The sequence below is a fragment of the Orbicella franksi genome, chromosome 1, assembly GCF_964199315.1.
Source record: "Orbicella franksi chromosome 1, jaOrbFran1.1, whole genome shotgun sequence".
Classification (NCBI taxonomy): Eukaryota; Metazoa; Cnidaria; class Anthozoa; order Scleractinia; family Merulinidae; genus Orbicella; species Orbicella franksi.
In genome coordinates this window covers 5,252,456-5,313,909 of record NC_138145.1, presented here as the reverse complement: position 1 = coordinate 5,313,909, position 61,454 = coordinate 5,252,456, and the positions used below count along the sequence as shown (strand labels likewise).

General features: G+C 40.0%; 1 protein-coding gene, 1 long non-coding RNA gene, 1 other non-coding gene and 3 pseudogenes across 3 annotated transcripts in view; 1 reads left to right on the top strand and 5 right to left on the bottom strand.

The window, feature by feature from the left end:
• Positions 1 to 15,478: 15,478 nt before the first annotated feature.
• On the bottom strand, positions 15,479 to 18,056 carry LOC145479825 (uncharacterized; annotated as a pseudogene).
• Positions 18,057 to 20,638: 2,582 nt separating this feature from the next.
• LOC145486937 (uncharacterized) lies at positions 20,639 to 21,323 on the bottom strand. The gene is made up of 2 exons (XR_014049341.1): positions 21,255 to 21,323; positions 20,639 to 20,761 (listed from the first exon to the last, which is right to left on the bottom strand). It is a non-coding gene; the product is annotated as an uncharacterized LOC145486937 (long non-coding RNA).
• Positions 21,324 to 26,982: 5,659 nt separating this feature from the next.
• LOC145486731 (zinc finger protein 862-like) lies at positions 26,983 to 28,704 on the bottom strand (annotated as a pseudogene).
• Positions 28,705 to 40,654: 11,950 nt separating this feature from the next.
• On the bottom strand, positions 40,655 to 40,818 carry LOC145465814 (U1 spliceosomal RNA). The gene has a single exon (XR_014041710.1). It is a non-coding gene; the product is annotated as a U1 spliceosomal RNA (small nuclear RNA).
• Positions 40,819 to 47,494: 6,676 nt separating this feature from the next.
• Positions 47,495 to 61,454, bottom strand: part of LOC145486849 (uncharacterized) — an 80,263-nt gene continuing 66,303 nt past the window's right edge. The window contains exon 2 of the mRNA XM_081465575.1: positions 47,495 to 55,097. Coding sequence (XP_081321701.1) covers positions 51,001 to 51,987 — 987 coding nt within the window. The 5' untranslated portion in view covers positions 51,988 to 55,097 and the 3' untranslated portion in view covers positions 47,495 to 51,000. The remainder of the gene's footprint in view (positions 55,098 to 61,454) is intronic.
• On the top strand, positions 59,459 to 61,159 carry LOC145486870 (uncharacterized; annotated as a pseudogene).

Below are 61,454 nucleotides of genomic sequence, written 5' to 3'. Positions count from 1 at the left end.
GAGTTCATCTTCCTCTTCACTCTGGGAAAAAATGGCATTTTCATCGTGTTCCGCAACTTCCTACTCAGACTCAGAGTTTGAGAGTGGCTCATAGATTTTCGGTCGTCTTGATTCCCTCTTCTTGTAGGACTTCCTTTCCTTCTGATTTAATCTTCTTGACTTGCTCGAGTACCATGACAGGACAGCTGAAGTGGCATCATACTCTTCAAGTGGTGGCCCCTCAGTCATGATTGTCAAGATATCTTCTGTGGTTTTCTGTCCTACGGGTGCTCTTTTACCTGTTTTGACTCTCTTTAGGCTACCAAAGAATCTTTTGACAATGGCATTGGATAACAGGCAGGCAAAACAGTAGTCTTATCAAAAGCAGTATATTGCTCCAACGATTTGATCCTATAAAGAGGTGGAAAAGCTTGTACCAAGTTGTGCGGTAACTTCGTGAAGATGGCGCAAGGAATTCAACCGTGTATTCTACAAGGTCATGCCATTCGTCTAGCACATCAGGACCACTTGAACTAAAACCATGTTGTTTCAAGGCATCCTGGAATTGGCCAGACACTTTCAAGACGGTTTGGTCAATTTCTTTGCTAGTAGAATATGTTCTTGTCCACACTTCGCAATTCAAAACTTTGGCAATTGCCATCATGTCGTCAGTCCCCTCGCACCGTTCTTCAATAGCCTCAGTCATCAAATCAACAAATTTATCTCCATGTTGCTTGAGCTGATCAACTGCACCATCTAAGCCCGGCAATTGCACCCCCTGAAAACAGCCACCGTTGACCTTGGCCAGATAGTACCTGACAGTTTTTAGCTTGTCAACTTCTCTCTCCTTCAGTGTGAGTAGATGTTTCTTGGCTTTTGCCATGGCAAGGGAAACAGTCACAGCATCAACTTTTGTTTCCTGGAATGCAGCTGAAAGACACGCTGCTGTCTCTAAGGGATCAATGAAGAAGCAAGAGAAGATAAACAGTTTTCCTGACTTCCATTTCCTTAAATATCCTTTGAGTTTGGCTTGGTCATCAGCTTTCACGGATGTGTCACTGCTACAAGACTCAAGATGCTGAATGAAAATACCAAATTTATCTACGAGGACTTTAAGTGCGTTAAGTTTGTGGATAATCCATCTTGTCCCACTCGCATGTTTTGGTTTTACTGATCCTTCCACAAACTCCAATGAATCTTTGTAGATGTTACTCAGCTCTTGAAGACTTCGCAGCCTTTTAGGACTCTTCTCGTACAGATAGTAGAGCTTCAAAAGGCAGTCATCAATCTCTGTAAAATAAGTGCCACTAAAAGCATCTTTTAATGCCAACTTCAAGCGATGAGCAATGCACCAGACAAATAGAAACCACAGATATTCCTTCTTCAGAATAGCTTTTACTCCTCCCTTTTCTCCTCTATTAGTACTGCAGCCATCTCCTCCTAGTCTGACATGTACTGGTGGTGTTGTGGCTGTTACGTCTTTCAGACCTGCGTCACTAAGAGCGTTCTCAATACCATAAACAACACCTTGAGCAGTGGAACTTGGCAGACATTGTAAAGAGAGGTACCTCGTCTTCACTGCAATCTCTGGCTCTTGGTTAATATTATCTGTCAGTTCTCCATCTGGATCGAAATAAAGGACGAAAGTGGCTTCTTGTTTAGTGATAGAGCTATCTGTTGTCCCATCAAACAAGATACTATAGAGCTTTGCTTTGGCTATGTCTTTTGACAACTGTTGCGTGAGTTCCTCAGCTTGAAAAGATAAGAACTCTCACGCTGCGGTACGATTGTTGTGTGTGGAGCCTAGCTGAACACCATGCCTTTTCTCTAGTTGAATGATGTTCTCATACTTGATAAGGGGCATTTCTTCTTTCATTACAAAGTATGAAACGTCAAACTTCTTCCTGAAGACTGCTTCTTGTTCTTTACTCAGTTTGAACTCTAGACGTCACTGGTTTCCTGTAGGCATTGAGGGTGGTGCAGTTTGACCCAATCTTCTCTTGTACAAAGTCAGGGCTTCATTATGCGCCTCTGATTTCGCATGGTCAATAACATTGGAAAGCTTGAAATTGACTGACCCATCGATCCATGATCTTGCAAAGTTATGCCTTTTGCTTATTGCTTGTTCAAACTCGATACAGACAGTGCATTTCAGCGTTGAACAAAACTTTCCCTTTTCACATTTATCAATGTCATAAATCAGCCAAGTGTCTGCCTCAAAAATGGCTAAATCATTCTTCTTCCATTTGTCCACTGTGGAACATGTTACCCTTCTTCCCTTTGTAGTTTCAGACTTTTGTATCTTTCTCGGTGCTTCTGGTTCGGTCTCTGATTTTACGCCATCGCAGGTTGAAAGACTGTCTTCTTCGGTTAGGGTCCTTTTCTTGCTTTGGTTTGGGCCAAAAAAGCTTGTTATCTTTCCTTGTGTTGTGGAGACACGGTCTTTAAATTTTTCTCCCTTGATAGTATCTCCTTGCACTTCTAGGAGTGGAATAAAGTGGTTGGGGTGAAACCAAACTCCTTTTGTCGCATCAAGGTTGCCATCCCTGGACCACATTCTGAAGACGGTTGGCATTGACTTCACTTGGCTAATAACCATTGGTTCTATGACACCATGCAACAGAATTCGTACTGACGATGCCGTATTTGGATAAACAGAAAAAATCTGTCTCCCCATTGCTGAGGCTAAAGCCATGAGGTGAAACTTCCCTGCCCATTCTTTTTTGACTGTGGCCCCTATAAAAAATTGTGAACACGTTTCATCTTACTAAACCGTATAGTTAGTTATAATAACGCGATGCATTTTTTTTCGTGGAGGCCATCGAATGTATTTTTGGGTCTGACAAAGTCTTAAAGAAAATCTTGTGCCACAACTTGCACTTACCTTGAACTTCTTCTACAATTGCAGTCACATGATTTGCCTTATCCTTGAGGTTGCTTGGACCAAGTTGTGCCAGACACAAAGAGAACAGCATACTTTCAGAGTACTGCATCGTATTAGTACGTACAGCTTCTTCAATCTTTGCTCTGCATAATATTCTCTGTTTGTCACAATTTCTATTGCAGTTAATAGTCGGAGACAGCTACTTAGGGAATCATCACCAACCAACAAACGTTAACAAGAGTTGAACAAACAGTCCCCATTACCAGGCGATTGATACGCTACAAGCTGTGATGTTTTCATTGAAAGAGGAATATCCTCTGGGAGAAGCGCTTGTCCTAACCTATCTCTTTGAAGCGTGATGCCATTGACGACTTCTTTCTCTTGAATCTTAGCCAGGATTCTTGAATACTTTGTTTGAAGAGAAGAAATTAAAATCTTGTGTTCCTCAGTCGCAATACATTTGTTGAGATTCTCCAAATTGGCATCAACATCTTGTGGAACATCCATGTTAACTTGAGAAATAGTAGCTGAACGAAATTCAAAAATACCAAAGCTAAACCCACTTTTATTCACGGGGATAGTTGTCTAGTGGAAGCCAATCGGTGTTTTCTGTTCTCACGCTATATAACGCACAAATATATAAAGGACAAATTTTGTGGTAAATAGATTTATTTGTTTATGAAACCAGTGTGAAGCTGCTTTGAATAAACAGTCGGCAGGGTAAAGATTTCTTGTATTTTGCCTTTCACTGATCACAAAACGACGGGTGACCCCTTTTTTTCCTTGGTTCACATCGGAATGAAAGTTAATCGTGGTACATCACCTGGTTGATTTTGTGGTCTCGCACGTGACTTAATCTGCCCTTATTATTTTGATAAAGTACAAATTTTCCCACACAAAAAAGGAGTTGTGTGGTAGTTTTGTGTAATTCGCCAAAAGGCCGTAGTTTGTGGTCAGAGTGGTTTATTCATTACTATTTTAACCTCTGTTGTTTGTGAAAACAAGATGTAAATTCAAGCAATTTAGATAAACGACAAACAAACACTTAGCGACATGCAGTCTGGCTGGGTCGGGTGGTCAAAACTTTATTTCCTGAAGAAATATTCATTACAAGTGTTGGCGATCTTAAATTCAATTTGGAATTTCGCAAACAGTTTAAAGAGCAATCCTTTCCCTGAAAATATTCTGTCCAGTACAAGTTTATACTTTATTAAAAACACTTTTACAGGTCACTACCGTGGACTATAATTTATTCATGGCTAGTTCAACTTCACGTGCAGATCGTTATCTCCTGGTCATCTGTCATTCGCGCGAACCTTCTTTTATATCAAAGGTTTTCAGAGTTGACCAAAAAACAAAAACTTTATAAAATTGCTTGGGTTCTTCTTCGTCTTCGCAAATGAAAAAAGTTCCGTAATCTTGAAAGAACACAAAGTAGCAACAATAATAACAATATTTGCAACGTGACTCATCGACAAAACGCATTTGTTTTGGTTTTCCTGCGCATTCACCTCGCATCTGATGAATGGCAACTAATACTATTAAAATTGTTACGTAGGTATTAAATAAAACTTGTTTTATAAATGATTTGAACAGGCCACTGGTCAACATTAAACTTTAATGTCGTTTCTTGACCAGCCTTCGCCGTTGTAAAGGGCATTACCGTGCAAGACTTGAGGGTACATATATGAAATGCGAACAGCATATCGCGATTCACGCAGTGCATTATAGGGCAATTTATTTGAACACTTCTGCTTTATGAGATACCTTTCAAATATAGCTCGAACAATCTATCTCAGCAACTTTCACGGATAGACAATACATTTTGGGGAAGAAGTCAAATTGTGTCGGTGAAATGTTCGGACATCATGTCCAATCAAAATGTGAAATTGGCTGGACATATTCAAAATTTGGTTGGACAAAGTCCGATGACCGACTGTTATTTCCAGCTCTGAGCTGCAGACGCCTACTTCAAAACATTTTAAAACCCCTGTTAGCTTTCTGTCAAGTCTTTACTATCCCTCTTTTCCATGGTAGCTGTTAATTTTTTGGTGCATTCCAATGGCTGGATATGGCTCCAAAATAGCGTTGATCTTGATTATTGTGGAAAGATGGCCAAATGAACAATAAAATGCAATAGTGCTAACAGACAGTGTGATGCAATGTTGTCCAGTCAAAAAATACTTCCACCTTTTATGGGGAACAAGAAAAGTACAGTTCTTGTTGCATAGCAAGCAACCTCCTCTTATGGTGCTAGCTTGGCAGTAAAACCTGTCAAGCAGTGAATTTCCTTGCTCTTTCTTTGCTTTCCAGCACTACACTTTTCGTGTTACAGGGCAAAATGGCAGCATTCTGTCTGTGGATAAAATATGTAATTTTGCTGGCATGTGAGCCAGCAAGTGCCTGTGTTGAGGCTGCAGTGCAGTGCCACTTTTCTTCTACTTTAGTCAGTGTACACTTTTTCATATTGTGTACATGAAAAGCTTGAAAAATATAATAATAATAATAATAATAATAATAATAATAATAAAAGTAAAAATAATAAAAATAGTAAAAGTTGAAATAAGAAAAAGTCAAGACAAAAGTTAAAAGTGTGTGAGAATTTTACAATGGCTAGCCTTTCAGATGTACGTTTCATCTCTGCCAAGGGACTCATCAGAGGCCTTTCAAAAAGTTGCCTTACCTCACCTTTCAGCTAACTCATCAAACATTGTGTTTGCAGTCCTGCCAGCGTCAAAATGATGGTTGCAATCTGGCCTTTTATATCATATGGGTTCCCAATTGCATAATATGCCATTCAAAAACTTGAAAAAAATTGTGAGAATTTTACAATGGCTGGCCTAAAGGTAAAGAATGACAAGATAAAATAGAAAATGCTAAAAATTATAACATGTCAAAAGGAGAGAGCAAAAAAGGGAGTAATTCTGCGCATAAAGGATCAACATTGGTTAAACATATTACTGAAAATTAAGAAATTTAAAAGAGTTCATGTAAGATTGATGCATTAGAAATAAGATACACTTATCTTAGGGTCATTTATTTTCTGTTTAAATATGTTTGTGAAATTATTTATTCTGTCATTTTTAAATGTGTAGTTGAGTATTTATGTTCTGTTTTGCATCACAAAACTTGAGTTCTGAGTATCCTAGCCAATAAGGTTGGTGGGGTCAGTGGGGTCAATGGGCTCCACATCTTAAGAACAGTGATTTAATATTTGATCAGATATTGATTTGCTCTGAAGGTTCTTTCCCCTTCCTTCTGTCACACTTTTGGTTGACTGAGAAGAAAGATCTGGAAATCACATGATTTGCACATCGTATTGGATGCACACAGGCAATATGGTGAGAGGTATCTTGGAACTTGTATGAGCACGTAAATAAATTTGCAAGCTGCACATCCATACATGGCTGGAACAAAGAAACCAAGGCCTTAGTAAACCAGTGCTAATGCAACCACACTATGCATTGCCATCGGATAGAGCTGTGGACCAGCTAGGCTCAATTTTAGCATGGTCTCAAAGATTTGTTAAAACTTGTTATTTAGCATCTTGAAACAACAAACCATAAAGAATGAGTACAACACTAAATTGTAACTTTCAGGTGTAGAAAAGAAATATCTTTGTGAGAAAAGGAGTATTTGTTTTTCCTGATTTGTTTATTGCAATTACCCAAATCAAACTATGCAATAGATTGCAAAGGTGATGAAATTGTGAAAGTAAAGCTTAGTTGAGTTTCAAACCGGGCTAACTACATGTAACTTACAGCTGAATACTGTATATATTCCATCAACTTGTTGACTTACATTGTATATCCAGGCTTTGAAAACCTGAACGTACACCTCTTTTATTACAGTGAAAGTATGTCGAATTGCCTCAAACTTGCTTAAAACTGTTTTGATTCCAACATTGATGACAACTGTGCAGATCCGCTTTCACTGAAAATTACCTGTATGCTGTTTTTGTTTATTTTGGCAGTCTTCTTCTCTATGGCAAGTCATAGCGCTTTCTCAGTCAGCCATTTGGCATATGTTCCAGTAGCTCAGCAGCATGCCTACTATACAGTCATGATCACATGGGATTTGTTTGAGGTTCACCTAAAGCCTTACCATGATGTTTTTAATGAGTGTATAATATAGGGTTTACAAATCCTACTTCCTGCTACCATTTTTTCCTCCATCCCTTTTACTTTGGACTTGTCATCTTGATATTACACTACATTCCAAAGTATTTTAACTGTGACAAGACAATCTTTTCCCCTGACGAGACAAAATCTCCCAAGCTAACATATTCCAACAGACTTTTTCAGTTGCCTTTTCACTGTTTAAGCTAAGTAACAGAAGTAAATTCAAGTGAATTGGTAAATTTGTGGTCATTGAATCACCCGCTTTTTTGTTGATGTGCATTGATGGTCTGTACTTTTCAAGTGTCCTATTATGACCTATTTTTTGTCTGGCTAAGTCTGGTGTTGCTGATCATTAAATGAAGAATCCTGTAGAGGGTTGTTATTGGACAAGAAACAAATCTTGAGTCCACCACATGATATTAGAGATGTCAGTTTCATCATCAGCTAGAAGACCAAAAACAGCTGTTACCTAAACTACCTTGGTATTGTCACAGTTAATTGGTGTGAGGAAAATTTACCTTGATGCACCTTGTTATCTGTGAGGGAACTGATTCCAATCCCTCATTCTCAATACTCCTAGAGGCCTCAGAAATCAAGATTTGACATTTGCTTTGAGAACTTTTTGTAAACTATCTCCAGTTACTGCAATTTTTTGCTGTACAACATGCTATTTAGATTCATGAAAACAGCATCTATGCCTAATATCTCATCCTGAAGGCATAGTGCCATTAGAGATTATTATTATTTTTTAATTAGAAATTATAGCTCCAATTACAAGAAATTAAAGTCATAACTTGAAATGGTTTAACCAATTATTTCATGTGGGCAATAAATTCTTGTTAAGTTTCTTTATGACATTCTGTTTAGTTTAAAGACATTGCATTAAAAACTTTGTACGAGCATCAAACTAGCGTATTTTATCTTGATCTAGCAAAATGGCTGTGATCAAAGCAATAACAGGAGTGGAAAAATATTGAATATTATGTGTGGGTTACACAGGCAGGGTTGTAGCTAAGAAAATAGTCTGAAGATTTTCATTAGGCCAGGTTAAAGAAGGTGCGTAGCTTCCTCCCATGGGGGTGGGGGAGGGGGGGTGTTCTGGTGGGCCTCTTTCAGGAAATTTTGAAAAATGTAATTGAATTGGTTGCGTTCTTGTGCAATCTGGGCCCTCTGTTATACCTCTGTTTAGTTTAAAAACATTGCATTAAAAACTTTGTATGAGCATCAAACTAGCGTATTTTATCTTGATCTAGCAAAATGGCTGTGATCAAAGCAATAACAGGAGCATACTTGGAAAGAGCTTTGCTTAAGCCAGCAATTCCCCTGATTAGAGGATGCAGCTGAAACCAACAAAATTGTTGGTACTCAAACTCTTAGTTGTGAGGGAAATCCCTGGCCTCAGACAATTTGAAGCATTGAAGCATAAAAGTGCATTGTCTTACTCTTGACAGGTCACCAAAAATGTTTGTGACCCTGGTGAATAAACTGTTATTTGACATGGCAATCGACATAGAAAAACGTTTTGGGCACTTGTTTGCCAAGACCCGCCAAGACCCTGCCATGCAAGAGTGTGGTCTTATAGAGTGTGTGCCAAGTCTAAGTTACCAAGTCCAGTTAGTGTTGCTTCTTGCTAGCTATTTTCTCAATGATAAAAGCATTCACCATGGAGAGGTTCAGGGAAAACTTAAGAAAGTGTTTCGACCTCTTTCTGAAAGGCAGTCCAGGTGGATTGTACTCCATTGACCTTATTCATGCCACAGTTGTATCAAAACATTGTTGCCTTGCAGTTTTAAACCTGTTCCACTGCTTGAATTTCGCTTTGATCTCTTTGACAACATTGCTAACTAATCGTTGCTCTTGCTGCCTTTAACGATCCTGCCTAATTTGGCCAATCTCTTTGTCAATAGATCAGGCAAAAATCTCTAGTTCTTCATTGGATGAAACTGAGGTCTTGTCACATCTTCCAGAAGCAATGTTTAATGAAAAATTCATGGAATGGAGAAAGCATGTGGAAAGTCAAGTTTGGTCTCAATTTAGAGGTTACTTTATGCACCTAAATTTCACTACTTTTCAGTACCCAGGGGAATATAACCAACCAATTAAAAGAATCTATTTTAAACAACCGATTAAAAGAATCCATTTCAGACAGGCTGCACATGGGTGGCTTGGGATTTCAGAGAGGATTGTTTTGGGGTGCATTGGAGTTCAAGGGGTTAGTCTTATTGATTGATTCCGTGTTCTCTTGTCTGTAATTTGGATGGACATGTTGTATGCTTGGTTTACTGAACTGTATTTTACCTGAATTTATTGATTTAGCCGTAAGCTTCTGCTTAGTCTTTCTTGGCCCTCTCTCCTATGGTAGCTGTATCGTAGCATGTGCATTCAAATGGCTGGAAATAGTCCAAAATCAGCGTCGATCTTACTTGACTATTGAGTAAAAGATAAATAAACAAGCAGTACATTGCTGTACTAACAGACATTGTGGAATACTGCCGTCCACTGAATAATGTACGTTCACCCATGGAGACCTGTGCCCGCTGTAACCAGCTGTGATGATGGTTGGCCTTTGTTCCACCTTTGATGTTACACTTTTGACCAAAATTGGCATCACTTATACTCAAGTTGTGCAGGAGGAAAAGATCTTTTCAGTGATACCCAGATCAGAGAGGCTGGGTCTGTTAAGTGCAAAATATGCATGAAAAATGCTTAAAAAATTTAAGGGAAAAACACAGAGCAAAATTTCCTCAACTACACACTTGGTTACTCTGTGGCAAGAATTTCCCATCTTGATAATGCTTTCCTAGGACTTATTCAACTGGAAGCAATCCCTGTAGAAGGTCACAGATAAGAATAGGAGGAAAAGGAAAGCCTCCCCTCCTCCCCAAAAAATAAGTGAATAAATAAAATAATACTTGGATCACTTACACAGAATTTTGATTTGTGTGCATAGTTGAGCAAAAATGTCCTCAAATGCAATACCAGCAGACAGAAAGGTGTGGTGTCATGTTGCAAATACCTTTTTAGTAGATTAGGGCTAATTGAGCTCACATCAAGCCAAAATTGTCCAAAAATTGGTTTTGCCATAAAGCTCCAGACGTCAATGTTTTCCTTTTAGGTAACAGGAAAAACATATCTTGTGGCTTGGTGAACAAAGAAGGGTCAATATAGGCAAAATGGCAAGAATCCCATTAGTGGAAAAATATTGACTGTTATGTGTGGGTTACTTAGGCAGGGTTGTGGCTAAGAAAATAGTCTGAAGATTTTCATTGGACCAGTTTAAAGAAGGTTTGTAGCCCCCTCCCATGGGGGGGGGGGGGGTGGGGTGGGTGTGTTCTGGTGGGCCTCTTTCAGGAAATTTTGAAAAATGTAATTGAATTTGTTGCCTTCTTGTGCAATCTGGGGCCTCTGTTATACAAATTAAAATGTACAGCATTGAAGAAAGAATTGTTACTTGCCTTATTTACAATCATGCAAATAAAGTACTTATGAAATGATAAATAGAAGGTTAATGTGCTCTGTTGCTGGTTAAATAGAATATTTCATTAATTCATTATTAGTTAAATGCTACTTTAAGATCATTAATGTGATTTATATAAGGATCTTAATCTGAAAACTAAAAGTCACTGTCATAGTCCTTATCACTGTCATCTTTTTTAGCATGGTTAGAGTGTTCTTCCATGAGCAAGTGAAAAAGCCTCCTGTGCTCTGGCCCTCATCCTTATGATCTTCACTCTCTTCAACTAACTTACAATTTTATTTCTGACATGTCTGACTTAACTTTAGTTACCTCGTTGCCCTCTAGGCTTTATTAAGATGGGTGTCCAGGCATCCTCTGGACGGCCACTTTTTAATGAAAATTGTTTTATTTTTCAGATGTTGCCTTGTGAATTGTTTATAGGGTTTGCAAATCCTACTTCCTGCTACCATGTTTTCCTCCATCCCTTTTACTTTGGACTTGTCATCCTGATCTTACACTGCATTCCAAAGTATTTTAACTGTGACAAGACAATCTTTTCCCCAGATGAGACAAAGTTTCCCAAGCTAACATATTCCAACAGACTTTTTCAGTTGCCTTTTCACCATTTAAGCTAAGTAACAGCAGTAAATTCAAGTGAACTGGTAAATTTGTGGTCATTGAATCACCCGCTTTTTTGTTGATGTGCATTGATGGTCTGTCCTTTTAGAGTGTCCTGTTATGACCTATTTTTTGTCTGACTAAGTCTGGTGTTGCTGATCATTAGATGAAGAATGCTGTAGAGGGTTGTTATTGGACAAGAAACAAATCTTGAGTCCGCCACATGATATTAGAAATGTCAGTTTCATCATCAGCTAGAAGACCAAAAACAGCTGTTACCTAAACTACCTTGGTATTGTCACAGTTAATTGGTGTGAGGAAAATTTACCTTGATGCACCTTGTTATCTGTGAGGGAACTGATTCCAATCCCTCATTCTCAATACTCCTAGAGGCCTCAGAAATCAAGATTTGACATTTGCTTTGGGAACCTTTTGTAAACTATCTCCAGTTACTGCAATTTTTTGCTGCACAACATGCTATTTAGATTCATGAAAACAGCATCTATGCCTAATATCTCATCCTGAAGGCATAGTGCCATTAGAGATTATTATTATTTTTTAATTAGAAATTATAGCTCCAATTACAAGAAATTAAAGTCATAACTTGAAATGGTTTAACCAATTATTTCATGTGGGCAATAAATTCTTGTTAAGTTTCTTTATGACATTCTGTTTAGTTTAAAAACATTGCATTAAAAACTTTGTACGAGCATCAAACTAGCGTATTTTATCTTGATCTAGCAAAATGGCTGTGATCAAAGCAATAACAGGAGTGGAAAAATATTGAATAGTATGTGTGGGTTACACAGGCAGGGTTGTAGCTAAGAAAATAGTCTGAAGATTTTCATTAGGCCAGGTTAAAGAAGGTGCGTAGCTTCCTCCCATGGGGGTGGGGGAGGGGGGTGTTCTGGTGGGCCTCTTTCAGGAAATTTTGAAAAATGTAATTGAATTTGTTGCGTTCTTGTGCAATCTGGGCCCTCTGTTATACAAATTAAAATATACAACATCGAAGAAAGAATTGTTACCTAGTTGCCTTATTTACAATGATGCAAACAGGGCTGGAAATAACAGTCGGTCATTTAGGGAGTTTGGGAAGACTCTGTATTCTCAGGTTCCCTTATTTGGGTGATTTTTTCTTTAGACCAAGTTTCAATGTCAAAGAGCTGACTGCTTGCTCTCTTTGAATGCCAAAACAGAGGATTCAGACAATGACACAGGTGATTTCCCATCAGTTACAACTGTGGTGTCTTTCTCGAGTATGCTGCAGGAGACTGCATTGTGGTAACAGATGAGGACCTAGGTACTAACCGTTTTGGAAATTTATCAATCAAGCTTGACCTTTTATCCCTACCCAGTGTCTGGTTACTTCTTTTGCTTTGTTTTGAAATATTTTTTGTATAATTGAGCCTTTTCCTTTCCTGTTTGTCTGTCAAGATTGCTGGACTTTTGGAACATGTGGCAGGTGAATCCCATGAATTTGGATCATCTGACCAACTTCTTGTTGGAGGTGAATGTAATCTTCCTTCCCTGTGCTATGTGCGAGCACCATATGGTCTGGGACTAGGGCTATGGTTTGAGCGCCGTCCACCATAGTAATTTGATGGAGAGTTGTTATAGCTGACATCATAACAGCTATTGAAATAATTATTTACTCTTAGAGAGAACTTTTCCTGCAAATGGCTAGGTCTGGGGCTTTGGCAATAATTTTGGTTCAGAGCTAAACAAAAAGAGACATATGATTATCCAACTGTTGTACTCCTTTACCCATTAGCTCCTGCAAACAAATCTGGACAGTTTCCACCTTTGCATGGGCAGCACCTCGACTTGAAGTTCAGATGATGTTTGAAGGAGGATGGAGTGGTCATTGACAGTCAAAGCCTGCAGCTATAATTGCTTTACAAATGTCTGGGGCCCAGTTGTTGAAAGGCTGGATAATACTCATCCACTGAAAAAATCACTATCCAGTGATGATTGTTGACAAAACATACCATGCCATCCACTGGATGGTGATTTATCCAGTGGATAGCATTATCCACCCATTGAACAACTGAGGCTTGGTGGCTTACTGTCTCAAGGACTTTGTCTGGGCTGATATTGATGAAACTTTGGGAAGTGTTGATACAAGTACCAAACAGCATAGGTTGTCTATGAAGGAAATTTCAGCCTGTAACACTCAAGGGGCAAAACAAATGCTATGCTACAAGGCCAAGTAAAAGCTGAGCTATTTGTTGAACCACATTCATAGATGTTGGTCACTATCCTTTAGACACTGTATTATAAAGAGAAACCACCACCCCTGGCAGGATAGGTTCACTTTAAAAATCTCAAATGTTGCCAAGAGTGTTATTTCAAGAAGGTAAGAGAGATGAGGTTTATTTCTACACCAACTGCTTTGACCACTCAGACAGGGTTGCTTATTAAATTAAAGGGTGTTATTCAACACTAAGACAAGAAACAATTCTGGCATTGAGTTATTTACAACAACAGTTACTGAATTTCAACATACCATGACTTGTATATTCCGAGGACTTGTAATTTGCAGCATTCCTCCTGTGATTTTTAATAATTTCTTCCAAATTAACACCATTTGCAGGGACCTTATGTTTACAAGCAGCTGCTAATACTCTTAGATCGTAATCAGGGCAGACTAAATAATAAATAATCTTTAGACAGGATTAACCCATCAGTACTATAAAGTACTGTTATCAAAGGGGTCCTGTGAGATTTAAAAATTTAAAAATTTAAAAAAGGTAAAAAGTTAAAAAGGCAAAACTAGTACATTGGGAAACATATAAAAACTCACGATTAACAATTACACATAAAGATGTTCGTTGGCCTTTTGCCTAAATAAAAGCCTAGAGTTCAGAGTTCTTATGTCTGCCAGTAAACTGTTAAAAATTGAAGCCCCTAAAGACGAAAAACTCCGACGGCCAAACTCCAAGTTCATTTTCGGCAGTTCGATTGAGGAAAATCTATTTCTTGTGTTGACATTGTGACTTACCCTTGTAAAATAGTTCTTAAAAGGCGTGCATACATTTCCAATTAGACAATCAAAAACATACAGACAGACTTTTCTTTTCAAATAACTGTCAACTGATGGAATACGAATGCCAGTCTTGTTTTGCAGACCTGAGGAAATGCAGCTTAGTCCACGATGTTCGAGGTTGCGAATTAGTTGCCTGCGCGTATTTGAATAGCTTAGTGTGATTAGACTACAATAGGTAAAAACAGGCATAATCATAGCCCTGTAAATGCTTTCTGCAGCTGCACAAGGAATGGAAGAGCGAATTTTCCGCAGTAGGGTGACTCTCCCGGCCACTTTCTTGTAGGTTTTGTTGAAATGGGTTTCAAAACTCAATGTAGGATCTAAGTGAACACCCAAGTACTTGTAGGTTGTTGTGCTGTTTATAGGTAATCCATTTACCGTCAGATTGAGCTGTTTACCTTGGAGACGACTCAACCTTTGTGCAGTTCCGAAGATCATGGCCTCAGACTTCCCTTTTTTGAGATTTATGATGAGTTCATTCTTGTGAAACCAGGTAGCCAGATTGTTGATGTCATCATTTAGATTCCTTTCGATAACATCAAAATTGCTTGAAGAAGTAAAGATTACCGTGTCGTCGGCATACATGATGATTCTGGATGATTGAAGAGGTTTGTGAACATCAGCAAAATATATATTGAACAGCAGCGGCCCAAGAATGCTTCCTTGTGGAACCCCAGTAAAAATGGGATTTGGTTCTGAAAGAACACCGTTGTATTGCACAGTCTGCTTTCGTAAAAACAGGTAATCTGTGAACCACTTCAGCTCATTGTCACAAATCCCATAAAAGGGCAGTTTGTTTAGTAGGCCTGAATGACTAATGGTATCAAAAGCTTTAGACAGATCAATAAAAACTGCTCCCGATACCTTGCCATTATCAGCTTCTTTCCTTATTATGTCTGTGAAGTATGTAACAACCAGTTCAGTAGAGCGTTTAGAACGAAAACCAAATTGATTATCAGGAAGGAGGTTATTACTTTCTAGATAGGACACCAGTTGACTATACACCACTTTCTCTAGGATCTTTGATAGGATGGGAAGAAGTGATATTGGTCTGTAATCGCCTATCTCAGATGAGGAGCCAGACTTAAAGAGTGGTAATACTTTGGCTTCTTTCCATTCAGCCGGAACAGTTCTAGATCTAAGTGATAAATTGATAATGTAGGTCAGCGGCTTTGCTATCACTGAAGCAGCATCTTTCAGCAAGGCAGGCGGAAAGTTATCTAAGCCAGTAGCTTTTTTCCTTTTGAGATTTCTCAGCTCTTTGTAGATTTGCGATTCGTGAACCTCCTTGAACAAAAAGTTTGTTTTCACTGGCTGTAGATGATTTTGTTGCGTAGGACGGCTCCAGATAAAGTCACGAAGCAAGAAGGAACTTGACTTTAGTAATCAAGCCACATTTGTGAAATAATTGCAGAAGGTGTTAGCAATAAGCTTTTTATCTGTTGTTTTTGTTCCATTTACTAACAATGCTGAGCCTAGCTCTGAGGGTGATTTCATGGGATACAATTTTTTAATTGCCGACCAGAACTTATCTGGGGAATCCACATTGTTGTTTAAAAGTTCTCGATGATATCTGTTCTTAGCATTCTTGATTAAGCCAGTCACCCGATTCCGTTGCAGTTTGTAAGATGACCAATCGACTTCACAGCTTGTTCTTCGAGCTTTCCTGAGCATTTTGTCTCTTAAGTTCATTTCTCTTTTAACGTACTCTATTTGAGTATTTGATGGGATGGCAATTCTGTAATCTTTTTGTTACAACAGCAAAGAAGTTGGCTCTTGTCCTTTCCCTGGTGTAAGACATAAAAGACCAAACTTAGGCAATTTTCAATGAAGCCAGGAAATCTCTCTGTATGTTTTATTCTGTGATCAAGATAGTAACAAAATCTTGTTTTCACTTCAGTAATGTGGTGTTAGTCATCTCTTCTTTGTTCTGATTCAGCATCTTGGAGACTTCCTTCACTTCTGCTTCAGCCTGAAAAAGGGGTCAATTGAACAGTGAAAACAGGTGTGCTATTGCTGTTACCCCAAACCTTAATCTTTACTGATTTTGCCAATGTAAAAGGAATGGAACCAATGAAAAGGCACTACTAACACGTATTAAAAGTCACATGAATGTGCTGTAAGTCCCAACACAAAATAAGCATTCTGTTATTTTAATACATAATAAATTTATTTATTAATTAAACAGGTCACAGACAGACAGTGTCAAATATATTCAAGAAAAAAAATTGTTATTTAAGACCAAAGAAAAGTGAGCCATCGGAAATCAAGAAATGGCCTATTCATTCTAATTTTTTGGCCTGTTCTGATAGGAACAAGCAAATTATATTTGAAACTGATTAACATGCGCTTGTTCTGCTTAAGGACTGTGTAATAAATAGGCATTCCCTATTCTTCCCTTGTGCCTTAACTGGTTGAGAAAGGAAATAAATTTTTTACCTTTTTAATTTGCTCTCGGTGCTCTTCGTGCAAGGCGGTCATCCCACATTCAAAGAAACCTTGACAAGGTGGCTGGTGACAAGTGTTGACTCTGTGGCCTCTATAGTGACAGTTACTGCAGGTAACAGCTATGTTTTCGCCTAATGGCTCTCTTTGTCTTGGGTTTTCGCTGAAGGATGACAGGGTTGGCTGAGCTATCTCAAAGCGGTATTGCAGAGTGCTTCTGCTTTCAGCTTTCAGCTTGTCTCTGTTCTTGACCTCTTTTATTTCCACGTCAACTTCTCCCATTCGACATCGAATCTTTGAAGGGAAACCATGGAATGTTGGTCTAAGGTTATTCCGAAAACGGATTCAGTAAGTTGTATTTTCTCTGTCGCCTCTTTGATATCAGCAACTTTCTTAATTCCATTGAAGTCCAGTAATACAATTTTTCCGTCCAAAAAATAGTTAGGTATCTTGATGTAAACCTACCTTTTCTACCCCATCCATAAAACTTGCTTCGATGTCAACCATCTTTGATATCTTTCCTGCCACTATGGGAGAAGTTCCTGGTTCTTAGCAGTCCAAATATGGTTTAAGCGTATTCATTAATCCAGTTAAAATTCGAGTATTGGATTGAGTCTTGAATTTTCTACTTTTCAGTTGAAGAATGGACTATTAAAACGAGTAATGAAATCAAATTTCCAATAATGAACTCTTTCATTCACCCTTGGCAGGAATGCTTGAGCTGTTTTGACTGTAATGCTCTTTACCATGTACTGGTATCAAAACTGGCAAACATCAGGATAAATGAATTTATGAATTCTAGAATGGAAAGACCAAGGGAAGTGGTGAATGCCGATGAAATGCTTGGACCATCTCTTAAAGCTTTTGCTTTGGTGACAAAATGCAAGTTATTGTTATTTTGGAGTTATTTCCTTTCAGAATTCTGTGAATAGGTAAAGTGGGCCCAGTTCAATCATTTTTATTGCTTGTAACTTTTCCAATTACATGTGTTGCACTAACATCTTTAACGATTCTTCGAATAAATTGCAGATAACTAGTCTTGGGCCAGCAATAGCTTGTCTAGTCGGGACACAATGCACAATGTTGACATCTTGGTTATTTATATCCACTCCTGAAGCTTTTAGGAGGCTTATGCATAAAGACGTAGTGGCAGATGCCGATTCTTGCGGGTCGATTTCAGGGAGACCAACTACCTTGACATTGTACTGGTAGCTGTAATGCTGAATTTCATCGATTGGATTTCTGATATCATCTACTCAAGAAGTTAGAGCATTTGAAGGTGACCACAAGTGGAGATTGTTGTAAGCTTTTCCATAGAATTGAAGAGTGTTCATTGCTTCGTCTTTCGTGATGGAGCAGCTTGCTTCACCACCATTGCCAGATTCCTGTGCATCGTTATGCATGAGAGTTTACTGCAGATTTTCAAATCCGCATGTAAGGGTAGTGATTTCTGCTTTTAGGCTGTCATTTTCCCTTTTCAATGATGTTACAGTGGCATTAGGCATATTAAAAACTGCTTAAGTTCAATCTGATCAGGGAGCGACCGAAGACACAACTGCTCTTACTTTGCAAGTAACAGACCACCACTGTCAAGTATTCCCAATTTTAAGAAAAAACTGCTAGAGTTTCGGGTAAAATAATTACTGAACTGGCAAAGCCGCACACTGTTGCACTATTTATGTAGCCGTATTCTTACTTACGAGGTGGCATCAACTAAAAGCCTGATGGTTTCTAGAGGTCACCTCACCTCACATTAAAATATTTATCAATACTGTATATTAAGTAAAAAGGCAAAATAAACAGAACGAATGAAAAAAACATAGTCGTAACAAAGAATGTATCAGCAATGTTTGCCATTTGTCCTTATAAAAATTTGTATCACCTTAAAGATAAAATTAAAAAATATTCAGACTTCTTGTCAGCTAATGGTGTAAAATTGGTTTTATATTTATCTATGCAATGGCTTAATTTCCAGTTGCCATTGGTGAATACCCATACAGATTGGTCACACCTTGTGTCTATTACATCTTATGCAGTGCCTGAAATGAATTTGGACTAAATAAACCACTATGCAAAGGTTATTCTCAGGCCTGGATGAGGAAAAAGATTTTGTTTAAAACCGATGGTACCACTTGAAACACTTAGGTCCTGGTATTATTACTTTGGTCCTATACATACACTCTAACTTGATATACATCATCATTCCTGAATATGCTATGTTCGAAAAAGGATGGGTTAAATTTGTATGAAGAAAAAACTTCAAAAAAGAAACACAACAACTATGAAATAGTTACAAAGTTGAAATTAGAATAAGATGCAGATGTTAGCATAATCTTGCCCTGTCAGTTGGATCCAGTTTTTTTTTTTAATCTTGATAAGTCTCTTGTAGCAAAACTCCTTTAATTGCTTACATCATCAATCAATAATGTTAACCATCCTCCTAGGTACCAATGGGATTCACAGCCAACTAATTGAACCTAATTTTAGTAACTATGAAACAATAAGTCAACACTGTCTGACAGCTATTTTCTGTAGAATGTGCTGTGAACTGAGATCTCATTGACAATTTCGATTAGCTTCAAAGGGGGCAACTGAGAGAAGAAGAGCACCACCTCATTGGTATTATCCTATTCTGGATTCCACATTTATTTATTGGGATTAATTTTTTTGTTGTAAGCCTCTTTATTGATTCAATATGAAAACTCCACTCAGAGTTCCTTACCAGACTATATCTAGCGTTTTAAGGGTCCATTTGCTGAAATTCTTGAAATATGACTACTGAAAGTTGCTTATAGTCAGAGTAGCCACATAAATTTGTAATCACATAAATTTACTGTGCAGGACTTAAAACATCAACCAGAAGTTAGGATATTTATTACTATTGATGTCTTTGGGCCCTGACAGCAACCCACAACTTTCCTTGGTTATTGTGACAGCAACAAAATTGAACAATGAAGTGTGAAGGTGAATTAATCAACATGATATGAGCGTGGGACAAAGCAAAATTCTGAGTCCCCGACAGGAATTGAACCCATGACCTCCCGAACACCGGGCGGGCGCTCTATCTATCTAAGGGGGCCTTTCATGCAAAGATATTATTACACTGTTTAAGAATAGTTTTCTCAACTACCAAACTTATTTAAAAATTGTGACATCCCTCCCCAACTAACCTGCCATGCAAGAAACCTTTTCTGTCTCGATTTCCTGGTGTTGTCAGGATATTCTGTGGACATAACAACAAAATGTAACTTACTTATTGAAGTGTCTATTTCTTGGCGTGATTTTGTACAATGCAGAATCATCCACCCTAGTAAATGTAGCTTAAAACTGTTAAACTGGGAACTTAGAGACATCTCTCTAATGCTTGAAGGTATGTTATGATCCTTATGAAGGCAACATACAATGAAGGCTGTATACACTAGACTCCTGAAGACAATAGTCTGTAAATTTATGACTGAACTTCAGTTTGAAAACTCTGTTGCTTTGAAGATAACATGCTAGATATGACAAAACTGTACCTTTTTTTCATGTTTACGACACCATTTTTCAAAGAAAGCCATTCCTTTCTTGATGTTATGGAGAACAGGGCTGTTCAAACTGTTTACCCTGGGTTTCCTCAGGAGTCCTTTCCCAAAGATGAGGTGACAAGCATCCATGAAATCAATCACTCTCCTGATTGGTTTCTTTGGTAAGGTCTTGAATTGCTGCAATCATGTAATGTTCCTATGAATTAAAATAATATTTATTTATTTATTTATTGATCAATGAACAATTATGGTAGAAATCTATGAATTAAGAATCCAAATGGAGGAACTTTTGTAAGCAAATGGGGTTTCCCCGCTATTTAAACAACCCTGATTGGTCAGCACCAAAAGGGGGCCTTTCATGGAAAGATATTATTACTCTTTCTAGTGTAGATAAGAGATAAGCAAATTTGAAGCCCACATGTCAATACTATTATTTCTGGGCAATCACAGTATAGTCACCTGGATGATCTTAACTGGTCTCACATTGAGATATGTCCAGTTGTCATGGTAGACAAACGTATATTTCAATCCAGGGACTTTGCAGCTTAGACCCCTCTCTGCTCATTCCATTTCTTGCCTGTAGATCATTTCGATCGTGTTCCATCCAAACATGGTTCCATCTAGAGTGAGCCTCTTTGAACTGCTGCTTCTTGAGCTGTACAGGGCAGCTGTCATGTTTTTGAGCTGTGAGATACCAAGAATTAATTTCAAATGTACTCAGTGCTATTTTTACATTTAATTGACCAGGTGTAATAGAGGTGGATCACCAAGGCCACTTTTGGAAGAATCAAAAAAGCTGTATGTGCTTCTCCAATGCCTAGGCCTTCAGGACTGGGTAATACGACTCAGGATACATTGTGCACTGGACATGTAGAAAGAGTACCTTACTCTTAAAAAGAAATTCCTAGCTGGAAAGAATGGCTGGGGTATGGGGTCTCTGTTACTTCAACCATCCCTCGTGCTTAATATAGAAGAGGGTAACATGTTTTTGAGCATAGCACAATGCAACTGAATATAATTGCCCTTCCTCGCAGGCAACAACATTAACACCAAATTAATTCTCTTTAGGCAGCTAAACAGTTAACCTTATTACTATTCAGCTAATTTAGCGTATATGTAAGATAAAATATCTACTACATACTACAAAATCTGAATTTGCCATATATCACTAAAGTACCTGATGACTTTGGCAAATCATTGCAAATATTGGATTGTCATGTGGATCCTCTGGATTGGTAAAAGACATCTACAAAATATTTTCTGCTCAAATCTTGTGCATCATCATTCACAGGCAGTACTGCTCTTGGAAACCCGCATAGGATTTTAAGCAGGGTCAAAATAGGACCCAATCATATCATAACCTGAAGGCAGGTCCCTCCAGAGAAATTGGACAATAGAACTAGCCCTTTGGCAACCACTCTGAATGGCAGATGAGAACATCATGTAACAAAGGCAATTCATCTTCAGCCACGGTAAATCCTGTTATGCCACCATCCTTAAGGTTCCATGCCACCTTCATTTGCACCTTAACCCATTTCTCTCCTCTGCTGCCTGTAACCAGCCTTGACGTGCCTTGGCCTTTGTTCCACTTCTGACGTCATTACCTTTGACCAAAATTGACACCATCTATGCTCAACTTCTGCAGGAGGAAAAGATCTTTCCAATGATACCCAGATCAGAGTGATTGGCTCAATGGAGCCTGAAATGTGCACGAAAATGCTCAAAAAGTTGAGTAAAAAACTCTGAGTAAAATTTCCTGCGACTACATGTGGCTACTCCGTGGTAAAACATTGCCTGTCTCAGAGATGCTTTCTCAGAATTTTTTGAACTGGAAGCAAGCCCAATGGAAGGTCAATCACTGCAGCAAAAAGAAAGGAAAAGGAGAAAAAAGAAAGGCGAAAAAATAAATTTAAAAAATCAAAAAGACTGTGTTTTTTGTTCGCCTTTATGCATGTATATGATGGGTTCAATACTTTTTTCTGCGGTCTTTTTGCTTTTTGTTTGTTATTTGGGATGGCTTTTTCTTCCCATGTCCCCATTTTTTATTACGAGCCAAAGAGTACACAGGTATAATCTCTCTTCTGTTTATTGTTAACATCCAATAATGTCGACAATGACATAATTTTGGATCTTAGGTCATCGATCCTTTTCGATACTCTGGTTACATTGGTTTCGTTACAGTTTCCTTAGGCGCCAAGTGTGTGAAAGCTGTTTTTCTGGCAGCAGTGTTCTTTTGTTGTTTTTGTTGGCCTGAACTCCTTTTCCTTGTCTTATGGCTGTACGGAGGCCTGCAATGTTTTGATTGTAAAACCTTATTAGCGCTTGTACATAGTCTTGCTCAGCTTTTGAGTGAAGACGTTTAATGTCTTTACTGAAATTGTCATCCACTCTTATGTGGGCTCTGGCTCTGTGCTGTAGTGACTTCTGGGCAAGTCTTTCTATCCAGGTGTTTTTTAAGGGATTTCAGCACTGCTTGGGAACGTTCCAGTTACTGTTCCAGTTGGTCAGGCTGATTGCGTTTGCATTGCGGTAGTTCTCTCGTTTGACTTCACGTTCGTCAGTGTGGGTTGTTTCCTCTGTATCCGTTGATGGAAGGTCTGATTTGTCCGCATAATTCGTTTTGTCAGCCTTGTGGTTGATCACATATATCTTCGTTTCTCCGTGATATTCATTCATAATTCAGTGATTGCTGGTTCCTGTGTTGTCAGCAAATAGACCATCTGATGTTAGCAGGCTCATGGCCGTAAAAACTCAGGCAATACTGCGGTTTTGATCCTTCTAGATCCCATCAGTTGCTGATAAGGAGAGTGATAGAGATCAATGCTCAGTATCACTCAGTTAATGGCTTGGTTTTTTCAGGTTTTATACATACACCAGCAAAGTTTTTTTGGACCTCGTTATTGGTATATTATCAGACGGCAAATCCAAGAATTCGAAAATTTTTTTTTAGAATAAAATTAATGTTAATCATTCGTTCACGATCACCATTAATTTGTGGTATTATCCTGTCTATTTTTCGGAAAATACCATGTATTCTATTTTTATTGTGTACTGATAATTTCCATCCATTTTTACTAACGTGTAGCACATTGTCTAAATGATATTTTTTGGGTAAACCAATTTTTTCACAGTCTTGTACTTGTTTTCATGAAAATCAACTTACTCACTGGCTGTATCATAACTGTTAACCGTTCCACAATTGTGGCATACATTTGTACCCTTGTTATTTATCATGTCTTGTTTTTCACAACATGAAAGGTATATTGTTGGTTGTTGTAATTCTTCATCGCAAAATGGACAACTGATGTAGTCCATTTTGATCATTTCTTCGTGGATAACATTTCCACAATTAAACTTAGTTATTTCACTCAATTCCATCACCAAAAATATATATTGTTTTCTCTCCAAGTATTTTTAGTCTGAATCAGTTTCTTCGCAGGCTGATGGTAACCATTCTTCACCTGAAGATTGAGAATCCCAGGTTGAACTCTGACTTGATTGGCTTGATTGACTTAGACTTTGACCTGTATTTTGGCTTGATTGACTCGATTGGCTCGATTGGCTTGATTGGCTTATCCTTTGGCTTGATTGACTTGTTTCCCATGATTGACTTATATTATTAGAATGGATAAAATTACACATTAATATTGTATGAACAAGTATAAAGTATACTCATTTGTATCAAGTAAATTTCCAAATAAAAGGTTCTACTTTGCTTTCAAAAAAGAATCATTTTTGAAGAAACTGAAGTGATTATTCAAGTAATATATATGGAAGTTATACATTGGTTCTATCCATATTGTTTAGAATATTATCTGTTGGCGTATATAGTCAAGCATAAACTAACAATGAAGCATCAAACAAATAAAGCAGAATTTGAGAAGAGATATGATGAAATAAACCTGCTTACCCTTAAGCTGAAATATTAAGCATTTCGTATTTGGGTTGATTAAAAAACCTGTTTACGTGTAAGCCAAAATATGATGCATTTTGTAGTTGTGTTGATTAAAAAAACCTGCTTATGCATAAGCGGAGGGAAAGTTCTGCTGTCTTTTTGAGAATGTCACGCATTCTCGATTGTACATGTGATGACACCATGCAATGAAAATCGTTCTTGTCAAACCATGAAAAATTATCTACACTAATAATAAAGAAATGTAGTCCATCATGATACTGAACTGTTTGTTTAAACAAAAAAATTATAAGATGACTGGTAAATGCAGACACCTCAGCACTAGACTGCATCAAACAAATTTGAACATCACCAAATGTAACGCTGGCGGCGACTTAAAAATGAATCAAACTTCAAGATGTGTCAAGCGTGTCTGCTAAGTGTCGGGACTATCTTACGGGTCGTCTGTTAGGAAGCAAGGATCACGGAAAACCAAGTTAACGGTGAATGGCGATTTATTGCTTCAAATAGTAACGATCGTAAACTGAAATAACAATATAACAAATTTCTAATCAATTTTCTTGAAATCTTGCGCAACATAAGATCAAGGGGGCGTGTAACAATCTACGCATCTACGTTGATAATGCGACAAAATAACAACGAACAGCATAAATTAACATAAACAAATCATTATAAACTACATTAAAACTACTTGAGATTACATAAACAATCAAAAGATGAACATTTGCGGCTGATCAACAGCCCAGAATAGCCTAGTCTTAAATGTGGGCATTCACTAAATGAGGCTCTAATTTATGCGATGTTCTCTTTTTGAATCCAAGACAATCAAAATTGTGTTATGTACGATTCTGTACATATATCTGCTTTCGCCCAAAATAGAACAAACTAAATTTAAACAAACTAAATAAGACTACGAAGATCAATTACATATCGGTCCCACTTGTGCCAAGGTTAGGAAACGAAGAACAGCAAAGGTACTACTAATTAAGGCAAAATCTTACAAAACTCTGTTAAAAGGACGCTAACTAAGCTTTTATATGCGCGTGGTGACGCTAAAAGGTCCGATTACAAAACCAATGGGAAACTAAATAAACATACATAAGCATTGTAACTAAGCTCGTTACCAAGACCTAGGCACGCAATCAAGCTAATCGATAATTGATCTAATAAAAATTGAGACTTTGTCTAGTATCCTCAACACCAAAGATTTTCCAAAATTGGAAAATGAATTGATTGACGAACCAAAAACTTCAGCTGAAGTTACTGCTGATTTTATTGAATCAAATGGTGACCATAGGCATAAGAATTAATACCATCATGAAGATATCTTTTATCGTCAAAACATGATAGTGATACTTTATTCAATTTATAAGATCCGATTGTATGATGATCTGACGTTATTGTTTTTATTTTTTGATACATTTGTGTGCCATCGAAGATAGTGTTTTTGTAGTCAGCATGATTGATATTCTTTTTGATAACGATTTTCTTGATTCCTTTGGTGGTTTTACCTTTTTTTCTGTTGTCATTGGTATGAGAATACATCTTACTTTCAAGACCAATGAATTCAGTTATTATTTCTCCAGCAGCTTTATCCTTGAACTTTCCAATTACTTTCTTATTGGTTTTATCATAGAATTTGCTGTTTTCTTGGTAATCACTAAAATCAAACTTATTTTTGTCTTTGAAGAAATCCTTGTACACATCTTTTGTTTGAATTTCATATGTTAAACTATCAGTGTCAGTGAATAATAACTTAGCTTTTGATTTATATTTTTGTTTGATATAATTATAATGGAAGTTGTACATCAGTCTTACTCAAGTCTAAGATGCACATGCCAACATACGCAGGTCTATTTAGTTTTAAGGTTTCTTTGATTTTGTGTACTGCTACTAAATTTTTATTGAAAATTTTGGATGAAACATAAGTGGGCTTACTTGCTAATTTAATATGTTGTTTATCATCAGTAACAAGTTTGACATCAACTTGTTTGTGAACATTCTCCATAGTTTTACCAAAGACTGCATTATTCATGAGTTTGAAGAAGTCTTTTTCAAATGAATTTTTAGCATTAGTTCGTTTCTGCATACGCACTTGGAGCCGTAATTGCACCCAAAGGCCAAAAAGCAGTTACATTATCAGCAGATGGTGAACTGGCTGGCTCAGGAACGGAAGAAGCGCCCGAAGACACTGAAGAACTCAAAACAAGGGGCCAGTGAAGGTGTAATAGGCAGCTGTGACCACTAAAGGGGCTGTAAGGCCCTTTTTCCCCAGGGGGGTGTGGGGGCATGCCCCACCAGAAAAATATGAAATCTAGAAGCTCAGAAATGGAATTTCCAGCATTCTGGGCATTAAAAAGTGTGCTGTTGATGGGCATTTTTATCGACCACAAAGCAGGAGTTTTTTTGACAAACTATTAATTTTTTGATAGAGAGGTGCATTTTGAATACCTTTCTAGGCAGATTTCTCTCAGTGACACGTGATATCCACTTAGGCAGTAATTTCTTTGAAGTCTTTTCTTAAAACAAGTACAACTTCTCTGCTTCTACCAACATGGCAACAAACTGATCTTTAACTCCTCAGGAAAAAATGAAATGAGATAAACTTTACAACAAAACTCTTTCTACTTATTTTCTTGCAAAATGAAACCTCATTTTCAACTTTTCATTGATTCTCCCATGGTTCATTATTAAGGTATTCAATAATCATAAAATAATGAAAAATTAAATCATATTAAATCATTCTGATGTCTTAGGATCCTGAGATGAACACTGATAACACTGATCGGCGACTACAAACAACATGTACGCTATATTTTTGGAACATTTAGAGTAGGTCATCCTGATCAGACAGTTTGGAATCACTGTTCTTGCATTCTGAGTTTGAGTCCAAGCTGCCCTCCTTCTCTGACGGCAGTTTCAGCAGGGCTTCTGCATGTTCAAGTTCCTGTTCTTGGAAATCCAGCTCCTGGTCTAAAGCTTCTGCAACCGTTCACACCCTTTGAATTTCCTCACTCTGAGTGTCCATTTGAACACCGGCATCGTGAAGCTGTACAGGTTGTTGAACATCTCTTGATGGCACCTTTGCATTTTTCTGACGTGGTTTTGCTGACCATTCCTTTACTGCTGTTGTCATTAAAGGTTGGTAATCTTTAACTTCAGGCCCATTGATAGACACTTGCAGAAGTGCATTAAGCAGGTCATTTCTCAGTGTGGATCGCAATCTTGTCTTCAGCCTTTGATGGCAGAGGCTCCACGTTCTGGCCATGCATTACTTACTGGAAGTGAAAGACAGACTTCGGCCAGCTCAAGCAGACATGAACAGAGCTGTTGGTAGGTCGAGCTCATTCGCAGGAGATGTTCCAATGTCCATTCAGTGGGTGTCTTATGACCAAGATTCCTACCAGCCTTAGGCCTGGCTATCTCTTAAAGAACCTCCTTTTGAAGATTAAGAGGGTTGTATTTGAATTTGTTCCACTCACAAATCAGTTCCTCTTTTTTGCCATCTTCTGTAATCCTTGATAAAAATGATTTCTACTGCAGCTTTCAGCATTCTTTAAGGGACAGACATCGGGTCAAAAACTTTGAATGTGCGTAAGACCAGGAGGTTTCCATCAAATCAATTTGAGAGATTGTCCTTCAAAGCTTGAACATACTGCTTAGACAAGCTTGTAATCAGACGTTCGCTGTGGGTTGTTAATTCAAGGGAGTCTGTGTAGTCTCCCATTTTCACCAATATCTTCCTTTAAGCGAGGCAGGTGCTTCATTTCAGATGCAATGTTGTCAAGCTTTTCGAGGGCATATTCTATTGCAGGTGCAATACAGCCAAATGAAATCTCCCCTTCCTGAAAAACCTTGCTAATATGTGACAAAACAGGAAGTACATCATGAAGCAAGTACACAGCACCAAGGAACTTGACATTGCCTATTTGCTTCAGCAGACCAGTTGCTGTGGCATCACCATCTTTAAAGGACTTCAAAACCATGGTCAGAGCTTCGGAGTCTTCATTTACATCTTCTATGGCCCTGTTAGTTGACAACCAGCGTGTTCTGCATGCCTTTTGAAATCTTGCTTCAATCTTTTTCCCTTGTCAAGAGTGATTCAGCGACTTCGCTTTTAGCACAGCTTTTGCATAAGTAGCTGACTTTTTTGCTAAATTGTCAAAAAAAGACCAGAGTTGATAAAGAATCTTTTCCACTTGGCGTCAGCACATGCCAGTGCTAGTCTATTACAGATGCAATGAACGTTAATCAATGACTTTATTTCAGATTGTAGTTTTGCGGGCCACGCCATCACTAGAAAAACTTGCGCACTTGTGTTTATCAATCTCGGACTCTTCCAACTGCTTTAGGATAGCATTGGTTATTGTTGCATTATTTGCTGAAGTTGGCTTCTTAAGGAGATCACTTGCAGCAAGAAATTTAGTGTTTGCTTTACCTGTGGTTGGATTTACAAACTTAATGAATGTGATAAGTTGCTCCTTATTGGCAACATAATTGGCTTGTCACACAACAAACTGAAGCTTCTCATGTCTGAAAAAGGGTTTGTCACTGTGTCTCAAACAACTTTACCCAACAGTAAAAACATCTCCCTAACTGAGCCAGCAGATGTGTGCTGGAAAAATCTCATGTTTTTAAGTCCAACCTGTTCAAACAACTCAAGCAAGCTGCCGAAGTTCTTATTTGCAATTTCTTCCTTTGAAAGCCAGTACATCACAAGGAATGTGTTGTAGTAGACATCATCTCTGGTCTTTCCCTTCCTTTCTATCTCTTCATTAAAGGTTGGGACCCTACTCAGCAGTTCTGCATTAATAGCTGCTGAATGTTGTTGTGAGTTGGCATGTTCCTCTACTGCCTTTTTCTTGAATCATACTGCTGGTTCCATGTTAAACTTCTTACTTTTGTTTTCTGTGTTATTGATGTTGTGCTTCCTACAAAGGAGGCAGAGCATTCCCTGCCCTTCCTCATAAAGTAGCCAGTTATAACCTGTTCTGCTGCAGAACATTATGGTCTCATTGATCCAATGATGATGATACCTATCATCCAATCTCTTTGCCAAACAATCTTGTTCAGAGGAAGAGACACTACTGCAGCTCCTGCTTTTACACTTGTGAAAACTGTGTACCACAGATTCTGGCCCAAATGATGATCTTAGTAACTTCACTTCATTTTCTTCATTTTCAGCTTGTGATGCAGTAGGTTTTTTCTCTGAATGCTTGAAGGGGCATTAACCTTGGAAGCATCTTTACAAGTTTCTTGCCTAATTTCATTTTCCACAAATGTTTGTTGTGGGATCTCAGGCTGATTTCCTTTTTCTTTACAACATGAATTGTCTGAAGAAAATGGTAAGTCTTTTTGTAAGCTGAGCTGTTGATACTGAGTACAGTTAATAGAAACTGAAAGTTATTGTAAAAACTATCTTAAAACAAGGTGTCGGAAGCTGTTTATTCCATGGATTTGAACAAAACTACAATTCGGCAATAATCGGATTATTTACAGAAAGGTAATCAATCCAAAGAAATAACATTCCCCCTGCCACATGTTTGATCCTCTCTGAGGATATTGGAAAGAACCTTGTGAATTCAATTGGACAAAACTTTTCTCGCAATCTTATAATCAAGGTTCGAAAGTGAGATGGGCCAACAGTTTTTGAGCGACAAAGGATCATCTTTCTTGAGCAATAAATACACGATTCTTCGATAAATCATGTTCAAGGAGACCCCAAAAATGGCAATAAAACTCGGCCGGAAGGCCATCCATTCCTGGTGATTTACACGATTCCATTTGTGAAAGAGCGGTATGACATTCAACAAGTCATTTCCCCTTCGCAAAGTGTCTCGTCTTTGGATGACAGAGTGGAATTGAGCTGTTCCAAGACCCAGTCTTAACTCTCAAGGTCAGTCGGTTCCTTAGTATAACGAGTTTTCTAAAAAGCATTGCATTCTTTCAGAATGCCCCGGGAGGTTTTAACCGTAGTGTTCCCACCAATGTGTAATTTGTGGATCATGTTGCATGACTGGCATGAGTTTTTGAGCTGGTAGAAATACTGCGTCAGTTCTTCACTATGGAGAATAGTACCCTCAATCCCTTCATCGTCTATTGCCCGTAGTAGATCCTTAATCTCGAGCAGCCTGCGACAATGATCAGCATTTTTCAGATCAGCCTGTGATTAAAGGTTGCAAAATTCCCATTGGAGTGCAGCTCTCTTGCACTTTGATTGTTCCTGGCAGTGATGCTGTGGGCTATGGCAATTTCTTTTAAGTTGTAATTTCCCTGCATCCTACCAAACACATGGATCAGTGGATACATGTTTTTCTAAGCCATTAACACCAGAAATTATTCACTTATGAACAGAAATCTTCTGATTTTAATAGCTGCATGTTAAATTTCCAGACGCCTCAACCGCGGGAATTTGAATGCCACAAGTGTAATTTAATGGACACCATATGGTGGTCAGAGGACGAAAAGGGATCACACGCACAGTCACGCACCTGTGAACTCTGCATGCTCAGAGTGTAAAAGTGGTCCAAACAGCAACCAACCAAGTGTAAGCCATTAAACCGTGTAAATAATTTTCAAGACATAATCTTCATGCAGAAGACATCCTTGAGAGAAAGTGGTCCCACAAATGCATGCAACTGCATGATTCCCTTATCTGCAACGGTGGCATCACCTCCCCATTTATCCAGACGGCTGTCTGGGATGCAATTGAAATCGCCTGTCATAACTGTCAACATTGTAAAATGCAAGATGCCACAAATTACTGATAAATGTCTTGTGTTTGGAATGTTTGCTCGGCACATAAACATTGATAAGTTGAAAGACTTGGTCGTTGTGTTAAACTTTGGCCGTGAGAACACGGCCGTCCACGTCGATATTCTGGCTAAGGATTTCTACTAGATGGTGCCTTGGAGGGCTCCCCACATGGTGTTTTCTTTAGTGTTTCCTAGCTTTCTCATTGGCAAAGTCACCATGTTTAAATTGGAGGAAATATCCCCGACATCAGTAATAAGTGTCGCCAGGTACAGCCTTTGTGAGTGTGCTTCATTGCTATCCTGTGGATTGCATCACCGCCATAAAGTGTTGAGGGCGGAGGTGGAGGGAAGATAGAGGTTGCTCTTGTGGGGTAAGGCTTTCTGTTTCAGTGGAATCATTTTCAGTTGTGCCATGTTTGCTCTTGCTGTCTGCTGAGACTCTGGGGGCAATAAATTTTTTATGGGGGCTCCTTGCTCAACGTTGCTCAAGGAGGGTGTAGGGATGTCATGTTTAAGGCCCTGTGCAGTGGCTCTCAGGGCCTGCACTGCTTCCTAATCCTCTCGCTGAGCCTGGAGACACCATTCATGAAGTTCCCCTTCGGTCTCAGGGGTGCTGGCAAGTGTATCTGCCTGTTCACAGGATAAAGCGTCTGCATAAGATGTGGTTTCAGGCAGGGTAAACAGCTTGAGTGCTGTGGAAATACCCATTCTGTCGGTTGAGGTTTCTCCTTTTGGTGCTGGCAGGGGTGGGGATGTTTTGCGGTTGACGCCTACTGGGGCAGTTTTGAACCATGTGCTCAGTTGGTTGGCAGCAATCACACATGGCAGGCTGCCCAGAATATTTAAAGCCAATTTCAATGCCGGCCATTGCTATCCGTTTAGGGATTGCTCGTTCGATTTTTGTAAATTTGGCAATTCAAACACCGTTTTCAATGTGCTGAAAATCCTCCTTGGGGAAGTGGAGTTGCCTAGTTGGCGAGCTTTTAGTTCTCCATAGGTCCTCACAAGGCTTATGAGATCTTCGTCTGGAAACTCAATGGACAGAAAGATTGACACATGTATCGAAAGCACTCCCAGTAGCTTTAATGGTTTCCTATCATCACCGTAATTGTAACCAATTGAGCTACGTGAGTGGCAGCTTCTGCAGTCTAAAGTTATCTCAAAACATCTTCCTCCAAACTGAGGAACAATGCCATGAATGTTTGCAGCAAAATCCAGCAATGATTTACCAATTTTCAGGGCATTGATGTCCATGGACACTTACCATTGGACCCAAAATTCCGAAATTTTTGAAACAGGGACAAATAGTACGTGAATTTCCAGGGAAAAGTTCCAGAAAATCTGGAAATTGTTGCATTTCTGAAAAGCGAACCATTCAACTGAAAATACCGGAAATTTTCTGAAATGATGCGAATTTGCAATTTTTGTTATTCAGCGCTAGTTCTTTGGGCCATGATCATGGCGAATTGGACATGTCCCGCAAGGATGATGGGGATGCATATTCGAAAATGGATCAATATTTTACTTTGGAATCTTGCCACTTGTCTGTCGGTAAATACTAGCTTTAGCTATAAATGCGTCAAGGTGGTGTATTTGTTTGTTTTGCATAGGTTGGCTACGTAATGTACAGAGATTTATAACGCGTGCAGAACCATTGTACGACTCATTAATCCCTTTGTCTTCCGACGTTTTCACTGTGGTTGTCCAATTTCTGAAAAGCGAACCATTCAACCAAAAATTCTGGAAATTCCAGGATGAAAATCAAATGGAACAGAAACCTCCAGGAAGAAAATTTCGAAAATTTGGGTGTACCTCAGGAGGTTGTCCTGTTTTCCGGAAAATTATGTAAATTCGTAATTTTCTATTCAGCGCTAGTTCTTTGGCCGCGATCGCCATGATTCAGACATCCCAGACAAAGATGAAGGCAGTGCGTATTCCAAAATGCAGTTGATAATATTTTACTTGCCATTTATCTGTTGATAAATACTAGTTACAGCTAAATTCGTCAAGAAAGCATTTAATTCCAGTAAAAAAAACCAACTCCCATGTGGTGAACTTGTTTGTTCTGCATAGGTTGGCTAAGAAATGTACAAAGACCGCTAATTAAACCCTTTGTTTTGCGAGATTTTCGCTGCTGTTTTGCTTTGTAAAAGGTCCCTGCTGTGTTGTGGTTTAAAAGTCACGATGTCCGCATATCAGTGCTCTGTTTGTCTGTGTATTCGCAATGATATTGAGTTATTTTTGCAGCATGCCTGTTGTAGTATGGCAAATACAAGTACAGCCACTCGTAAGTAGCTAAGAAATGCTACTTCAAATATGAATTAATTGAGCAGTTATGAAAACATGCACACTACCTCGCACAGCCTTTTCCAGTGATTAAACAAGTTGCCTTTTATCCGAACTTTTCTTGTCCTCACTGAAACAAATTGTCTATTTCATAGATCCCATAAATGAGCAAGCCTCCACTTCCGTGCCTGGGTTACAGAAATGGGAAGACTGGACCGTTCGCCTACTAATCGCAAATTACGTTCATTTTAAACACCTCTTCAAGAAGGGGAAAACAACAAAGAAAGATGTTTTCCAAAAAATTGTTGATCGCTTTAACGAAACCTTGACCGTGAAAGTGAGCGGCGATCAGTGCTTGAGGAAATGGCTGAAACTGGAAGCAAAATTTAAAGAGATTGAAGACAATAATAACCTGATGGGCCAAGCCAAAAAGTCGTGGGAGTTTTATGAAGACTTGGAGGAGGCTATTGGAGACAGCCCAAAGGTAAACCCAGCGTATACTTACGACGTCGTAGATGCAACACTGCCTTCATCATTAAATGTACATAATACCAAATCAGATGAAGACAGTGATGCAGAAGATGATCAGATTGGTAACACCACAAAGCAAGCAAACACACTCTAGAGAAGAGCGAGGAAAAGAGTCATTCTTCTGCTGCAGAGATGCTTTCCTTTTTGTACTCTTATACAGAGAAGAAGGAAAAAGTGGAAGAGGAAAAACTTAATTTGCTCAGGGAAATGAAGCAGGAAAAGAAAGAGTTTCTAAGCCAGTTTTTGGATGTGCTGAAAAATAAGTGACTTTAAATTTGTTGCTAGTTGTTTTGGAGTTTCATTGACAGAAAATGTTGAATGTTTCAGTTGCGTTTTCATTAACAGAATCAAGCAAGCATTTGAAAGATGATACTGATTTGACTAGCCATCATCGTTTTTTTTATTCATTTGTTGCTCAGATTAATTGTTTTAAGCAGGAGCTAAAATTTAGCCTGACAAATGTTACTGACTGGTTGTGAATTGTTGTTGTTCCATATGTGAAAGATAACATTAAATGACCTTATTTGTTGCCATAATTATAATGTAACACAAGTATATTGACTGGATAGAGAGAACTTCATGGACAGACAATGTTCATTAGGTGTGTTCTCTTCTGCTCTGCACTCTCATCAGAGTAGTGGTGTTCATCTACAGGATGGTCATCGTTACCCTCATTATCCATGCAGCATTTGTAATAATCGTCATTCACTAAACAAAAGTTATGTAAAACACAAGCAGATGGACCGGTAGTGACTCTGTTACTGAGAAAGTGCTACAGACAGGCATGAAGGAACAGCTATGTTATTCATTATTCACTCTCTGATCAAGACTTACTAAAATGCCAGTTTTCACCAGTGCGATTAATATAATCTAGAATATCTCTGAGAGTGAAGGTTCAAAGAAATTTTTCTGCCCAGGAACAGAACATGTTTGGTCAGGATCGACAGTGAATTCCAAGACTTTAGAGAGGCAAACAGAAATAGCTTTGGATCAGATTTTGTAATCAACATTGAGAAGGGAAATGGGTCTGCAATTTTTGAGAGTTTTCCAATCTTCCTTTTTAAAGATCACACGAGTATTACTTGTCTTCAAAGAGTCACTCATCTCACCAGCTTCGAAACAAGCATTATAAACACCAACTGAGGTGATAAAACATCCCAAAATTTACGATAAAATTTAACAGTTAGACCATCAGGCCCGAGAGATTTATTTGTTCATGTTGTTAACGGCAAAAGAAATTTCATCAATCATGTTTGTACCTTTGCACAATAATGACTGATGAGATGAAAGCTGGTGAAAAAGTGAAGACAGAAGATAATCTTGAAAATTCAGATCAATCGGCTCCTGAAAACAAGGAGGAATAGAAATCAACATGAAGAAACCTTAGCACCAGATAATCATAAATCAACGAGATGTGACTTTTCTGTGCACTAGAAGACTAATTGAAAGAAATAGTGGGTGGGACGTTCACCCTCTGCAAGCCATTCAGCCCAACTGCAAATTAAAATTCCTTCAATTTCTTCAGTGTAAATGGCTTTTAGACGGCATTCAATGTCTTGAATAGAATCTACAACAGAATTGTCTCCATCAACCAAGCGTTGATGGAGACTAATTAATTTATTCATTAGAAAAAGTGAATGACGAGATAATTTACGACGCTTTTGGTGGGAAAAAGATATCGATTCCTCCTTGATGGAAACTTTTAAAAATTCCCACCAATCTCGAGGAGAAGTAAAAGAAGTGAAATAAGAAACATGACTGAATTAAATTTTGAATAACATCACAATAAAATTTTATCATCAAGAAACAAATTATTAAATTTCCACACCCCTGGGCCACGCTTAATGGCATCAGGGATTTGAAAGACAAAACAGGCAAGATCGTGAACAGAAAGCAGGCAAGGTGAGATTTCACACTGACAATCGGATGTAAATAAGTCTCTAGAAACAAAAAACTTATCCAAATGACTAGCAATTAAATAATTATGATTAAACCAAGTGAATTTGCACGTGAGGGGATGTAATTTGATAAAGGTGATAGCACGCTCACAAGATGCTAACACAGCACACTTAGTGTGTCATAAGAACGCTTTATGCGCATATTTAATTCATAGCACTATGAAGGACACCGATTTGTTTCGAAGATGTTAACACACTAAACCTTTTGTTTTGATTAGCGTGCTAATCGTAACACCCTTAGTGTGAGTCAGCACACTAGAACAAGCTAGAGCTAAAAGGAACACGGTAGAAAGTTTGCGATCTTGCTCTCTAAAAAGTTGGAATTTTATTATTTTACTCTAAAAGCTTCTAAATTAGCAACAATTAATGAGCGACAAAGAACGGGAGAAAAACTTGGCATCCATGTGGGACAACGAACAAAAGATACTATTATTCTGGATAACCTCAAACACAAGTAGAACATTTTTAAACAAACTGATTACCTTCCTTCCTCTGGAAAGAAATACAGCCAAAGAAAAAGTTGCTGTCTCTGATTCTCATCGGTGCCGAAGAACAACAAATTGTCGCATTACTGTAGGCATACGGCGTTGGTTACACGTGTTGGGAAGTTAAATGATGTAACTAAAGTTAAGTTTTCCAATGTAAAGTGTAAGCCATAAACTAAGCCCTGTTGTAGTCATATTTGGATAGTTAAGTTCGGTTCGTTCGAGAAGAACAATTTTACACCACTAGTGGGAAGATTTTGGTCACGTGCAAAGCAACGAGTTGGGAACGTCTCAAATTTCATTCGCGAACAAAATAACTACAGACACAGATACCTTTGGCTTTTTGTTGGTTTATAATTATTTTCATCCGTTTTGTAACGCTTACTTTTTTCGGTTAGTTCTGAATTCATAGATACTGGGGGTTCGCGATCAATTTTCCCTTTTCGGCTAGATGGAAACGAAGCAGACTTCAAAACGGCATGAATTGACGTCCCGGAGTCCCAAAGTGCGTAAAAGCAAGTTGTTTTGGCATCTTGTTCGTCGATTTCTGTGTAGCAAATGTGAAAAAAATGACAAACATCTTGACATCTGCCAAGCAATAACGCCAACAAAGAAAGGTTCTGTGACAAAACCATGACCTCTGTATGTGGAATTGCTGTTTTGATTTGAACATTGTGCAAATGTAAAGTGTCACGAAAAGCTGAATCTGATCGGATTCCCCTTGTCGTTTGAACGGCTGATTTTTTGTCGTGAACAGATAGCAACTGTCAAACGGCATCCTATCTTGAACAGATAACACATGGCAAGCGAACGGTTTTTCTCATGAGAGGTCAGATTTACTGTTCAATGTTTATAATTTTCTTTTTAATTGAAGTGGCGGCAAGAATTGTGCTTCACAAGACAGATAAACATGACAACTGAATCTCGCCTTCTGTTGAAACGGCAACACAACAACAAATACAAGGACGAGTTACAATCAAATCCGGGAAATTGCAGTACTGTTATTTTTTACACACACTTGACCGACACACTTCATTTCAATTGCGATTGTGGTAAATAAACGGTAAGTAATTGTGTTGATCGATGAGCAACCGTAATGTTCACTAATGTTCTCTTTGCCCAAAACTCTTTCAGCACAGTATTTGAAAGTATCGCCCTTTAAGCGTGTTGTGCTATTTCGCACACTAAAGCGTGTTGTGGCACACATCTTTTGTTTTCGAAGTTTATCACGCTTCTTTGTTTGACTGCATTGTTAGTGTGTGCACGCTTATTGTTCTCAGTGTGTCCAACCAAACAAAAGAGTTTACTAATGAAGTGTGCTCCTGAACGTGCTTTAAGCGTGCTAAAGTCAAATTCTTTTATTTCCAAGTGGAAGCGTGTTGTGAGCATGCTATCACCTTTATCCCTGTTTTCCTGTGGAGGGTCACATGTGTTTTTAAAGACGCCTCACTAATGTGAGAGCCAGCGTCATTGATGTCAACATGAGTGGACTCGTCCGTGGACTCTTCATAAACAATAGGTGAGACCCAAGAATATCTGCAGTCTTGGCTAAGATGTCCATCTTACTTGCAGAAATTGCACAGGGGTGGAGCTGGACAATCGTTAGCTTCATGGCCGATGCCTCACAGTTAAAACAGATTTTGTAATCTCACACACTGCCGAAATGACCAGACCAATTGCATTTACAGCTTGTAGGGAGCTAGCCAGCATATTGGAGGAACACTTGGTATTTTGGAAACTGGAGAAAACTGGGAACTGGTTTGATGACACACTCTATAATGACGCAGACCATTGTACACACCAGGTGCAAAATTGAATCTGCCGTGGCAATAATTAATCACCTCAAAAGGGTGCAAGGCGCTTGATAATTGCCCAGTCGCTAAGCTCAAAGGGCGCATCATATACAGTAAGGAAGGTGAAAGGTCGGTCAATATCTTGAATCGCATAACTCTGGTTGTCGCTACTAATCACGTTAAGACTTAAAAATCTCTGAACGTGATGACAACTTTGCTGTTCGTTTTAAGCTGAGGACATTAGACCTCAGGGGAATTGATGCTCGCTATATTGAGAGCATCAAAGACAGATCTCACCAATGTGAAGCGTGACGGCATAAACAATGCTGATCTAGGGTGTTTTGGCATCTCATTTACACCTGGCGTAGAAGGATGCCAAACTTGTGGAGGATTAGAAACAGAACCAGCTGTTCTAGGAGCCCTCGATGCATGAGTCACCATTAACAGCATTTGGACGAACTTCATTGACATTATTTGAACAAACTTCATTTAGACCAGAGTCAGAACCAGTGACTGCACCATTCGGTTGAGAACCAGTATTCACATAAACATTTCCATCAGGGACATCATTCCCAATAGCGCCACTCCCAGGGGCATTGACAACAGGAATATAGCATCAGAAACAAGAGCATCAAAAACAATAGTGTCAGAAGCAGCAATTTCCATAGCAACAGAATTACTCGTACCACAATCTTGGTTATTTTCCGACATCACAAGTAGGCGAGTGATGCGTATCTGTGCAGTACAAATGCCATTTTCAATGCCAGACATAAGAAGATCATGCCGAAAGGACAAAACCTTGCCGTAAGCCGACAAGCGCCCAATAACAATGGAGTCAGGCATTTCTTGTGGCGCTTTGTATCTTTAAACCAAAACGGTGTGGTTCACAGCATCTCCAAGAAACATGTCAACTCCAGCGATAGAAATAAAGGGCAACTCCATTGCATACTCCTTAATTTTGGTCTTGCGAATGGAAACAACCCAGGACTTCTCAGAAGCTTTGCACTGGATGGAGGAAATGTCGTGAACATTAAAGCTGGCTTTTTCAAAAGTGTGCAACATGTCCATAGTGCTGACAACAGTGTCCACCAAAAAGGTCACAGAAAGCTCTTTCACTAGCTTGAAAACTTCTCCCTCCTTTTGCCATGGGTCACTTTCACTGAACGTAAACTTTGTACCGCTGTTATGCACAGGTTTCAATGCCAAAGGTGTCGGTATTTCTTCATAAGCTTCAACATTTGACATTTCCTCTTCCCAGTCGACAGTGGGCGATGGCTTAACACAGCTGGGGTCAAATAATTGCAGCAAAGACTAACTGGATTCAGGAAGAGTGCTTTCTTTACATAACACAAGCATTGGGATTTTCTCTCCTTAGATTTCACAATCTGACATAAACAAATAACTGATTACTAAGCTCTCTCAATGGCCCTCTGGATCTTAGCCAAAAGGCCAAGAAGTGATACCATGTGTACCCTCCCCTAGGAGGGTGGTCAACGGTTTCCCTCTGAGATATGATGGTCAATATGCTGTCACTGAGGGACCTGGATCCGACTGTAAGCTGACGCTATGGAGCAAGTTGCTGACATAGATGCACTTGTTTTACGGCAGAAGTCCACCAAAATGAGCAGCAAAGTTCACAATGTCCCTGCAGGAATGAGTAAAATGAAACAACTTTTTGCCCTCCAAAACGAGGCAATTGCTTTTGGACCAGTAGTGACTCCGTTACTGAGAAAACGCTACAGACACAGGTAGGAAGCAAGGGCTTTGTTATCAACACTCGCTCTGCATTTACATGCAACTTGCAGAGAAATCAAGAAATGCCTGCTGAAAAATTCTTGGTTCGTATTATTGCTTTACTTTTGCTTTGATGGCCTGTTAAGAATAAATTTTCACCCCTTTCTCTTGTCTACGACCATACCACAGGGAAAACACCGGTTCTTGTTGGATCACTGAGGTTAAGCGCAGTCAGGTGGGCTTAGTACTTGGATCAGTGACCGCCTAGGAGTACCCCGTGTTGCAGACTTTTCATTTTCTTGGCTGTTCTATTTTCCCAGTGCTCATTTTTTCTTTTACTACAAATTTTGACTATCCAAGTGGCTGGAAAGCACAAATAACTTTTTACACAAATCAGGAGGCTCAAAACATAGGCAGAAAACATGAAAAATACCTGTGAAATGATCGCAGTATAAATTAGAATCTACGTCTCGCGCGCTAACGTTCGCGTGTGAAACGGTTATTTATTACATCAGATTTGCTTGTGTGACATCAAATAATTCAAAGCAAAATGAATTCTACCTTGCAGAACAGTTTTCAAGTAGCTAGAGGGGTGGAAAATTATTGTCAATTCCCAAAGAAATGTGCCCGATCAACAACGGCGAAGCAAACAACACATGCAAGCCATTGCATATTAACGGTGAGCACGAATTTGAGCTGTCAAAACGATTATATTCATGACTTGATTTCCAGGAAGTTGGCGGCTTGGACTGTTCTCTATTTTAGTCAATGAATGGTAAACACAGCAATGGTAAGGTAGAAATCAACTCACAGTTTGGCCAGAACTTCTCCTGTTACTTTCCTTATCCTTTGCTCTTTGCATATTGCTGCCTGCCGAAAGAAACAAAAATTGCAAAAGCCTTGTTTCAGTTCAGTACAACATGGATGCATGACAACACTCCAGACCAAAGCCAAGCACATTTACCTTTTGCAGCTGGAAATCCTTGGGTTGCTTGATTCTTTCCTTTGTTGTTCACTGTGCCCAGTCGTCCAGCCCGGCCCAGCCAACTGAGGAACAAAGCAAAGCATAAGTCATTAACCATCCACCATTCACCATTTACTGAGAAGACACTAACTCTATTTCAGGGGCAAGTGCGAATGTAGGCACCCACTACCAGAAATTATACACTACAGTTACCCACATTTGGGGTAATTGCGAGGGTCGGCCTGATCGAAGTGCAATGAAAGGACCTCGCCTTGAGAGGACTGCCTCCTTGATCACAGTACCTACCGCGTCAGGTTAGTTTTTATGTTTAAGGTGGATAGCCAAGCTGCCCGAGTGGGTGTGCAATGTTTGCTGGCCAGCAAGTTCATCCATCATAGTGGCTGGGGTGCAAAGCCATCTAAATAGGGAACCCCTACTCAACGTAGTCAGTTCGCCAACTTGCCCAAGAAATCACACCCCGCCTACCTTGGTCAAAAATTCAAACAGATTACAACACAACAGGTTTTAGACGACAAAAAAGCCACCACTGTGCAGTACACCAATGAAGGAGGCCCAGCACAAGTGGTCAAGGGACGATCACAGGACAGAGATAACTGGGGAAAACAGAACTGATAGAAGCCTTAGTGCAGTACACCAAGTAAGGAGACCCAGCACGGGGGGACACAAACAAAACATCCAGATTAGGACCATGCAGCAGCTGCCCAGATTCGAACAGACTAAAAGCAACTGTCTAGATGCAGACAGACAAAAGAGCTACGCCCAGATTCGGAGAGACAAAAACTACTGTCTAGATTGAGACAGACAAAACAAGATGAGCAATAGGAGGCTAAAGATGTGGAACAAGACAATCGCTGACCACGGATGCCACAGCACCTCGGGCCCCTTACTGGTGATGGAAATAGCAACATTTCCTCAAAGACACAAACCTTTTGTAATGAAGAGGAAGATGGAAGCAAACAAAAGTTTTGACATTCTCAATGACAGAGGCAGGTCCAAAACAAACATTGTGAAAGCGAAAATCAATCCGAGCATGCCAGATGAAGAATTTATAGACATTGAGAATGTAGACAAAAACCCCAGGAACAAGTAACTTCTCGTCAGAGTTGAAACCAAAAAGGGCAGAATAACAGCCCAGAGAAGGAGCCAAAGGACAAGAAATAAACATTAAGTACTGAAGCCAAGAAAGAACACGATAAGCAAGGGGACAATGGAAGAATAGATGCTCAAGGGTCTCGGAAACTGGAACACAAAAGGAGGACATTGAAGTCATACCCAAAAGAAGCCAGACGAGCAGCAGTGTAGAGAACACCATGGGTAATCTTCCAGGAAAGATCAATGACCTGATGGTCACTGTCAAAGAAGAAAAGTTCCCTCCATGCAGATCAATAAAGGACACAACGTGGTAAGGAACTCAACAACACAGTGGGGGTACCCAAGTTTTCAGATAGAAGGTACTGATACCAAGATTTGGTCATCATCCCAAAGTGGATCAGAGAGTGGGGGTCAGAGAGTGAGGTGAAGATGAACCCATCACTAGCAGAGGGACTAGCAAAAAAAGAGTCATCAAGCGAAAGCCAGGTCAGAATGAGTGACTCATAGAAATGAGGTAGAACCCTAGGATCAAAGTCAAAAGGACAAGAAAAAACATGAACAGGGGTGGGATTAAAGCAAGAAGAGAACCAGTGAGTCATGAATGAAGTCCAGCTAAACGGGGAGCTGGCAAAGTGTTTGACCCACTTAGTGACCAGGGACCACACTTTAAACTTCACACTCACAACCGAAAACCAGCAAAGAGGGAAGGTTGGACACCCACAGAGCGAGACACAAGGTCTTGCCTAGCCTTCTAGCAGAAGTTTAGTTTTGAGCCAGAACCTCTCGAAGATGGAATAAGTCTCAAAGGTTGCTTTGATAGCATCATCAGTGACAATGATGGACGTATTATCAGCATATCGAGAGATAGGACGCTTCGGGGCTGGGACACCAAGGAAGAGAGAGACCAATGATTCTCAGGTTGGCATTAATGGAGACATCTTCGATTTCGGAAACTAAAACATAACAATGGAGACAAAGGACAACTGTGATGCACACCACGAGAGAAGAAGAAAGGTTGCAACAGGTAGCCACTGCCCACATTATGATACAGTAAATCAACCCAGCTGTCAAAGGAGTATCCGAAGCCCATAGACTGTAAGTGTTGACGCATAAAAGACCATTAAAAGCGATCAAAAGCCTTTTCCTGGTCAAGGGAGAGAATAGTGACTGGGACATTGGACAGAGTGGCATAGTTGACAACGTCCCGAAGAAAAGACCCTTCTTAAAAAATAGAGAAATTGCACCACTACGCTGAGAGAGACAAAAAACCACGATAGCAGGAGTTAAAGACATAGACAAGGTCTTGACCTAGGACGTCCCAAAATTTAACATAGAACTCCATGGGCAGGCCATCAGAGCCAGGCGCCTTACCTTTGGCCATGCCCAGTAGAGCAGAACAGCATTCACCAACATACAGAAGACCATCACAAGAGGAAGCCTGCTCAGGAGTCAAGGTCGAGCAGATGTTACTCAACAGTGACTCGTGAGTGGCAACATCCATAGGCTCAGAAGTGAACAAGCCAAAGAGAAGAGATAGAATCATAAAGACCAGTGAAGTCAGAGGTGATAATGCAATCATTTTGTCTCAGCACAGAAATGCGACGATCAGGTGATCGCTTCTTCTCGGGTCAGAAGAAATAAGCGGAAGACTGCTCCACTTCCTCCGCCCACCTAATTCTAGACTGCACTTGAGCACCACGAGCTGCCTCAAGGTCAAACCTGAACAGCTCAGTGAGACTGGATTGATATGGGCCAAATGAGAAAGAAAGGGCTCGTTTGGCCTGACGCTCTTTAGCGTTTTTGGAACAATACCCAATTGTTACATCTTTAATTTTAAGTTTACCAAGCTCCCATCAATTGGATAAGGACAGAAAATTATTTTGAGTGCAATGCCAAGTAAGCCAGAAATCAGTAAACAATTTGGTATAATCAGTATCTTGAAGAATGGAGATATTTTATTTCCATAAACCTGGACCAGGAGGGATGACATCAGGAATTGATAAGGTAAACAGCGAAGCACAATGGTCAGAAAAGCGAAAAGGAATGATGTCACAAGCTGACACAGATGAAGTCCAAAGATAAGGACATCCCACGAGATCAATGCAGGATGCAAACTGACTGTTCCACCTGTTCCAAGGAAAGCTAGAAGAGGTTGTGTGAAGATATCTTCATATGTCAACTACACAACATGAGTCAAAAAGACGAGTTGAGGCAGGAGTACTCGCCCTCAACGCGTCATCAGCACAAGAACCGAAATAATTGAGGGTGTGGTCAAAGACCGTATCGAAGTCTCTGCACAAAACTGTTGGAAGGGAGGGATGAACAGCATCAGAGATGCCATTAAAGAAGAGGTATCAAACAGGGTTGCGATTTGGAGCATACAAGCAAAGCACACAAAAAAACATCATATAAAGAAAACTCACACAACAAAGAATGACCAGAAACTTCACACCAAGAATTAATTAGCTGCAGAACAGAATGATAAAGGATGATACAGCCGCCAAAACGTCGGGTACCAGGAGAGAGAACAAAACTAAGCCTAGAAGAAGGAAACGAAGAGCGACACTCCTCATCGGAGGTACAATGACTTTCCTGTAAACACTCTACATCTACAGTGACAGGAAGAGATTGCAACCACTGGACAAGACCATGCTTCGAAGACTCACAAAGGCCGTTGACATTAAGAGAAATTATGGACAGAGCCATGTGGAGATAGGAAGGCAGCTTGAACAAGACTAGGAGTGTCTAGACGGTTGATCGTGCAACGTCTGAGGCATACCCCTAAGACAACCAGGGGTGTGTGGAACCAGAGGGGAGCAAGAAGGCACCCGTTGAGGGCTCTGAGATACAGAGCGACGAGGTTTAGGAGGATGAGGAGCCTTAAAAGTGGACTCGGAAGAAATAGAGTCCGCATCAGCAGCAACACCAGAAGGATACAAGAAGTAAAACTGAGGAACTGTATAAATTTGGCTTAACTTGAGTAGGGTAGGTTCACCCTTAGAACTACTATTAGAACTACTATTGTTAGATCCGGCAACTTGGACCAGCTACTCTAGTACCATAGGCCACTCTTGGACCCGACACACTACTATTAGATACAATCGCCTCTTTTGGACCAGCTACATTACTATTTTTGGTTACAATGGCCTCTTTTGGACCAGCTACACTACTGTTAGCGGTTGAAATTTGTACGACCACAATTGGGTCACTAGAGACAATTGCGCAATCTTTTAGAATGCTCTGACTAGCGTCAGCTGAGCTGGGAAAAGAGGAGATTTAGGGGGATGAAGAGGGATGGGGGAAGGCGCCATCTCTTCCTCTGTAAAATCTTCAATGCTTCGGATCCAGAAAATGTGGAGACTTGTGATGAGACAAGCTCACCATGAGAAGACTTTCCCAAGACATCATGGATTCCACCACAGATTGATGAGGAGACAAAATATCTTAAGACATCAACGGAGGTGGAGCTTGATTAGCCACAGGATCCACTGGAGGTGCAGCATTAGGATCAGGGGTAGGGGCAGGGGGATCAGGGTTGGGGACAGTGGAAGGGTCGGCAGGAGCATGATGGGCCTGAGGAGTAGTACTCCACGCATTTTTACAATCCTTGGCAAAATGGCCAGGCAAATGACAACTCTTACATTTGTTTTTGTCTGGGCAGTCAGCAGCTTTGTGGGCTCCCTTGCAGATGGTACACTTGAGGGGCTGGCCAGAGTACCAGACACAGCATGGATAACCTTGGATGTTGCAATGAAAAGGAACACGATGTTCCAAGGACATGTGAATGATGCGGGTGCCTGTAGAAATTTGCTTGAAACAGGAAAAATGCTGATGACTGATGTCGAGGACTTTGGCAAAGGGGGCAAGCGCCAAGAGAGTCCCGGTGTTACCAGCTTCCGTCAGCAGAGAGTGGACATAGGCAGGTCTTACAGGTGAGTCCAACTTCGTGACTTGGAGTTCATGAAGATCGTCGATCCAAAGGACTTTGTTTCCGAGAATGGTGTTACGGTACTCAGTAGATGTGAAAGTAACTTGAATATGGCCATTTGGAATAAATTGAATTGATTGTACCCTTTTAAAGTCTAACTTTTTAGACAACATTTGTGCAATTACATTGGTGGACATAGCAGCCAATGTGCCATGGGCATGTATGACTACAGGTTTTGGCTGTGCCACAGGCATTGAAAATGATTAAATCAATACAAAATAATATGTAACAGCCAAGGGTTTGATTCCTGTTGGGGACTCAGAATTTTTCTTTGTCCCATGCTCGTGTCATGTTGCTTAATTCACCTTCACATTCGTAAGGTTTTTATATTTAAGGCATTACAATGGAGCAGTGCAATGTCCACCAACCTTAAAGACATACATGAAAGAAACAGTACAGGTACCGCCAAGGAGTGGGAGCACCCTCGTACGAGGCTGGCTCGCCAACTTCACCGGGGAGTCGAACCCCGCCCCACCATAAAAGACAGGGAAGTCAAGAGACAACAGACTGTTTAAAGCACCAACCTAGCACAGCCAAAAAAGGCAACCAGGACTAGCGAGAGAGAGACAGACATTCCATGCAATAAAAGTGAAAAACAAAAAACCAGTTAAAAACATCAATACATGCAATAAAAGTGGAGAAACCCCCAAAAACGGTTAAAAAACACTAACCCAGTGCAACCAATAAAGGCGACCAGAACTAGGGAAACAGGAGAAAAGTTCTAAATAAAACTTGGCTCTCAAAACTTTAATTTAAAAGAACCACCGGAAACACAGCCAATGACGCCATTAGCACCCCATTGACAATGGAAATAGTGATAACGACGCTGGGAAAGAAAACGCTTGACCACAAGAGACCAAAAAGTCATCCCTTCCGGGGTTTCTACTAGGGGTATATACGCAAGCTATCCTAAAAAAGATATTATGAAAAGACAATTCAGCCATAATAAAATGACCAGTGTCATCTTTCCAAGAATTTACCACGGAATAAACTGGACAGAAAATAATTACTGAACCACAGGAATGGGCAGAGCCTGGAAAACAAACAGCAAGAAAGCCATATGATGAGAACCAAGAGGAACACTCATCTATGGAAAGAACCTGAGTCTCCTGCAGGCAAACAAAATCAACGGAAAGATGACTCAACCACTGCAGGAAAGCCATTCACTTGTTGGTATCCCGCAAGGCATTAACATTCAGAGCGAGAAAACACATTACTGCAAAATTAATGTTAAAATAGTACTTTGGCAGGCAACCAGAGACAGCCAATGGAAACAAATAAAATACTGTAGGAAATTCATCATCATTTTGGTAACAAACATTAACGCATCACTTTGGATGGCAGTCAGAAACAGCCTTTTGAATCTTAGAATGAAAAGTGGAAGTGATGCCAGCAGCCAACCCTAATCTTCTAACAGAGGACATAAGTCTAGACGAATGTCTCGCAGATTGAACTATCACAGAAGGAGGGACATTTGATTTGCAGTGTTTCCTCCTAAAAGAAACAGAGGAATCCGTTGAAACAGGTTGACATGAGGATGCATTAGAGCAACCCTCCTCTAAAACTTCAACAACCTCCTCACCTTCCCAGTGAACTGAGAAATGGAGCACAAGGAGGCCTGCATGCATACATACATACATATATTTTTGATGAGGCAGGTCTGCGTCTGGCAACCCAGAGGGCTGGTGTGGACCTGCCATAAAATATATACCTAGAAACTAAAATCTAAAATTATTAAAAATACATCCTTAGGATTCAAAAGCTACTAAAAGATAAGTTAAAATGACTTAAAATTTACATTTCTATTAAAATTAAGTATAAAAAAGAGTGTTTTAAAGAAACACTTTGCAGAAGCGCCAGTCAAATAATTAGCATAATAATTGTCTTTCAATGTTAACAAACATGTGATAAACAGCAGCACAGTTTACAACTTACGTTCGTTTAGCGATCTGTCTCTCTATATCAGAGCTTCAAGTTAAATTGCATCAACATTTATCCGTTAAATTTTAATCTGAATCTTGTAGCCACTCACTGGCTTAATTTTGTCATAAAGAACCAATATTTTTCCTGTAAATAAAGCTGTAGTAACGCCGCTCAGAGAAAACATCTTTCGCGCTTCGAACTTCTCTGCTTGGTAACCTGGCAGGATACAAGTGCAAGGACTTCTGTACCAGACTTGACTGATTTCAAGGTTTTACTACCAAGTTCCCAACACACGCTTTGCACTTTGTTTATGACGTCGTTTTGAAAGTCGTGAGCTTCTTTGGTGTTTTGCCTGTCTTATAAAGCCACTTTTAATCTCTTTGCACTTAAAAAGGTTTGTTTGAAATCCTTGTTTGATTTTGTGAGCATTTTACAAAAATTATCGTCGAAAAGCCCGCATGAACACGTGTTGCTAAACTGGGTAAAACGCACGTATACGTGCCATAATAAGATTTAAAACTGCGCGTTGAAACTTGCTGTGATTTGTTTACATATCTGTGGTAGCTGAAAGATAATTTTAAGAAATAAGATAAGTTTTCCAAGAAATTCTTACCTGGAAATTAAGAAAATCTAGTTTTTGGCCTCAAAAATTGGGGGTCGACTTATACACGGGATCGACTAATACATGGGTAAATACAGTACTAAAAATGTGACCATCTGAATCAAAAGTGAAACGTAAAATTTTTCCAGTAAAATTAGGCAAAAACAGAACCGCTACACCAGCAGATCTACCGGTTCCAAAGGACCAAAAACAATTACCTCACCAGCGGCGTTTAAAGGTTACCACACATTTCTTGCAAGAGAAAAATATCATAACTCAAAAGTGACAGCTCGCAGGAAACTTAATTTCTCTTAGCAGGCATACGAAGCCCACAAACATTTAAGGAAAGAATTTTAAGTTTCATGTTATTAAGCTAAAAAGGAGGGGTTAATATAATCAGAGTCACTCATACTCACTTTCAGATGAGTAATCATGGTTATGACACCGATAATGTTGATTGTGATCCCAATCATGGTGTTGATCACAATCATGCCCATGATCATGGTGGCGATCACAGGGACACGACCAATCACGATCACGATCCTCATTACGGGCTTGCTCACGCCTACTACAAAGCTATTACGAAGCCTTCTGTCTCGATCATCGTTGCGTTTTCGATCTCAGTCATTGTGTCTCTGGCTGCGGTCATCATCATGCCTTTGGTCACGATCATCATCACATCTTCGGACAATCGTCATCACGCCGATCAGCATGCCTTAGATCATGCCTTTCCTTTGTTCAAACGAAACTTCTCTTGCAGCATTCTCTTCACAGTATTCTCCATTTTCTTTTTGTTGTGCTCAGCATGCTCTTCTTCTCCTGGACCCTTTCCTGTTCTTGCTCTGAAGGGTGGGGCTTCCTAAGAGCAGAGGCACCAGCAGTAGAAGCATACAAAGTCGGGGCAGCACCAGAGGTAAATGGTTCAATATTGGCACTATGTAGGATGAAGAGACCTGCTTGAGTATCATGATCTTCAGAGAAGCAAGCTCTACATAGCAGATTGTGAAGATGATCCTCATGATGATGGCCAGGCCCATCACAATTGTAGCATCAACGAGAACTACAATTCTGTGCGAGATGATCAGTATCACCACAACGACAACAGGTCCGCAGCTGGGAGTCATAGTACAGAATAATGAGCTCACCAAAGATATGAAGGGAACATGGGATGCGATGAAAAAGGCGCATGCGTGCCGTTTTCACTCCATTGAAGATGGCATCTCCAATCTTATCATGTTGGAAAGGACATGGCCATATTGAGAAAGTCTCCCAATGACTACAGTATCAGGTATCTCAAGGACATTCATAAATTTTCACAAGGACGGTACGAAACTGGGCATCACCAAGAAAAACTTCAAGTCCACAAACGGTAATACTGTTTAGTTCAAGAGCACATTCCTTCTGCTCAAATGTGCTAAAGGAGACAACCCACGAGCTGTTGGAATTGCAACGCTGAATCAACGTAATCCAGTCAGTGTGAAAACCAGCTTTGTCAAAGCCAAATAGGATGTCTTGACTGGTACATACAGTGTCAACAAAGAAGAAAACAGACTTGTCCTTATACAACTTCATGTTAGACTCATCAAGCTTCCAACAGGACTCAGGGACACGTGTGAAATGAACACCAGCCTTCGGTAACTACTTTAATTCCTCAGGAACTGGTGCTAAACATCCATCCTCATCATCAGAAAACATGGCGGGCAGCGTGGATGTTGCCGGTAAATCACATGGATTTTCCAAGTCTCCCCAATTGCCAGCACTCGGCTTGCTTTCCATCAGGGTGGAGAATAACTCTGGCATTCCAGCCTCATCAGCTATATCTGCAGGTTGTTCTGGCACTTGCGGTACATCAGAAGTGTCATCAGCATTAAATGGAACAGTCTGCTAATTTTCTTCCTGGATAGGCATTGTGCCAGTGGACTTCTTTGCATCATTCTTCTTGTTCTTGTTATTCGCCACTCAACTAACTGTAACAAATAGGACAGAGTTTAGTACAGGAAGAGATCGCAACCACTGCACAAGACCATCATGCTTTAAAGACTTAGGATGGCTGTTGACATTAAAAGAAATTGTGGACAGAGCCATAAGGAGATAGGGAGGGAGCTTGAATGAGACGAAGTGTCTAGACAGTCGATCGGGTGACATCTGAGGCATACCCCTATGACCTCCAGGGCAGGTTGGAACCAACAGGGAGCGAGAACGCACTTGTTGAGAGGGCTCTGAGACGCAGCCCAACGAGGCCTAGGGGATGAGGAGTCTTGAACAGGGACTCAGAAGAACTTGAGTCCGAATCCGTGGTAACACCATTACCAATTTGGCTTAACTTGAGTAGGGTAGGTTCACCCTTTGAACTACTACTAGAACAATTACTAGATCCAGTCACTTGGACCAGCCACTATAGTACTATAGGCCACTTTTGGACCCGATACACTACTATTAGATACAGCTACATTAGTATCATTATTGGCCACTTTTGGATGACTACCAATATTACTGTAATGGGCCACTTTTGGACCACTACTAATGCTACTATTATTGGCCACTTTTGGACCACCACTATTACAAGAATTAATGGCCACTTTTGGACCACTACTCTTACTAGAATTAATGGCCACTTTTGCACCATTATTAGAGTTATTGGCCACTTTTGGACCACTACTAGCATTATCTACAATTTGCCGGACCTTTGGGTTGCTAGAGACAATTGAAATTCCTTTAAGGATACTTAAACTACAGTTTCCCGAGGGGCTGGTGAAAGGAGAGATTGAGGAGGATGGGGAAGGGGAGGGGGAAGAGAAACATGCCGACCCCTCATCAGAAAACCCCTGGATAGAGTCCACAGACTGAGAGAACAAAGAAACCTGGGAAGAAACATGCTCTTAAGGAGGGGACTCAGCAACAACCTTTGAGAATTTGACATCAGAACTCTCCTGGGGAGGGTCAACCTCAACAGACATCAGGGGGACAGGACCAGCTGAAATGGACTTAGGCACAACAACAGCAGGGGAGTAGTGGGACCAGGGGGAATGGGGGTTAGAGGAAGAGGTACTGGTGGGAGCTGGAGGAGGAGTGGGACCACCAGCAGGATAAGGAGGGACGTTCTCAGGATTGAGAAAATTATGGGCTTGGGGAGTTGTTCCCCACGTATTTTGGCAATTTCTCGCGAAATCCCCAGCCAGATGACACAGTTTACATTTGTTTTTATTAGGGCAGTGAGCAGCCTTATACACGCCATTGCAGATAGTGCATTTCAGAGGTTGGCCTGAATACAACAGACGGCATGGATAGCCCTGAATATTACAATGGAACGGAATATGTGTACCAGTGGTGATGTTTTTGAAGGCAGCAAAATGTTGGTGAGTGGCTTCAAGAATTCTCCCAAATGGGGAAAGGGCAAGACAGATGCCAATATTACCTGCCTCAACTGGAAGATAGTCCGGGTCAAAACTAAAAGGGTCAGAAAAGACTTCCAAAGGAGAAGCATTAAAATAGAACAGAAACCAATAAGTCATCAGGCCAACCCAACCACTCAGAGAAGAAGCAAACTGCTTGATCCACTGAACAAGGAGCGACAGCACCTTGAAAGCAATGGACACAACAGAAAAGCCACCATTCTCAGGAGAATGAAAGACGTTTCGAGCAACAAGATCTCTTTTGCCACTCCAGAAGAACTTGAAGACAAGTGAATTGAGCTGCAACAAGGCCCAGGGAGGTATGGGAAACAAAGAAGCAACATACCAAACTCTAGACAGGGTCAGTGCAATAGAAACGATGGCTTTACCACTGTAAGACAGGGTCCTGGAGTGCCAAGAGTTTAGACACTTCTCGACTGCCTCAATATGGGGAAGCCAGTTAGAGTCATCCATGAAGCCGTTCCCAAGAAAACCCCCCAGCACTTGATTTTTAACAGAGGACCAGACGATTGGCACAGGAGAGTCAGAGCGATTGCACCAAGCACCAAGCCACAGACCTTCACATTTAGAAAGGTTAAGCTTAGAACCAATACCCTTCTCAAACCTCTCATAAGTAGAGAAGACAGCACGAGTAGCATCATCTGATATCGAGATAACGGAAGTGTCATCGGCATACAGGGAAGGACTAGCAGAGGGTCGGGAATCCCAGGCAGCTTTAAACTAACAATAGATGGATGAGAACATAAGTTGGCAGCCAAAACCTGAATGGATATAACATAAAGCAAAGGCGACAAGGGGCACCCTTGATGCACATGTTACGGTATCGCTTGACCAACAGAAAGATATACTACGAAACTCTTCTATAAACCCAACTTATTTATTTAACAATATGTAATGTAATCTTAGCTACAAAGGAGCAATTTCTGAACAATACAATCTACTACCAAACTAAGTTAAGCCTACTGCGAAACTTTAGTCACCACTGACATGAACTCACAACGAATCTCGGTGTCTCCAAAGAAATCTCCTTACGGTCTACTTGACCTTGGACAAAGTTCCTCAATGGCTTTTACAATAGCAATAGCACTCTATAGCTTTTCCACTTCGTCTCTGCCGAGAACAACAACGGGACTGTAGCTTCTCCACTCGGTCTCTGCCGAGAGCTGCTAACGGGAACTTTATAGCTTCTTCTCTCGGTCTCTGCCGAGAACTGCTAACAGGCTCTGTAGCTTCTAGCTGATTCTTCTAGCTGATTTGTCCAGCCTTTGCTGTCGTTCCCTTTCCTCTCTTTCCCGTCTTTCTTGTCATTCCTTTTCTTCTCTTACATCCCTGTCTTGTCTTTCTCTTCTCATCTCCCCATTTATTTCTAACATTGTATCCAACTCTGTCATTCCAAAAACTCCCATATCTACTTAGTGCAATACTATCATTTGCGGTATGTAACATGTTAACATCATCTTAACTTCTAGTTGTAAGTGCCTTGGTAGTCTAATAAGCGCTCCTTTCTTCAAAGCAAAGAATGGTTCTCCATCGGGCTTTGACATAAATATCTCTGGATTAAACTGTGACATCTTGCTAACCTCTATAGCTACTCTTACAAACAATTACTTCTTCTCTAAGTAATGTAAATAAACACTATATCGAAATTTGCTCCCTTACAGGCCCCAATTTCTGTTACAGTATCACTTGACCGACAGAAAAATATACTACAAAACTCTTCTGTGAACCCAACTTATTTATTTAACAATACGTAGTGTAATCTTAGCTACAAAGGAGCGATTTCTGAACAATAAAATCTACTACCAAACTAAGTTAAGCCTACTGCTAAACTTTAGTCACCACTGACACGAACTCACAAGAAATCTTGGTGTCTTCAAAGAAATCTCCTTATGGTCCACTTGACCTTGGACAAAGTTCCTCAATGGCTTACAATAACAATGGCACTATAGCTTTACCACTCGGTCTCTGCCAAGAATAACAACAGGACTGTACCTTCTAGCTGATTCTTTATATAGATTTAACTAATATTCTAGAACATTCTTGGAGCTTCTATTTTATGTAGCATTACATTATAATTACATCATGTGGTAGAATGTTCTAAAATGTTCCATAGCGTGACAGGAGAAGATTCTGGCACAAACATTGCATGACTTGACATTCTAGAAGGTTCTAGAAACTTAAACATTTACATCTGTTCTCCATAGCACACACCACGAGACGGCCAGAACGGACTCCTAGTATAACCATTAACAAGGATAGCACTGCGGATGTTGGAATAGAGCAGCTTGACCTGAGATATAAAAGAAGGGCCGAAACCCATGTGATCTAGGGTAGAGAGAAGAAAATCCCAGTCAACCCTATCAAAAGCTTTTTCCTGATCAAGGGCTAAAATTGCAGCCGGAAGGTTATTTTCGTTAACGTAATGGACTGCATGTCTCAGCAAGGCAACGTTTTTGCCGGTGTAATGTCCTTGAACACCACAAGTCTGGTCAGGGTGGATGACGCTGCAAGACCTTAAGATGGCAGTCAGCAAGGGCACACACAATTTGTAGTCCACATTGAAAAGACTAATGGGACGCCAATTTTTTTGGAGCAGTCTATCTCCCTTTTTGTAGATTAAGGAGATCAAGGCAATCCTCTGAGAAGATGATAAGCAGCCCAAGTCAAGAGAGGCATTAAGACCCTCGACTAGATCAGGCCCAAGAACGTCCCAGAATGTGATCTAAAATTCCATGGGAAGGCCGTCAGTTCCAGGAGATTTACGTTTAGCCATACCATTAAGGGGACTGTGCACCTCACTGACAGTGAGGTAGCCCTCACAATCACTTGCCTGTTCTACAGAAAGGAAAGATGAGACAGACAGCAGATCAGGCTAAACATCACTGTCAATGTCACAAGCAGAGAAGAGTGATGAGTAAAAGTCTGTCCAAGACTTGCAAATGCCATCTACGTCAGAAACCATAGAGCCATCATTGTTCTTCGTGGCCAAAATCCAATCAAGAGCCCCTCTTCTCCCTAATTTTAAAAAATAATGGGAGGGGATCTCACCTTTCTCAGTCCATTTGACTCTAGAACAAACCTTCACTCCCTGTGCAGCAGAGAGATCAACACCAGCAATTTTGGAAGAAACGTTTTGATAAATGGGCAAGAAAGAGACATGCCCCTGATCGATTTTAGACTTCAGATGATCAGTAAGGGCAACAACGATGGACTGAGACATGTTCTGACATTTCGATTTTTCTTTGTAATGATTAATGGCAAGGTCCTTGATTCTTTCTTTACCCAGTCCCACCAGGAGAGGAGGGAGTCGAAAGAGCTCTTCTTGAGCTTCCAAGCATGCCAGAAGGTTTTGGCAGAGGCTACAAAGTCAGCATCAACTAAAATAGAGGAGTTGAGCTTCCACCTACCTGGACCACGAGGAATTGGCTCCGGAATTGAAATTTTAAGGGCAACAGCACAGTGGTCCAAGAAAGGGCATGGCAAGATCTCACAAGAATCTACCTGATGAAGCCAAGAATGGGGGCATCCGACTAAATCAATACAAGAAGAAGAAGCCCCATCTGCTTTAAGCCAAGTGAAAGCAGCCGCAGTGGGGTACAACGACCGCCAAATGTCAATGACACAGCAATCGCGAAAAAGATCTCTAAGAGCTAGAGAACTCTCACAAGAGGTGTCAGAAATGTTGCCTCCGCGCCAATCAAGAGATTGATCAAAAACCGCATTAAAATCCCCACAAAGTACAGTAGGCACCACGGGATCAATTTGATCAGCACAATAACCGAAAAAGTCATTCTGCTCAGGATTCCTGTTTGGGGCATAGACGCAGACAACGCCAAAAGTCACATCATTCCGGGAGAAGTGTGCCACGACAAAAACGACCCTCATTGTCAAAAGCAACCTTAGACAGAGAGAAGGTCAATCTGTACAAAATGACAGAACCACAGGAGCGAGTGGATCCTGGAGATGTTACAGCCAAAAAACCGTATGAAGAGAACCATGAATCACACTGAGAACAACATGACAGAGTCTCTTGCAAACAAACAAAATCAACAGCGAGGTGGCTAAGCCACTGCAAAAAAGAGAAACGCTTGTTATCACGCAGACCATTGATGTTAATTGTCGAAAAGGAAGCCATATGTAATTCTTTTAGGCTCCAGGTCTACTTGACAGAGGCATGTCGGACATAACAACAGGAAGCAGAGAATGGGTGCCACCCCTTTGAGATGGCTGACCACCAATCCTGGGATTAACAGAGACAGGTGATGACTATTCTTCTGCAAAAGCCTGGCAACTACGCTTTTAGCCTTGTTCCTAAGTTTTCTGGACCCATAAGACGAAGATGAAAGACCAGGGGGGATTGAGAAGAAACCGGCTCTGTGCTAACATCCGATGCAGGAGGCTCAATATTTTGAAGGATGCTCCGACTCACAGAGTTAGCATCCCCTTCATCGACCACAGTCTCAACATCACAATCCTCACTATGCTCAACATTTAAATTAGCAGTGAGAGAAGCCTAAGCAGAAATGCACTGACAATCACTGACTTCAACAACATCAGAGGCAACATCTTCAGACATAGGTTGCCCACAAGTAAAGAGATAAGCATCAGAGGGGGAAACTTCACTACAATCTCCGGACAAAGTCTCCTAAACAGCAGGAGGGACCCCCAGAGGGACCAGGAGGGGGTCTCCCTTAGAGGGATCAGCAGCAACAGCTTGCGGGGAAGCCATATTAACCTCAGTAATGGAGGCAAGGGAGGTATAGCCAACAGAGGTCTGCTCCGGTGCAGGATCACCATGGCCACTGGAGGTCTGCCCCGGCACAGGATCACTCTGACCAGAGGCCTGCTCGGATGATGGATTGACGCCACTGGCAGCAGTGCCTCACGCATTGGTGCAATTACAGGCAGAATGTCCACTAGCCCCACAGTGATAACACTTGTCCTTGTTAGGACAGTCTGCAGATTTATGGTCTTGCACAGAGCAAAGGTTACAAACAAGAGGCTGGCCTTTATACCACACTCTAGAAAGACAACAACCAATAGTCAAGGAGCGGGGTGGGGAAGAAGACAAGATGACAGAAACGAGTCATGTCCCCTTGAAAATGTTCAGGTCAGAGATGTATTTCTGCTTATTAACATTTTTGACTTCACCAGAGTCAGAGCAGACACGAGTGATGTCACCATCCTCCTCCTCATAAGGGTAATCAAATATGTGGAGGGTGGTAAGAGGAGGACCTCCTCTGAGAATGGGACACCACAACCCAAAGAGCCTAACACCAGGGTTTCCATGGCATGTTTAAAGCCAGCGTTAGTGGTAAAAGAGATCCTCACCACATCATAGCCAATTTGGACAGCAATGACACCATAAAGACTGAAACAGTGAAAGATGGCCTTTCTAATTTCATCTTTGGATTTGCCACTCAATTTACATTCAAATTGGATGTTAATAGTTTTGGCCAAACGCATAATGGGAGATTGAAGCAATTGGATTAAATACTACTAAATACTAGTTAAATTATTAAGACCAAGACTTTATTTGCTCAAACAGTTATGAATTACTTTTAAATTCCTAAATTATTAAGAGTAAGACTTTTGCTTACTCAATTAACTAAAGTAAATTAAAGACAAGTGACAGACTTTTGCTGTCTTTAAATTACAAATACTACAAGAAGATATAAAGAGTAAGACTTAAGCCTACTCAACTAATATAAACTAAGTTTATTGAAAGAACATACAGGCACGAAACAAGTTCCCTAGGGGTAGTCCTTGAGGAAAGTCTCCAAGCAGAGAACACAACAATAGAGTCCCTGATCGTAAGGTAACTTACACGGATATAATCTATAATTATATACCTAGACGAATACTTGAACGGAGTTTGCGTTAACGCGACAAAACCCAGGAACCTCCCATGAAACAGGGAAGGCAGCAATGGGAAGGCGGTAGTGATCAAGTTCAACCCTACTAATAATATCCTGGGACACATCTACATCTACATCTACATTTATTTACTTGATAAAGTCCCGCAAGACATCACATCAACTGTACCAAACATATATGCCCATATGCATAAGCTAGATAAAAAGGATAATTAAAAAATAATTCTTAAGTACAATTTACTTTACTCATTTCACGTGTTTTCCTAAATTTAACTTAAAATCAGATAATGACTTGATATTTACTAAGTCAGCAGGCAGTAGGTTCCACTCTGTTATTGATCTAGGAAAAAAAGAAAACTTAAAAACGTCCTTAGATACTTTTGGCGTCCTATACTTAAAAGCATGGCTGTTGCGTGTTCGTTTTTCACTGTTTAGTATTAAGTGTTCTTCTGTGGTTATGTCCATTAAGTTATGACTAAGTTTGTACATTAGCGTCAGTCTGTTTTTCTTTCGTCTTGTTTCTAATGTGTCCCATTTCCAGTCAGATAGCATGTCTGTCACGCTTGCTGTGTTGTTGAAGTTTTGAAGGCAAAAACGAGCAGCTTTCCTTTGAACTCTCTCCAGGGTTAAAATATCTTTTTTGTAATGTGGGTCCCACGAGGCACTTGCGTACTCCAATTTGGGTCGGACGATGCTGGTGTAGGCCGTTTCGCGTACTTTCCTGGGGCAGTTCCAGAGATTTCTCTTTATCACCCCCAAGGATCGACTCGCCTTGCTTGATATAGATAAGATATGGTCAGACCACCTTAATTTACTGTTAACGGCAATTCCTAGGTACGATGCAGAATCTACTTGCTCAAGTTTGGACCCACAGAACAAATATGACCGTTGGGGAGGACATTGCTTATTTGAAATACAGATGATGTTGCATTTAGAGGGGTTAAATTGCATCTGCCACTTATGTTGCCAGGTTTCTAGTTTATTGAGGTCGTCTTGGAGATTTTCGCAATCTGAGTCTTCAACCACCACTCCGTACAAAAGGGTGTCATCGGCAAACAGCTTTACTGTAGAGGTTAGACCATTTGGCAAGTCGTTGATGTATGTTAGGAACAACAACGGGCCTAGTACTGATCCTTGTGGTACACCCGAAGTCACTGGGGAGGAGGTAGATGTTGCGCCCTCACAGATGACAGTTTGAACCCTCTTAGTGAGAAAGGATTCCATCCAGGATAAGAGGTTACCATGGATACCATGACGCTCCAGCTTCATTAGTAAGCGTTGATGTGGGACTTTATCGAAGGCTTTCGAAAAATCTAACACAGCAGCATGAATAGATTTGTTTTGTTGTAGAGAGCTTTCAATGTCATGAATAGTAAGTATCAGTTGGAGTTCTTTAGATCTTTTTGATCTGAAGCCATGCTGACAATCTGTTAGTATGTTATAATGTTCAAAATGTTTCATCACATGGCTATGTACAATGTGTTCGAGGATTTTCGATGCTATGCAGGTTAGAGATATGGGTCTGTAGTTTGAAGGATCAGACTTTTTCCCTTTTTTAAAGACACATACATTTGCCGATTTCCATCTACTGGGTACGGTTCCACTCGATAGAATCTTGGAAGATATTAGTTAGGATAGGAGCAATCTCGGCTGCATATTCTTTTAGAAACCACGGTGGAATGGCATCTGGTCCAGAAGCTGTATTTGTCTTCAATAGCGATAACTGCTTTGCAACTCCATTGATGGTGATAGACAGACTGTCAATAGCTGGTATTCTGTCATATTCAATATCAGGGATGTTTGATAAGTCTTCCTGAGTAAAGACACTTGAGAATTGATTGTTTAACAAGTCAGCCTTTGACTTGTTATCACTGATTATGGAGCCGTTTATTTCGAAATCTGCAATCCCCAGCTCTTCTTTATTCAGTTGTTTAATATAGGACCAGAATCTCTTAGGGTTTTCTTCAATAGCTTCCCCTAAATAATCAGAGATATATGCATTTCTTGCTTCTCTAAGCCCTTTATGCATTTGTTTTCTAGTTAAACGGAATGCCTCCCAATCATTTTGATTTCCAGAAGATTTTGCTTTATTATAGAGCCTTTGTTTACGTCTGGCTAGACATTTCAGAGAATGATTGAACCATGGTAGATTATATCTTGAGCTAGTCCACTTTGAGGGATGCAAGAATCCATTATACGGTGGATGTTGTCTTCAAAGCAGCTCCATCTATCGTCGACTGAATTAAAGCCCCGTGTATCCATATGAAGTGATAGATTTGTAAGTTCTACTTTAATGCGAGTAGAGTCGGCTTTCTTTCTAATGTATATTTTGCGTTTGGCATTTTTCTTTCTACGGCAGGAAGTGTTCACAGTGAATAAGACAATGTCGTGATCACTAATACCAGGGACGACGCTGATATTTTCAATGATATTGGAATTATTTGAGAAAATTAGATCTAAGATGTTTTGTGAATTCCTGTCCCTTCTAGTTGGTTCTTTGACATGTTGACTCAGATCGTGATCATCAATTATTTCTAACAGTCTGTCAGAGGCAGGAGAGTGACTTGAATATTCAGTATCCCAGATGATATCAGGAGCATTGACACGTATCTGATAATGGCACATCTCGCTTGTCAGTCTGGATTGTACCACGAAATTGAAGTGTTGCCGCAAAACCGCTCGACAAAGTACTGATCAGAAAAATCAGATTTGGAAAGCAAAATATTCCCACGCGGGCCAAAATCATAAAATTTGATCCCAGGGCATCACAACAGCGAAATTTAAACCATGAAAGCTTCAAAAAGCTTTGTAGTGAACTGCAAAATTGTTTGCCATCTAGTTCATTTTTTCTCTTCCATGACATTAAATCGAAATGCTCAGGAGGAGACAATACTTGTTTAGAAAATGAAGCAGAGGATGAAGATTCCATTCCCTTCACTGATAGCTACGATATTGCAACGAATCGTTTTAAAGACATGGTGGATGAACATGTGTCATCCTGGACTATCAGTGAAGAGGAAATAAAGGAAACCGAAATGTCAACAACGGGACAGAGCCAAAATCCCATCTGGTTTGAAAAGCAAAAATCAATTCTGACAGCTTCAAATTTTGGAAAGGTTGCAAAAACGAAAATGGAACCTTCCAACAAACTTAAAGCAATGCTTTACTCAAATTTTACTACAGAGGCAGTGCACTACGGTATTGAAAGTGAGGAGAGGGCTGTAAAACCGTACCTGAGAACAATGGAGCAGCAAGGATTCAATCTAAAAGTGGAGGAGGTTGGCCTTTTGGTGTCCAGGAAAAAAACCATACTTTGGAGCAAGTTTGGACAGGATTGTGACAGACATGGACCAGAACAACAAGTGGGGTATGGAAATCAAATCTCCTTTTAGTAAAGCAGGAATGGATGTTGATGAAGCTTGTAAATCAAAAACCTTTCGCTTGGAAAAAATGTCTGATGGAATCATAAGGTTAAAAAGAAACCATGACTATTATATTCAAGTACAAGGTCAACTATATTGTTCAAACCCAGACCTGAAACGAATTATATTTGATGATAGTTGCTGGCATGAGTATCTTCCAAAGATAGATTACTTCTTTTTAAGAGCCTTTTTTCCAGAAATGTTGACCAGGAGGGTTCAACGTGGAAAACTGCTTTACATTCATGGTGGATGGATTCTAAATGGAAATTATTCCCGCACATCAAGTGGTCTGAAGTTAACATTTCAAAGAGCCCATTGACAATAATTATATTATTCACAGAAAAAAATTAGCTGTTTGACAGATAAAATTATGAAGCTCCATTTCTTGCTTCTTGTGATACTGAAATAAAGATGTAATTCAACTCTTATTTGACTTTCATGTCAATCACTTCCCTTTTTTGCACAATATACAATGGTGCCTTATCTCGATTTCATAGGTCCAACATCATGTTATTTTTCCCTGAACAAAGACAGCATTAATATTTCTTAATGTAAAGAGAAATATTACACCTAAATCAATGAAAGAATTAAAAGGACCATATCAATTTTTAGGCTTGGAAGT